The sequence below is a fragment of the Mustela nivalis genome, assembly GCF_964662115.1.
Source record: "Mustela nivalis genome assembly, chromosome: 11".
Classification (NCBI taxonomy): Eukaryota; Metazoa; Chordata; class Mammalia; order Carnivora; family Mustelidae; genus Mustela; species Mustela nivalis.
In genome coordinates this window covers 113,970,320-114,042,408 of record NC_139030.1, presented here as the reverse complement: position 1 = coordinate 114,042,408, position 72,089 = coordinate 113,970,320, and the positions used below count along the sequence as shown (strand labels likewise).

General features: G+C 39.3%; 1 protein-coding gene across 4 annotated transcripts; it reads right to left on the bottom strand.

The window, feature by feature from the left end:
• Positions 1 to 26,373: 26,373 nt before the first annotated feature.
• ZSWIM2 (zinc finger SWIM-type containing 2) lies at positions 26,374 to 59,777 on the bottom strand. 4 transcript variants are annotated; one of them, XM_082690481.1, is made up of 11 exons: positions 59,581 to 59,777; positions 57,764 to 57,840; positions 55,833 to 55,873; positions 49,580 to 49,790; positions 42,041 to 42,292; positions 40,234 to 40,332; positions 39,378 to 39,462; positions 38,593 to 38,705; positions 28,763 to 28,916; positions 27,718 to 27,819; positions 26,374 to 27,430 (listed from the first exon to the last, which is right to left on the bottom strand). In XM_082690481.1, the coding sequence occupies exons 1-11, from the start codon at positions 59,743 to 59,745 to the stop codon at positions 27,359 to 27,361; spliced, it is 1,371 nt and encodes a 456-aa protein (XP_082546607.1). In that variant the 5' UTR covers positions 59,746 to 59,777; the 3' UTR covers positions 26,374 to 27,358. The 4 variants fall into 4 exon arrangements, with proteins under 4 accessions (XP_082546607.1, XP_082546604.1, XP_082546605.1 ...); XM_082690478.1 differs by having other exon boundaries at positions 26,374 to 27,819; XM_082690479.1 differs by lacking the exon at positions 40,234 to 40,332 and having other exon boundaries at positions 26,374 to 27,819.
• Positions 59,778 to 72,089: the final 12,312 nt, after the last annotated feature.

Genomic DNA, 72,089 nt, shown 5'->3' with positions numbered 1-72,089 from the left:
AGGTACCAGTTAAAACATCAATAAGCTCTCCTGAAGCAACTGTGGGACGAACTTCTTCTGAGAACACTGTTCTATTGTCTTAGATTCGCTTGCTCCATCAAAATAAATTCTTCCCTTGACTTTATCTTTTTTCTTTATTTTGAGCCTCTCTTTTGGTGGCAGTGGGGGAACTCAGGGGGCTTCTGCCCAACTGGGCTTTTTAATATGTAAAAACATTTTCAGTTTGACTAGAAAAAAATGACAATAATTATAATCACTTTATAATGTTAAATACCAAAAAAGTAATAAAATCATTTGCAAATCATGGAAAAACATTTTCATTAAAATATATATGGCAAATTTCACAGGGAGAAATTGTGATAACTATTTTCTTTCTCAATTAGATAAATTTCGAGCCACAATTTAAAATTACCTGGGTTGATCAAAACTGCAATAACACTTCTTTCCACTTTGTTAGCTGCAGTCAGTAAAGACCACCTGCTTCTGTTGGGAAAATTTACATGTTGACAAGTATATGATTATTTTTCCCTTCAATGACAAACCTTTCTTCATTGAATCTCACATTTCCTAGTTTCAAACCTATACTTACTATGGCTGTAAACAATACACCACAGTCATGTAGGAAGACCCAACTTCCCAAATGATTTTGCCTTTTTTTTTCTGTGTGTACTTCGGGCTGACTAGAAGTTTCATAATTCATATGTTGACTGATTCTAATCCTTATAGACCTTATTAAAACACTAGACTAACTGCAGACAGTCTGATTCAAAACAAACCAGATAATTACATTCCCAGGAGTCTCGGGGCTTACTACATGTGAACAGCTTAGTTAAAAACCTTTCCTAAATACAATATTGAAAAGCATAATTGTGGCTGTTAAGCAACATGGAGTAAATAGCGCAAAACAATTTTTATTTCTATATTTCAGTCTAGAAAAATAATTTTTGTTTTACATAGGAAGTATTTTTAAAAAGTGTATTTATTTAGCTCAGATTTATCCATAACATTCAGCTTTCTCTAATAAATACTATTTTGAAACCCTGATTTCTAACTTAGATGACTTCTGAAAGATTTGTATTCATTAGATACAGAAATGTTTACTATTTTTTTAAAGATTTATTTATTTATTTATTTGACAGACAGAGATTACAAGTAGGCAGAGAGGCAGGCAGAGAGAGAGAGGGAAGCAGGTTCCCTGCTGAGCAGAGAGCCCGATGCAGGGCTCGATCCCAGGACCCTGAGATCATGACCTGAGCTGAAGGCAGAGGCTTTAACCCACTAAGACACCCAGGCGCCCCCAGAAATATTTAATTATTAACATGCACTTTTCCATATATTTTATTGTTACTATTTTTTTTTTCCATTTAGTGTTTATTACTGATTATTCAGGGAACCGGCTGGCCGGGAGAGATCAGTCTTTTTCTTTCAGATGCTCTGAAGTGTAAGGATTGGTGGGGCATCGAGATTTCTCATGCATCCCCCTTTACATGGCTGATGGAAAACTTAAATAAGTTGATAGAGGAAAAAACACAGGCTAGCAAATATTACTGATTTTTTGACACTACATTTGATGAATTTAAATTATAAGGGGTTGATTTATGGCTCAACCTTGTTAAACCAAGGTTATCTCCATTTAAGAATTCATGATTATCAGTCACTGCAAACTAACTGTCATTTGAAGGCTATGTTTGGATAACTGAGTTCTGTTACAGCCATTACTGTAGTCTTTTTCATCACGATCAGTAGGTATTGGGGAAAAGAGGACCTATAAAATTAAGGAGAAGGGGATCCAAGACAGAAGTATAGGAAGACCCTGAATTTACCTCCTCCAGGAACACAACAAACTGGAGCTATATATCGAATAATTTTACTCTGAAAGGGAGGAACTAGAAAATCAGATGAACGATGTATTTAAAACAATTCAATATATTCACAAAAAAGACAAGACATGCACTGAGAGTAAAAGGAGCAAAGACATGAACTTTCTCTGGATCCCACTGTGGATGTGGTAACCCCACAACCTGGAAGGATCCCCAAAATATAGGATTCTCTTTTGAGGAGTAAAGGGGCTGTTCCCCACACTCGGCAACCCAACCCTTTGAGCTGGCACTATAAAGGTGAGCCTCCAAAGTGTCTGGCATTGAAAATCAGGAGAATCATAGACTTATAATACAGAAATCACACTCTTAGCTGGTTTATGCACAAACATATTTGTCCTGAGATCCAGCACAAAAGCAACAGATTGAAAAGTGTCTAAGCCATAAGCAAGGGAGACCCACTTATTAACTTTAAAGCAGCTACTGGCGAGACAGGAATCTTCAGGGACTCTATGCAGGGACGGAAGTCCTGGCAGACATTTGTACAATCTCATTGTAATCTGCTGGTGACAGAGTCAAAGGGCACCATTTTTGGTGCCTTCCCTCCAACCTGCCAGCACCAGAGAGCATGATCTACCTACCCTGTGCCGTAACTGAGCCGGGTGAGCGTCCTGAGCCCCACCCATACAACATAACACCCAAACCACAACAAGGTCAAGTGAGTGTCCCAAGCCCCATGTTCCTTGCTCAGCAGTAGAGAGGAAGACAGCCCGGGTGAGAGCCCTGATCCCTGTACAACCTTCACAGATACCAAGCTACAACTGGCCAGGGGAGCACCCTGAGCCTTGCCCTCCCTATTCAGCAGCCAAGACACAACTGGGTTGGGTGAGCACCCTGAACCCCTGGACAGAAGTGGGATGGGAAAGTATCCCGGGCCCCATGTCCCTGTACAGCAGCTGCAACCCTACCATAGCTAGTGAGCAATACAGTACATACAAGGGAATGCCCATATAGCGTTTGGCTCTGGTGACCAAGGGAGATTGTACTTCTGGCCCACATGGAACAGCGCCTATATAAGACCACCCATTAAAGGCTAAAAATTGTATGGAACAAGAAAAGACCCCCAAATAGGCAAAGGAATATTGAAAAAGACAACCAAAGCTGGTGGCATCACAGTCCCAGACTTCAAGCTCTATTACAGAGCTGTCATCATCAAGACAGCATGGTACTGGTACAAAAACAGACACATAGATCCATGGAACAGATAGAGAGCTCAGAAATGGGCCCTCAACTCTACGGTCAACTAATCTTCAACAAAGCAGGAAAGACTCTCCAATGGGGGGCAAGTCTCTTTAATAAATGGTATTGGGAAAATTGGACAGCCACTTCCAGAAGAATGAAACTGGACCATTTTCTTACACCATACATAAAAATAGGTTCAAAATGGTTGAAAGACCTAACTGTGAGACTGGAACCCATCAAAATCCTAGAGGAGAACAGAGGCAGCAACCTCTGTGACCTCAGCCATAGCAACTTCTTGCTAGACTCATCTCCAAAGATAAGAAAAACAAAGGCAAAATGGAACTATTAGTACTTGATCAAGATAAAAAGTTTTGCACAGCAAAGGAAACAGTTAACAAAATCAAGAGACAACTGACAGAATGGGAGAAGATATTTGCAAACGACATATCAGATAAAGGGCTAGTATCCAAAATCTATAAAGAACTTACCAAACTCAACACCCAAAGAACAAATAATCCAATCAAGAAATGGGCAGAGGACATGAACAGACATTTCTGCAAAGAAGACATCCAGATGGCCAACAGACACATGAAAAAATGCTCCACATCACTCGGCATCAGGGAAATACAAATCAAAACCACAATGAGATACCACCTCACACCAGTCAGAATGGCTAAAATCAACAAGTCAGGAAATGACAGATGCTGGTGAGGATGCGGAGAAAGGGGAACCCTCCTACACTGTTGGTGGGAATGCAAGCTGGTGTAGCCACTCTGGAAAACAGTATGGAGGGTCCTCAAAATGTTGAAAATAGAACTGCCCTACAACCCAGCAATTGCAGTACTAGGTATCTACCCCAAAGATATGAAGGTAGTGATCTGGAGGGCACATGCACCCCAATGTTTATAAGCACCAATGTCTACAATAGCCAAATTATAGGAAGAGCCCAGGTGTCCATCGACAGATGAATGGATACAGAAGACATGGCACACACAATGGAACACTGTGCATCCTAATAATGAAATCTTGCCATTTGCAACAACATGGGTGGAACTAGAGAGAACTATGCAAAATAAGTCAATCAGAGAAAGGCAATTATCATAGGATCCCACTGATATGCAGAACTTTAGAAACAAGGCAGAGCATCATAGGGGAAGAGAGGAAAAAATGAAACAAGATGATACCAGAGAGAGAGAGACAAACGATAAGAAACTTATTTTTTTAAGATTTTATTTATTTATTTGAGAGAGAAAGAATGAGAGAAAAGCATGAGAGGCAGGAAGGTCAGAAGGAGAAACAGACTTTCCATTGTGCAGGGACCCCAGTGTGGGCTCAGTCCCAGGAATCCAGGGTCATGACCTGAGCTGAAGGCAGACGCTTAACCACACTTCACCGAGCCACCCAGGTGCTCAGGGTTGCTAGAGGGGAGGGGTGGATGGGGTGGCTGGGTGGCGGATGTTGGGGAGGGCATGTATTGTGGTGAGCACCGGGTTTTGTGTAAGACTGATGAATCACAGGCCTGTACCCCTAAAACAAATAATACATTATATGTTCATTAAAAGTAAATAAATAAAGGCTAAGGGAGGTAGCCATTTTGCTTAATATATACAGACAGAGAAATGGGCAAAATGAGGAGACAGAGGAATATGTTCTAAACCAACAAAGATGACAAACCCCCAGAAAAAAACTTAATGAATTGGAGATAAGCAACCTATGCAATAAATAATCAAAGTCGTGGTCATAAAAATGCTCACTCAGGGGCGCCTGGGTGGCTCAGTGGGTCAAAGCCGCTGCCTTTGGCTCAGGTCATGATCTCAGGGTCCTGGGATCGAGCCCCGCATCGGGCTCTCTGCTCAGTGGGGAGCCTGCTTCCCCCACCCTCTGCCTGCTGCTCTGCCTACTTGTGATCTCTCCCTCTCTCTGTCAAATAAATGGATAAAATCTTTTTTAAAAATGTAATAGTTAAGAATATATGAGATACATAAAGAGATAAGATGTGGTTCCACTCCAAGAGGGTGATGTAAGCAGACCCTGAGCTTAACCTCCTCATGGACACACCAAATCCACACTCCGTTGTAGAGGACCTGGGGCTGCCTGAGCACCATCTGCACAACCAGGGACAGCGAGACCACAGAGAGAGAGAACGGCAGGAAAGACAGACACGATAAGGAAGAGAACCAACTTCTCCTGGGAACCACAGCCGGGAGAAGAGGACTGCGGGACCAGGTTTGTCTGCTCAGGGCCACGGGGCGTTGGGGGGCTTTGGTTTAAAAAGGCAACTGGGACATAAAGGAACCGCCACGCGGTGCGGCTGCTGCTAGAACCCTCCCGGCCGGTGGGCGGACGAGACATGGTTTACATCCCCCTTCCAGCTTGATGGCACCGAAGTAGTCATGGCTGGCCTGCTGCCTGGCCGATGCCCGGGCCCTCAGCCCACTCCAACCCTACAGGAGGGGCAGGGGAGACATGGTTTAAAAGAACAACTATATAGAATAACTATATTATAAACTAGAATACAATATTAAAAGAATGACTATATAGAACATAGAGGAACTAACCCCAGAACCCTCCCATAGGGCAAACGCGCTACTGGAAGTCTATCCAGTTCGGTGGGGCTGGCAAACACCACAGTTTACATTCCTTCTCCTGGATAGCAGGGACAGGAGCAGGGGCCAGGTGTTCCGGCTGGTCTACTGTCTCAGTGAGCTCCAGGCCCCTAGTCCACACCAGCCCCAGCCATCCCGTGGCACACACCAGGACAGCCCTGGTCAGTGCTCACTACAGCCCCCACCAGCTTGCCGAGATGACACAGGGGCAAAACACCCTGGAATGCCCCAGGCCCACCCCGCTTTGGCTCCTCGGGCACTCCCCCTGCTTCCCCATGTTGGTAGCATTTTCCCAAAAGCAATGTGTTCATGGCTAGATGAACGGATGAAGATGTACACACACACGTACTATTATTCATTCACAAAAAAGAACCAAATCTTGCCTTTTGTGGCAACATGAAGGAACCTAATGGGCATTATGCTAAGTGAAATAAGCCTGATAGAGAAAGAGAAATACTACATGATTTCACTCGTATTTGGAATCTACAAAACAAAACAGAAAGGATCATGGTTGCCAGAGGGAAGGGTTTAGGGGTTGGCAAAAAAGGTGAAGGGATCATAGGTACAAACTTCCCGTTCCTAAATAAATGACTCTCAGGGATATAATGTAAAACGTAAGGAAGATAGTCCATAATATTTTAACAACTTTGTATAGTGACAAACTGGACCTATGGAGATGATCATTTCATAGTATATAAAAATATGGAATCAGATCAATCAAAATATGAAACCAATATAGTATTGTAAATCAGTTGTGTGGTGCCCAAATAGGGTGTCTCTTGATCCGATGGGGGCCTCAAATATGGAGTGACCATCAGGTGGAGGCTCACGGCATAGGCAGTGAGAGAATTCACCTGAGGCAGAACGGAGGCTCTAAAGGTTTCTTGAATACACTGCATAGGAGGGGAAAGCAGGACGCGAAAAGGCAGTGCGTGGGGGCTCTTTTTAAAGGGAGAGGATGAGGAAATGTGGCTACATAGGGAATCTTTCGTTTTTGGGGAACTGTGCCTAATTGTGAGTAGCCCGTTCTTTCATTAGGGTCTATGGGTATTTGAGCTGGGTTTCCCAGTGGGTCTGCCTGAATTCAGCCCGGGGTCACTGTTGCCCCTTCTGCACTCCATGACTCAAACCTGTTTGCCTAAAAGCAGCTCCTACAAATTACAAATTATAAATAAATGAACATTACTTATGGGATTTGATAGGATGGGGTAACAGCTCAGCTGCTCTCAGGCAGAGTTTGTCTCTCAGAGTTCATAGGAAGTCTCAGCTCTCCAGAATGATTTAACTATAACTGTTGAAAAGGTATTAAAAAGAGGGTTTTGATGGTCCTGTTGGCCAGTAACTCATAAATCAGAGGAACCAGGGTTGTTTTGACAACCCCCCCCCAGTATTTTTTCTTTTTTTTTTTTTTAATTTGAGGTGTAAGTTATAAATTTTGAAGTATTTAATTATACAGTTTTATTCAGAAAAAAATGCTTTTAGAAATTTTTTTTCTTGATCTCTTTACTCATATTTTGAATATATTCTAAACTTTTAAGAGAATGTACCAAAATACAGGAGCTTTCCTATTAGCCTGAAGACTCAAGTCCATAAAAGAACAAAAACCTGTGTCTCAAGTAGAGAGACTGCTCAGTTATCAGGTCAACCATCCCTTCAGAGGGTTCTCCGGACCAGCCCTTTTGCAGAATCGGTGCTAATTTCTCACGCCCTGCCCCGGTCTGGTTAATGTGAGAGGAAGACTGGAGACGCCGAAGCAGCTTTCTGGAGAGGGTGTTTGTGAAGGGAGCTATCGCCTCACCTTTTTTTTAAAACTTTTTATTTTTTAATTTTTTTAAGATTTTACTTGAGAGAGAGAGAGCATGAGAGGGGAGGGGGCAGAGGGAGGAGCGGACCCCCGTGGAGCTGGGAGCCCAATGCGGGACTCAATGCTGAAGCTCCAGGATCAGGAGCTGAGCCGAAGGCCGTTGCTCAACCAGCTGAGCCACCCAGTGCCCCCCCCGCCCCCGCCAAAACCTTACCTTCTATGGTGGTGAAGAGAGTACTTCACTGGTATTCCTTCCAGAAACTTGGGTGGTGAACAGAGGACCACTGATGAAGTTTGGGGGTGTCCATAATAGGACACACACTCTTTTCCACAAGGGTGAATATGTGCCCAGAGGGTCAGTGGGGTTATAACTTTTACCAGCAAGACCCCAACTGGCTCCCCTTCGTCTTCACAGGAACATTAGCCTTGTCTCTAAGAGGCAATCAACAGGAGGGGCTCCTGCTGGTGTTTCAGCCCGATTTGAGCGTGACCAGCGGCTCCCATCTATGCAGATGGACCCACAGAGCGTCTGACGCTCATTATAACGTTAAGCTCTCCGCCCAAGGAGGAGCACACGTTTCATTAACATAACATAGTGTGAGGGCCTACTTTGAGCCATTCCATCTCGGTTAAACAGCGGTTTTGTTGTTTATGCAGTAAAACTTAAACTGACCCTGCACCCCCAAACCCCCACCCCCTCCCACCCCTGGCCAGGGGAAATTTTATAAAAGCAAGTCTGGGAAACCAGTCAAATGTGGTTGACCAGTCCCTGATAACAGAGCCCAAATACAAGGGTGGGTGAGGTCAGGCGGAGCTAACAGCCCCAGTGCAGGGATGAGTCCGGTCAAGTGGAGACACCCAGTGGGGCGCACACTGTCTCCCTAGCGACCAAGGAGCGTGGGCCCCGTCTTTTGGGTGCCAATTCTGACCAAGGTGATAGGCTAGTGCAAATGTCTACTAGGGTAAATATAGTTCAATTGGCCACCCGTGTGTGACCTAGCGTGACTGTGCAGCTTTCTCTGTGAGTTACAATCTCATCGGCCACCTGTGTGTGGCCAGGCTCAACCACATGGCCTTTGCCCTTTAAGAGTTAGTCTGTGAGGCTGGGAGGGGTCTCCCTCTCTGTAAGAGACAGCCCCGACCGGTGTGTTTGATTCTCGATGCTTAGCATGAAATAAAGCTTTGCTTGACCTTTCCTTTGTATCAGTCTCGCTCCTTTGGTCATGGACCCTAAGACATAGAATACAGGCATAGGCATGTTTTCTAAGATGTATTTCTAAGCATGTTTTCTAAGTATGCCTTTGCAACCTCATGCCCACCTAAATATAGGATGACAAAACTCCTTTTTCTGAGTAGTCATCCTCACCCTGAAGAAAACCTCTCACCTCCCACACGAGGAGTCATGGCTTTGGAAGTTATCCCCTGTGATCTCCTTATTTGCTGAAAATCAAAGGTCCTTTGTTGGACACATCCACCTGGTCTCCATCTGTAATGAAGGGGTTCAGGACAGGTTCCCTCCACCCTTAATATGCCCTTTTTGTGTGTGGATTATTTTGAGCTGGAGGCAGTTGAGCCCTTGTGGCCTTAAGAGAAACTCCTGTCCTTCCCTTAACCACACAGAAGTAGCTAAGCTGGTGTTCTTTCCCAGAATAAGGGCTATTAACAGATACATTTCATCTGAGGGACCCATCTGTATGTCAGGCAGACATCTAATTACCAAATACCTGCTTTTATCATCCTGTGAAGTGCATTCCTTTCCTCTCAAGTCCCAGACCCCCGCCCCCTTCTTCCTTCAGGGTGACTTTCATACTTCATTTTTCCTGTCTTTGGAATTCCCACGTCTGCAGATTCCCCATATGTACGGTATTAAATCTGATTTTCTGTTAATCTGTCTCATGTCAATTTGTTTTTTTTTTTAATTTTATTTTTTATAAACATATATTTTTATCCCCAGGGGTACAGGTCTGTGAATCACCAGGTTTACACACTTCACAGCACTCACCAAAGCACATACCCTCCCCAATGTCCATAATCCCACCCTCTTCTCCCAAACCCCCTCCCCCCAGCAACCCTCAGTTTGTTTTGTGAGATTAAGAGTCACTTATGGTTTGTCTCCCTCCCAATCCCATCTTGTTTCATTTATTCTTCTCCTACCCACTTAAGCCTCCATGTTGCATCACCACTTCCTCATATCAGGGAGATCATATGATAGTTGTCTTTCTCTGTTTGACTTATTTTGCTAAGCATGATACGCTCTAGTTCCATCCATGTTGTCGCAAATGGCAAGATTTCATTTCTTTTGATGGCCGCATAGTATTCCATTGTGTATATATACCACATCTTCTTGATCCATTCATCTGTTGATGGACATCTAGGTTCTTTCCATAGTTTGGCTATTGTGGACATTGCTGCTATAAAAATTCGGGTGCACGTGCCCCTTTGGATCACTATGTTTGTATCTTTAGGGTAAATACCCAATAGTGCAATTGCTGGGTCATAGGGCAGTTCTATTTTCAACATTCTGAGGAACCTCCATGCTGTTTTCCAGAGTGGCTGCACCAGCTTGCATTCCCACCAACAGTGTAGGAGGGTTCCCCTTTCTCCGCATCCTCGCCAGCATCTGTCATTTCCTCACTTGTTGATTTTAGCCATTCTGACTGGTGTGAGGTGATATCTCATTGTGGTTTTGATTTGTATTTCCCTGATGCCGAGTGATATGGAGCACTTTTTCATGTGTGTTGGCCATCTGGATGTCTTCTTTGCAGAAATGTCTGTTCATGTCCTCTGCCCATTTCTTGATTGGATTATTTGTTCTTTGGGTGTTGAGTTTGGTAAGTTCTTTATAGATTCTGGACACTAGTCCTTTATCTGATATGTCGTTTGCAAATATCTTCTCCAATTCTGTCAGTTGTCTTTTGATTCAGTTGCATTTCTCTACACCAACAGCAAGACAGAAGAAAGAGATATTAAGGAGTCAATCCCATTTACAATTGCACCCAAAACCATAAGATACCTAGGAATAAACCTAACCAAAGAGACACAGACTCTATACTCAGAAAACTATAAAGTACTCATGAAAGAAATTGAGGAAGACACAAAGAAATGGAAAAATGTTCCATGCTCCTGGATTGGAAGAATAAATATTGTGAAAATGTCTATGCTACCTAAAGCAATCTACACATTTAATGCAATTCCTATCAAAGTACCACCCATCTTTTTCAAAGAAATGGAACAAATAATGATAAAATTTATATGGAACCAGAAAAGACCTCGAATAGCCAAAGGGATATTGAAAAAGAAAGCCAACGTTGGTGGCATCACAATTCCGGCTTCAAGCTCTATTACAAAGCTGTCATCATCAAGACAGCATGGTACTGGCACAAAAACAGACACATAGATCAATGGAACAGAATAGAGAGCCCAGAAATAGACCCTCAAATCTATGGTCAACTCATCTTCGACAAAGCAGGAAAGAATGTCCAATGGGAAAAAGACAGCCTCTTCAATAAATGGTGCTGGGAAAATTGGACAGCCACATGCAGAAAAATGAAATTGGACCATTTCCTTACACCACACACAAAAATAGACTCAAAATGGATGAAGGACCTCAATGTGCGAAAGGAATCCATCAAAATCCTTGAGGAGAACACAGGCAGCAACCTCTTCGACCTCAGCCGCAGCAACATCTTCCTAGGAACAACGCAAAAGGCAAGGGAAGCAAGGGCAAAAATGAACTATTGGGATTTCATCAAGGTGCCTCATGTCAATTTGATTCTCAGTCCAGCAAGAAGGATCTTTGAAGGGACAGGGATTCTTACTCCCTGATATTAACTCCCCAAGGAGTAAACTCAGGTTAATTTGGTCACAACAGGAGAGCCGCTCTGTCCCAACACAAGAGGGGAAAAAGCACTAGGGAGATGGCATTGTAATTCCCAGCAGGCGGGAATAAGAATTGTGTCTTTACCAGAGAGGACTCAAGTTTAAACACTGAAGAAACTTCAGAGATCTTATTTTATTTATGATAAAGTGTGGGTTAGAGAATTTCAGTGGCTTACGGCAGGCCACAAAGCCATTTAGAAGCTGAAATCTGACAGGAATCAAATGTCTTTAGTTTCCAGCCCATTTTATTCTTTCTTTCTCTCAGCAGCTTGAACTTTCTCTCTTGATCTTTTAATCCATGGATCGCTGTTATCCCATTTTAAAGTAATCTTTGGTCGATTCCAGCTAGACAATATTTTCTGAAGTCCACAACAGTAAAACATCTTTCAAAACAAGAGAGTGTAGCCAATTTATATGTATATGTTTGTATTTATAGATAACACCTTCCCATTTACCATATTTTATTTCCATGGCCTGTAGTATCTTGTCAGTCCTCTTCAAGCTTGGTAGCTGTGCCACCTAAGGAGTTTTAACATTCTCCGGTTCTGTTTTCAGAAAATCCAAGTGGATGAGTCCACAACAAAATGTATTTGCCAGAAGATAAGTGATTTTGATGACGATCAAGATTTGTAAATCTAGTACCTAATGCTTCTCTAATGTAAATCTAGTCCTTGGGCCAGCAACATCAGCATCATCTGTGAACTTGCAGACTCTTCCGTGCTGCTCTCAAACATATTTATTATTTTTTTAATTTTTTTTTAAGATTTATTTATTTGACAGAGAGAGAGAGCACAAGTAGGCAGAGGCAGGCAGAGAGAGAGGGGAAGCAGACTTCCTGCTGAGCAGAGAACCTTGTGCAGGTTGATCCCAGGACCCCGAGATCATGACCTGAGGTGAAGGTAGAGGCTTAACCTATTGAGCCACCCAGGCACCTCTCCCAAACACATTTAACTCACATTCACATTTTATTTACTTTTTAATAATATTTTTATTTAACTGTATATCCAAAATCACCATTTAAACAAATTATCAATATTAAAAAATTAGTGAGATACTTTACCTTTTTTTTCATACTAAGTCTTAAAATCCTGGGAGCGTTTACATTTATGGCTTGTACCATTTTGACTAGCCGCACCACAAGTGTAGCTTAATGGCTACATGTGCTTAGTAGCTACCACGCTGGACCGTGCACAACTGAACCATGGCTCAAATATGTCCATTAGAGCCTTCAAGTGATATGTAAGTAAACAAAAATGATGGCAACTATCATTTCACATTCACATTTTAATAAGATCTCCTAGGTAATGTGTAAGCAATGCAGTTTGAGAAGCACAACTCTTAATACTCATCTCTGCCAAATAAAATCTTTTAGGATCTGAACTACATGTTATGGACCCCCATTACCTATCTGCAAAAGGCTCTACCTTTCTCTAGGGATCCCCTGGTCCATTCTTTCCTTGGCCCATATAAAAACATTTCTTTCTACTACTGTTCCCCACATGGGAACAGTGTATTTTAAATCACTGGTGTGTTTTCTTTCTTTCTTTTCTTTCTTTCTTTCTTTCTTTCTTTCTTTCTTTCTTCTTTCTTTCTTTCTTTTTCCCCTTCCTTCCTTCCTTTCAATTCCTTGAAACTTCTAAGATGTTTCTGGCCTTGGAATATTGCATTTGTCCTTCCCTCTTTGGATGCCCTGTTTTTGATTATTGTTATCGAGGTCTCTCCTGAGGGATGCCTGGGGAGCTCAGTCAGTTAAGTGGCTGATTCTTGATTTCAGCTTAGATCATGATCTCAGTGTCCTGAAATTGAGCTCTGCCTCAGGCTCTGCACTCAGTAGGGAGTCTGCTTGAGGATTCTCTCTCTCTCCCTCTTCCCCACTGCTCTGCACACACACGCACATGCACCCACCCACACACACATGCTGTCTGCAATAAATAAATCTTAATTTCTTGAGGAATCTCCACACTGTTCTCCAAAGAGGCTGCACCAACCTGCATTCCCACCAACAGTGTAAAAGGGTTATCCTTTCTACACATCTCCTGCTACACATGTTGTTTCCTGTCATGTTAATTTTGGCCATTCTAACTGGTGTAAGGTGATATCTCAATGTGTTTTTTTTTTTTTTATAAACATATATTTTTATCCCCAGGGGTACAGGTCTGTGAATCACCAGGTTTACACACTTCACAGCACTCACCAATGCACATACCCTCCCCAATGTCCATAATCCCACCCCCTTCTCCCAAACCCCCTCCCCCCAGCAACCCTCAGTTTGTTTTGTGAGATTAAGAGTCACTTATGGTTTGTCTCCCTCCCAATCCCATCTTGTTTCATTTATTCTTCTCCTACCCACTTAAGCCCCCATGTTGCATCACCACTTCCTCATATCAGGGAGATCATGTGATAGTTGTCTTTCTCTGTTTGACTTATTTCGCTAAGCATGATACGCTCTAGTTCCATCCATGTTGTCACAAATGGCAAGATTTCATTTCTTTTGATGGCTGCATAGTATTCCATTGTGTATATATACCACATCTTCTTGATCCATTCATCTGTTGATGGACATCTAGGTTCTTTCCATAGTTTGGCTATTGTGGACATTGCTGCTATAAAAATTCGGGTGCACGTGCCCCTTTGGATCACTATGTTTGTATCTTTAGGGTAAATACCCAATAGTGCAATTGCTGGGTCATAGGGCAGTTCTATTTTCAACATTCTGAGGAACCTCCATGCTGTTTTCCAGAGTGGCTGCACCAGCTTGCATTCCCACCAACAGTGTAGGAGGGTTCCCCTTTCTCCGCATCCTCGCCAGCATCTGTCATTTCCTCACTTGTTGATTTTAGCCATTCTGACTGGTGTGAGGTGATATCTCATTGTGGTTTTGATTTGTATTTCCCTGATGCCGAGTGATATGGAGCACTTTTTCATGTGTGTGTTGGCCACCTGGATGTCTTCTTTGCAGAAATGTCTGTTCATGTCCTCTGCCCATTTCTTGATTGGATTATTTGTTCTTTGGGTGTTGAGTTTGGTAAGTTCTTTATAGATTCTGGACACTAGTCCTTTATCTGATATGTCGTTTGCAAATATCTTCTCCCATTCTGTTGGTTGTCTTTTGATTTTGTTAACTGTTTCCTTTGCTGTGCAAAAGCTTTTGATCTTGATGAAATCCCAATAGTTCATTTTTTCCCTTGCTTCCCTTGCCTTTGTCGTTGTTCCTAGGAAGATGTTGCTGTGGCTGAGGTCGAAGAGGTTGCTGCCTGTGTTCTCCTCAAGGATTTTTGATGGATTCCTTTTGCACATTGAGGTCCTTCATCCATTTTGAGTCTATTTTTGTGTGTGGTGTAAGGAAATGGTAAAGAAGAATTGAAAAAAATCATGGAAACAAATGATAATGAAAATACAACGGTTCAAAATCTGTGGGACACAACAAAGGCAGTCCTGAGAGGAAAATATATAGCGGTACAAGCCTTTCTCAAGAAACAAGAAAGGTCTCAGGTACACAACCTAACCCTACACCTAAAGGAGCTGGAGAAAGAACAAGAAAGAAACCCTAAGCCCAGCAGGAGAAGAGAAATCATAAAGATCAGAGCAGAAATCAATGAAATAGAAACCAAAAAAACAATAGAACAAATCAACGAAACTAGGAGCTGGTTCTTTGAAAGAATTAATAAAATTGATAAACCCCTAGCCCGACTTATCAAAAAGAAAAGAGAAAGGACCCAAATAAATAAAATCATGAATGAAAGAGGAGAGATCACAACTAACACCAAAGAAATACAAACTATTATAAGAACATACTATGAACAACTCTACGGCAATAAATTTGACAATTTGGAAGAAATGGATGCATTCCTAACCCACTGAGCCACCCAGGCGCCCCGAAATGGATGCATTCCTAGAAACATATAAACTACCACAACTGAACCAGGAAGAAACAGAAAGCCTGAACAGACCCATAACCAGTAAGGAGATTGAAACAGTCATTAAAAATCTCCAAACAAAAGCCCAGGGCCAGATGGCTTCCCGGGGGAATTCTATCAATGTGGTTTTAATTTGAATCTCCCTGAGGGCTAGTGATGATGAACATCTTTTCATGTGTCTGATAGCCATTTGTATGTCTTTATTGGAGAAATGCCTGTCCATATCTTCTGCGCATTTTTTTATATGATTGTCTGTTTTGTGTGTGTTGAGTTTGAGGAGTTCATTATAGATCCTGGGTATCAACCTTTTGTCTGTACTGTCATTTGCAAATATCTTCTCCCATTCTGTAGGTTGCCTCTTTGTTTTCTTGACTGTTTCCTTTGCTGTGCAGAAGCTTTTGATCTTGATGAAGTCCTCAAGAAATTAAAAATAGAACTTCCCTATGGCCCTGCAATTGCACTCCTGGGTACTTACCCCAAAGATACAGATGGAGTGAAAAGAAGGGCCATTTGTACCCCAATGTTTATAGCAGCAATGGCCACAGTCGCCAAACTATGGAAAGAACCAAGATGCCCTTCAACGGGCAAATGGATAAGGAAGATGTGGTCCATATACACTACGGAGTATTATGCCTCCATCAGAAAGGATGAATACCCAACTTTTGTAGCAACATGGATGGGACTAGAGGAGATTATGCTAAGTGAAATAAGTCAAGCAGAAAGAGTCAATTATCATATGGTTTCACTTATTTGTGGAGCATAACAAATATCATGGAGGACAAGGGGTGTTAGAGAGGAGAAGGGAGTTGGGGGAAATTGGAAGGGAAGGTGAATCATGAGAGACTATGGACTCTGAAAAACAATCTGAGGGGTTTGAAGTGGCGGAGGTGTGGGAGGTTGGGGTACCAGGTGGTGGGTATTATAAAGGGCACGGATTGCATGGAGCACTGGGTGTGGTGAAAAAATTAATGAATACTGTTATGCTGAAAATAAATAAATTAATTTAAAAAAAAAGTAGTTGCTGAATTTGTTAGACCTTTTCTTACCCCATCTAAGCTGGCTTCTGAACCTTAATCCCTACATACTTCCTATAATATCATCCTGTCCTTAATTTTTGTTCATTTTCATATTGAAAATTGCCAAGGTTGTCTACCTATCTCCCTTCCCTGGTAGATCTTAAGCTTCTACTGGATAAGGAACTTCTCTGTCCTTTAGAACAGATATTCAGTAATATGGCAAGTAGTTAATATTTTCTGAACAATTATATCAAATTTGAATTATTTATGTAGTTATTCATTTACCTCTTTAACATTTTCCTGAAGGCTCAAAGTAAAGTTTTCAAAATATACATACCTGTACACACACACACACACACACACACACACACACACACAGTCTCTTGCATTTTGTCAAAAACATAGAACCTCAGTGTGATATATTGAATAAAAATTATTTTTGGAAAGAAATTTTTCTTATTTGAGGAACCTTTTCAAAAGAAAAAGAAAAGCTCTCAATGAAATTATATTTGTAGAAGAGAAAATCTTTAAACTTTCAGAATTTACAGTAGGGGGTCTAACCACAACTAAAATTTTATAAAATTAAGAGAAACAAAGTAACCACAAATAACCCATTTTATAATTAAAATAATCCTTGGAAATATCTTCTTGTATAAAGAAGTAGTTTGGGAAGCAACCAAGATGTCCTAAATGGCTTCTGTGGGTGAGTGGATAAAATGGACAATGGATTATTCAGAGTTAAAAAGATAAGACCTATCAAGCCATGAAAAGACCTGTTGCAAACTTAAGTGTGTATTACTAAGTGACGTGTCAGTCTGAAGAGGCTAAATACTGTATGGTTCCAACAATATTACATTCTAGAAAAGGCAAAACTATGGAGGCAGTAAAAAGGTCAGTTGTAGTATGGGGATAAACATGCAGAGCACAGAAGATTTTTAAGACAGTGAAAATATTCTGTATGATGTTACAGGGATGGATATATATTATTACATTTGTCCAAACCCACAGAGTATGCAATACCAAGAATGAACACTAAAGTTCACTCTTTATGGGTCTGGTGATTTGTGAACTTGGATGATTATGATAGATCAATGAAGGTCCATCCTTGGTAAACTAGTTATCATTATGGTGAATGATATTGATGACAGGAGAGGCTATGCTTGCATGGGGGCAAGAGGTATATGATAAATCTCTGTACCTTTCTCTTGATTTTGCTGTGAAACTGAAACTACCTAAAAAAATAAAGTCTTCAAAAAAAGGAGACAAGAACTTCTTGCAGTTTTGATCCAAGATGGCAATATAGGAGGCTTGTGAATTAGCCCCTTCCTAAGCACAGAACTGAATCTATGGCTACACATGGAGCACAAAAGGAATCCAGAAACTACTTGATTGAATCCTAGCTATCAGGCAAACAATACCCACATCATCTACACTGAACTGGGTAGGAAACGCTGAGACACACTTTTGTCATAAATTCACTCCTAGCATAGAGCCAAACAATTAGGAGGGAACTCTCAACTCCCTGCTTCTCCCTGCAGAGCAAAGTGTTTGGACCCCACATCTGGTGCCCTGAGTTTTGAGACTTCTGAGGGACAGGTCCCAAAATAACTAACTCTGGAAACCAATGAAGTTTCCATCCAGAAGAACAAACAAGACTATAGCAAAGAAATAGTTCTTAAGGGGCTTGTAAAAACTAACTGTGGCCATACCCAAAGGGCTCAGCACAGAGACAGTGGGCAAAAAATTCCCACCTTTATCTTCCCCCAAGAGAAGCTTATTTGTATACCTTAAAAGCTACTGCTGTGAATCAGACTTCTAATCTAACATTGGTATAGAAGATGACTATGTGGTCCTCTCTCAAGATCAGGGAAGCCTGTGCATATTTCCACTGACTCCTCCTCTAACCTACTTCGAGTAACCAATTTTTCCAGCTGAGGAACTTGTATGTTTGTCTATTACCCAGCTGTTGGGCTTCCAGCCAAGAGACAGATGCCTAGATCATCTGGCTTTGATAGCAAGGAGGACTTCCATTTATGAGAATTTATACATCATTGTAGCAAACAAAAAAATAGTTCTTTACTGATTGTTCCCCCAGGGTTTGCATTCACAAGTCCCACTGAATAGTAGCAAACAAAGAAGCAGTTCTTACTGGGTGCAGGAACATTCCCTGCACTTCCCACCACCCCACCGATTCATGGCTATAGCCCAGGGTCAGGCATCTGGAAGCAGGTAAAAAAGCTCATCTCCCCATTTCTCCATGGAAGGCACCCAACTATATGTTTTCCCAGCTGCTTCCCAAGGGTCCTGATGCCAAACAGGTTTCATCCAGGTGCTTACTATGCCCTCTCCTTTGGGACTTTTTTAACTACTGCGAGCCACTAAGAACAAAGAAGGCAACCTGAACAGCCACAGAAAATTGAGAGACAACCAAGAGCTCAGGCACAGTTAAACGATTAGATTCATTTTATGCACAGGATTGCTCCTCAAAACTGGGAGAGGTGACTCTATTCTCTAATGTGCAGAGACCAAAACTGAGACTCAAGGGGAATGTATAAAAAGGGGAAAATATTCCAAACAGAGGAACAAGTAAAAACTATAGAAAGAGACCTTAAGGAAATGGAGATGGTGATTTATCAGGTAGAGTTCAAATAACTGTCAGAAAGAGACACTCATGGAGCTCAGGAGAACAATGTATGAACAAAGAATTTTTAGAAACAGAAAATATAGGATAGCACCAACTTAAGTATACAATAATTGAACCAAAAAATTAAGTAGAGGGATTCAATATCAAGCTAGGTAAGGCAGAGAAAAGGCTCAGTGAACTTGAATACAGGGCACTAGAATTCATTCAGAGCAGCAACAAGGAAAAAGAATAAAAAAGAAGGAAAATAGCTTTTAAGGGACTTACAGGACAACATCAAGAGGAACAAGATTTGCATTGTAGGGATCTAAAACAAAGAAGAAATGAGAGAAAGGAGCAGAAAATGTACTTAAAGGAATAATGGCTGAAATAATTCCTAACCTGGAGGATGACATAGATATCCAGATTTAGAAAGCCCATAGAATCCAACAAGATAAATCTAGAGAGCCATACAACACACATTATATTCAAATTTGTAAACATTAAGGAAAGAATATCAAGATCAGAAAGAAAGAGAGAAAAAAAGTAAAACAAAACAAAACTTAGGTACAGGCAACTTCCATAAGACTTTCAGCAGATTTTTATGCAGAACTTTGCAGGATGAAAAGAAGTGGCATGACATACTCAAAGTGCTGAAGGGAAAAAACTGCCAACCAAGAAATTCTGCTTGGAAACGTTGTCATTCAGAATTGAAGGAGAGAAAAAGAGTTTTCCAGAAGCAAAAGCTGAAGGAGTTCATCATTACTAGGCTAGACTTAGAAGAGATGTTTAAGGGAGTTTTTCACGCTGGAGGAAGCAAATTAGTAACAGGAAAGATACAACAGAATAAATCTCAGTGGTAGAGGAAAATATACAGTTAAATTAATAATAGTGTTGTGTTATGATAATGATGTGTAAATCACTTATAACTCAAGTATAAAGGTTAAAAGGTAAAAGCATTAAAAATAACTATAGCTCAATAATTTGTTAATGGTTAAACAAGGTAAAAAGATGTAAAATGTGACATCAAAGACAGTATGTAAAAGTGTAGAGCTTCAGTATGCCTTTAAACTTGTTTTTATCATCTTAGACTATTATAAATACACAGTGTTTTATGCCAGCCTCCTGGTAATCACAAAGCAGAAACCTATTGCAGACAAAATGTGAAGAGAAACAAATCTAAGCATCCAATGCAGGAAGAACCTGAACATACAAGGAATGTATTAGGACATTGTGGGGGGACAAAGAGCAGGACAACTATAGGAGGGAACGTCGATCTCACACTTTTATCAGTGGATAGTTTGTTTAAACAGACAAACAAAAAATCAATAAGAAAACACTGGACTTAAATGAACTTTAGACCAAATGGACTTAATAGACATTTACAGAACATTCTACTCCATCGGAGCAGGGCATGCATCCCTCTCAAGCACACATACAACACTCTCCAGGAGAGAACATGTTAGGCCACAAAACATCTTATTATTTAAGAAGACTGAAATCACAGCAACCATTTTTCTGACAATAGTGGTAGGAAACTAGAAATCATTTACATTAAAAAAATGAAAATTAACAAAAATGTGGAATTTAAACAATGTGCTACTATATAAGCAATGGGCCAGAGGAGAATCAAAAGAGAAATTTAAAAGACTACATCTTGAGAGAAATGAAAATGAAAATGCAATATACCAATACTTACGGGATCCAGCAAAAGCAGTTCTAAGAGCAAAGTTCATAGCGATAAACCCCTACTTAAGAAAGAACAAACATCTCAAACAACATCACACCTCAAAGAACTAGAAAAGAAGATCAAACTAAGCCCAATGTTAGTAGAAGGGAGGAAAGAACAACTTCCGAGTAGAAATAAATGAAATAGACTGAGAAAACAACAGAAACAATCAATGGAATGAAGAGCTGGGTTTTTCAAAAGATAAACAAAATAGAAAAAATTTTAGCTACTTTTTACCAGGATAAAAATGAGAGGACTGAGGGCACCTGGTGGTTCAGTCAGTTAAGTGTCTGCCTTTGGCTCAGGTCATGATCTCTGGATTCTAGGATCAAGACCCCTGTTGGGCTTCCTGTGCAGCAGAGAGTCTGCTTCTCTCTCTAATGCTTGTTCTCTCTCTCTCTCAAACAAATAAATAAAAATCTTACCAAAAAAGAGAGGACTGAAATAAATAAAATTAGTAATGAAAGAGGAGAATGTGCAACTGATAACAGAAATACAATAGATCGTAAGAGACTACTGTGAACAAATATATACCAACTAGCTGGGCAACATAAAAGAAACAGACATTAGGACCATATAACCTACTAAGACTGAACCATGAAAAAAACAGAAAATCTGAACAGACTGATTTCCAGTAAGGAGACTGAATCAGTAATTGAAAACCTCTTAACAAACATAAAAGTCCAGGACCAGACAGTTTCACTGGTGAATTTTACCAAACATTTTAAAAATAAACAAAACCAATCATCTCAGACTCTTTCAAAAAATGGAAGAAGAAATACACCCAAACTCATGTTACCAAGCCCGCATTACCCAGATACAAACACCAGACAAAGATCTTACAAGAAGGAAAATTCAAGCCAATACTCCTAATGGACATAGATACAAAAATCTTCAACAGGAAAGTGGTATCACCAAAGATGGCAAAATAGGCGGTTCCTAGCTTCATCCTTCCTCACAAGAAGAACCACCAATAACTTCATGGACAAAGCACCACCAAGGGAACCCTAGAACACAAGGGTGAAGATGAAGCACCTCCCCACACCGTAATGACTGAGACAGCCTGCATATACTCCATATACTGCTGAGGAAAGCGCTTACCCTTACCGACCAGAAAGGCTGGCAGGAACATCGGGAAGCAGCAGAGTCAAGAGAACCTCAAGCAACCAACAACCAAATAATTGATTAAAAGGTAGGCAGAGGACCTGAATAGACATTTCAGATTTAATTTTAAAATACTTAAACATCATATAAAATACTAATTATTCAGAAATAATTTGGGTGAATTTTACCTTGGTAAGAATATAAAGTAACATATTTTAAAGCTTCCTATTGTCAAATAATCAAATGAAGGTTAAAAATATTATATTTGAGTATTATTATCATATTTTTTTACACAATTTCCTAGCCTACAGTAAAATTAGGAACTGGACTTTAAAAATTATATCTCTGAAAGAAAATTTCTATAAACAAAATAATGTAAGTCAATGCTGGTACTACATTTTAATTTCAAAATCTATGCCACATTTAGCACTGTTTCATTATTTTATTTTTAGACTTATTTATTTGAGAGAGAAACAGAGCTAGCATTCCAGGGGGGTTAGGAGGAGAGGGAGAGGGAATCTCAAGCAGACTCCATGATGGGCTTAGAGCCCCACCTGCAGCTTGATCCCATGACCCTGAGATCACAACCTGAGCCAAAACCAGGAGTTTGTGCTCAACCAACTATGCTACCCAGGTGCCCCTTATGATGTTATTTAAACTATGTATTAGTACTATGAAATTTATTGAAATAACCAGGATCAAAGTATTTTAATAGTTTTGATTTTTCTTCAACTTATTTTTAAAATTTTGCAATTAAAAACCATGACCATTAGATTCTTATGCAATTTTTTCCTCTGTAATGAATATCTAGAATTTTAGCATTTAATATATCTGCTGCTGAAGTGAACACTAGAATTTTAGCATTTTGAAATCATTAATTATTCACAATAATGAAAAACTAATGAGGAAGAAATTGCTATTTTTATTTTAAATAATCAGTGACATGGGTGTGTACAACTTTTGTGAAAATTAACTTTAGCATATTTTAGTGGTTTTGTAAAGTATAAAAGGGATCTATTTTATTATTTCTAGCTTGTACATATTTCTTCTAAATTTTTAGTTTATATATTTTTTTAAGCAATATTTACACCCAATGTGGGGTTTGAACTCACAACCCCAAGATCAAGAGTTGTACACTCTACTGACTGAGGCAGGCAGGGGCCCCTGATGGCATTTTTTGAAAAAGAAATTTTTGTCACTATACATTAATGGTCTTATCCATATATTATTGAAATATCACTGAAACATAATTCTGGTCCATTGTTGACATTTTTAAAATAAAAGCAACTACTTAAAATATTTCTACCTTACTCCTTTGTACTGTAAGAATAATATATCCACATATTAACACTAGATTAAAGTTGCATCTAAAACACAATTTGTTATTTAGTGTTATATCTTCTAGTCCTTTCTCTTGGGATTTCAAATATTTGTACAAGTATACATCTGACAAATGTGTTTCAGTATGGAACAGATGGCCATAAAACAGTACAAATTATTCACAAGCTGGGATCCAACTTTCAAACACTAGAGCCTCTCCAGTGATGTAAACTTCTATGATATGCCAAATTGTCTTACACAAATCAATGTTTCCTACTCAAACTTGAAAAATTCTCCCTCTGCCCCAAGGAAATCATTCACTCATCCGACCATCATGACATTTTAACTTAAAGAAAATTGGTCAGCCTTTCAAAGAACATATTAAAAGTAGAACGTGCTTCACAGTAGACATCACTTAGAAAACAGCTCCATCAGTTTTTAATTGCCTAATTGCTTTTGGATATGTTCCTGCAAATCTGTACCTCTGAATATTTCATTATAATGGCTCCTTTGAATAAAATATTTATTACCATATGTACAAGAAACACATTCTATATGTAGTAATTAATCATGATAATATTCATGAAGGTATCTGCTCAGTTCATTACTAATTCTATAACTGTATTCACTGTTAAGAATGATATTCTGCCTTTACAAGCTCCAGAAAACATTCTCTAGCCAGAATCAGAAAAAGATTTGTTTAAAATGGAATAATATAATAGTCCCTCAATTAAAAGCCGAGAGAGATTCAGAGAAAAGGGGCTGAGAAACAACAGCTCGTCAGAGTGCGAGCAAGAAAATGTGAGTTTTCTTCTCACCTTCTCACCAGCCACATTGGGTGGCTTCCCACCTTGAGTGAGACATTAAAAACACTTAAACTTTATTTTCCACAATTAAAAAAAAAAAAAAACATGGGGACACCTGAGTGGCTCAGTCAGTTAAATGCCTACCCTCTGTTCAGCGCATGATCCCAGGTCCTGGGATGGAGCCCCACATCGGGCTTCTTACTCAGCAGGGGACCTGCTTCTTTCTCTGCCTGCCACTCCTCGTTTCCACGTGTGCGCTCTCTCTCTGACCAACCAACCAACCAACCAACCCCAGGATCTCCAAAAATCCACTCAGCTCGTCCACTTCGTGATTCTACTGCAGGGCTAGGGGAGATTAAGAGACACAGAAAAGGTTTGAGCAAACCACCAGCTCCTTGCACCCAAGTCTCCCATCATGTCCTCCCACCCCGACACGGCCCTGGTTCTGGGTGACTTTTCCCACCAGTGCACAGCCCCACTGCCCAACAGCCTTCTGTCGATTTAGACGTCTGCTGCCTCACTACATGTCTTTGTTGCCATGACACCCAGCAACGTGATTGGGCCTCAACACATCTGCCACTGAAAAAGTCAGCATAAGGAGCGTCCTGTGCTGAAGGTCACATCCTGTGAGTCTCTCCACCTGGGCTACGACGAAGCAACAACTTAAAATTCAGTCTTTGAAACAACCTGTTCACTCTGCCTCAAATTTCCATTTATTGGTCCCTTCCCCAGGGAAGCCCCATCTTCAGTCTCACCTTCGTCACTGTACTTTGTGCTCCCTTCCTTCCCTAACAGCGCACTCCCCTTCCCATCCCAAACCTTGCATGTTTTCTCTGGGTTTATGATTCTACTACCACGAGCTCCTTAACCCTGGCATCTTTTCATAAAATGTTTCTGTCCCTCCACGCTTCGTCCCCTCTTGCCTTACCCTGTAGTCCTTCTAAGGACGTCCCTTCCCTGCAGCCCGCTCTTCACAGCACATTTATTTTCTCATACTGTCCTTGCATCAGGATAATTTCTCTGTGCTCCTTGACATTTGCAGATCAGAGCTCCAGACTTTCTTATAAAAATGTCAGTTCCCTTTGGGATTTACCATTTCTTGATTCTTCTCCTTTCTATGCCTCCTCTGTAGATCTTCCAGACACCTTCAGCTAAGGATTTCTGGCTATGTATTTACAGACTTCCTTCCCTAACTCCTCTTACAGAGAAGGTTAGTAATGTCTATGAGGCTGACCCAGTTATTGTCATTGGTTCTCATTTTCCGTCACATTTTCATTCTTGAAGGCTTCTCTTTGCCACATCCACCAACCTTTAGCCATACCTGGAACCTCACTGAAACTTGCCCTTTGAAATCTCTTCTTCAGTCATTACTTTCTCTGACCCAAACTTTTGGGTTTGCAGCATGCCTGCTTTGTGCTCCTGTTGGACCAATCTTAGTCTTTCAATCCATTTATCATTTATCTTGCCTTAGAGTCAGCCTTTTCCTATAATCTCTTGTAATTTGTTCAGATTTTGAGTCTCTTTCTTCTTCGATCTCTCCCTTGTTGTGTCCCCAAACTTGCTTGCTCCTTTTCCTTACATTGTAACTACGACCAAAATTGTATCCTTCATGAATTTAGAGCTCCACCTTCTCTACCATGACACATCGACCATGTTGTGCAGCTAAACATCACCCAAATGAGTCATATTGGCGCCATATACAGATTCATAGTCATCAAACTTAAAAGGAACTTAAAGTTGCCTGAAATGCTATTATGCTTCTCCAGTTCACTTTCCATTTCTCTCAAGAAAATAGTTTCTTTAATCCTTTTCCAACAACCTCAAACATCTTTCTTCTTTGCCTACTCTCTGCTGATTGAGTCTACAATTTAACCACCACTTGCATCTAAATCTGTAATACATAACCCCCTTCTGTTATAGTGGATAAGTTCCTGCATCCTACTATAGGCCATCCTGACACTTGTGCTCTAGATCCTTCTGTTATTAACAGTTATCACACATATCAGCTGTAGCTGTCTAATATCAATTATCACACACACCAGCTATATTTTTAATGGCATTTAAGTAGGTTCAAGTCTCAGGTTAAAAACAAAACAAAACCCTAAACCTCCATCTTCCAGTTACTTTTGTCTCTTTTTCTTCATTCATAATCTCTCATCCTGAGTTGTATATAGCCCTGTTTCCATGTCCTCACCTGCCATTTTCTCTTCAGCCCAATCCAACCTAGACTTGGTTCCCACCACTCCACTAAACTCTCCTAGCTACGGCCACTAATATTTTCCTTATTGCTAAAGCAAAATTGCATTCTTCAGTTTTGATCTTACCTGATCAAGTGCTAAAAATTGACTACATTTTCTTTCTTTGGTTTTCTAATACCACATTTGTTTGTTTGATTTGTTTGCCTCCTATGTGGCCACATGTCTTCATAATTCGGTAGTTCAGCAAATATAGAACACCCATGTTTGTCAAGCACTGTATGTTAAGTGTACAGCAGTGAATAAGACACAGGAGTCTTTCCCTGAAATATATTTTAATGGGAGGATTAAGTAACTTTATACAGTCTTCAAAAATAGTAGAAATAGTAGAATTTGATAGTACTTATAAGTTTCTTGACATCAGCGAAATCATTCTAAATGTGGCATAACTTATAGCATTGTAAGGATATTTACTTTTCATTTCATGTATAAGAAATAACTTTAAAGAAATGAAGTGAACAAGATAACCACCATCTGGATTTTCCCATAGGTTTGTGGTAAATATTAATGCAAGAAAATGCAAAAAATATTCAAGGTCCTGGAAAGAATCTCTCCATGTTACATGTTATAAATGGAATGTTTAAAAACAGTGGCTTAAAGCAAAGAAAATCTATTTCCTTAATTTAAGTAAAATTAATTATTTTAATCAGTATGAAATAAAATTTCTAAAAGTTATTCATAATAACATTCTGAACATATTTATCAAATGCTTTAAGTCTTATAAAGAATGGGGTCATTTCTTTTAAGAGTAGTTAGTCATTCATAGACAAGCAGGCAAAATGATGACAATTCTATCAACATTTGTCAAGAGTATAGTGTTTATGTTCTACAAATAAAACATTTTTATGTTAAATATCCAAATATTTTCTGATGTTAATAAAAAATACATCTTCATAACTGAACTCCTTCTAATATGAAAGATAGCTCAGGACTTTTTATATTTAAAGGATGAGATTCAGGCCTTCTTGACAGATTACTATATTTTTGTCTAATTTTACCCATACAATTATTATATCTTTTAGATAAACTAATTTTAGTTGTACCCCAATTGGTAATAAGATTTAAATCTTCTGGAAGTAAAGTACCTAATCTCTTCTTGTCTTCTCTCATTCTAGCACCAGAAGTCTTCTTTGGATTGTGGTTAATATGTTTACAGTCTTTTGCCATCTTCTGGCTTTGACAAGTGTGGTATTTTTCATTGATATGTGGGGTTTCCATTCCAGTAGGACACATATTATTCTTGTCAGCAATAGCAGGAAGAAATGTTTGAGATGACATTTTTCCAAAGGGTCCAGTTGGTAAATCTTGAAGATACCTGGGGAAATGTTGGCTAATTTTATATTCATAGATTAATTTTCTTGAGTTTGAATCATCTAACTTGATAGAGAATAGATCATCTATTGCTATATCCTGATGGGTATCTATTGGACTTTCAGGTGTATTCAACTTCTCAGAATTATGTTGAGTTATTCTAGGTAAAATTCCAAGTCTATTTTGTTTAATTACTAATCCAGTACCAGGAATAAAAAGTTCCAGTTCTTCCTGTTTTGACAGATGAGTGATGTTTGTATTTGAAACCGACGGATGTGTGTGTCCACTTACTGCTTTATCTTTCCAGATTAAAGGGTTATATATAACTTGTCCATCAATGGGGCATGAATTGCACTTGTAGAATAACCAACTGTCAATACATTTCCTATGAAACTTAAAAAAAAGGTGAGAGATAAAATTAGAGATATAATTATCTTGTTTATAATGTATACTACCTAAGTTTTTCCCAGTTTCATTATTGTGTTACTATTAAAAACTATTTAGCAAGAATGGAAGATAATTATAATTTATAAAGTTTTATGGAACTATTTTAAAGAAGAAAATGAATGGGTTATGGGACTGATCTCCATTTTCAACATTAAAATGGAAAGGCTTCTATGGATAACATTTCTGTAATATTGTTAAATCCCACTACTTATTAGACCATTAATTTTACTGTTTCTTTATAATGAATGAAATTTACAAAATGTATTAAATAATTAAGCTAATAAATAATAAATAGGTCATAAACAACTAGAGTTGGAAATGGATCTAATGATGGTAAGGTATAAAATATAAAATAACAAATCACATTCTTAGGAAGAAAACAAACTATCAGACATTTTAAGTAAAGGTGACTCCAAAGGTATAAATATTTATTTAAAGTAACTATTTCAGAGAAAACTGGTTACCAACTATATATATGATAGAACAACGTTAGACTTTAATTTCAGTGAATTCATTTGAAATAATTGACTATGTCAACTTAAACATTTCTGTTTCATCCAAAGAATCACAAAAACACTTTATTCTATAAGATTTTTCTTTATATGGGTAATGAAAGTAGATAAAGTAGATAAAATAATCTAACTTCAAGAGTTATTTTATCTTATCTAAATACCATATAGCAGAAATGAGTCCTAATCAGTAGAAATCCATCCACAAGGGACAGAGCCACCTTTATAGTCTCCACTGCAGCTCTTTTACACATACTGTTCAATATGAACATTTCTGCACATAATACAACTAACAAGTGAAAGGAGAGACTTAAATTGTCAATTCATATGTAAACACTGGCCTTATGAGGAAAGTCAGACCAAAATGATGCAACATCTACCTTATGAGTACATGGTAGCAATCTTGTATGTTGACCCAGATGAAATGCCTTCAGACAAAGTCGACATTGATAGCCTGGAGCAAGCAGCTTACTATTCTTTGTAATCAGTAAGAGAGGCAGTGACTTCACCACTTGTTTTGGTGTGTAAACTTGGCTGAATGAGAATTAGCAGAAAGACATGAATATTTATATGTGATTATAGATCAGGAAGTAATCAATGACACAGGTAAATAAACTCCATATAAATAATGTGAATGAATCCAATATTTTCATGAACTAAAGGTAAGAAATGTCATACATTATGAAGTCAAATAAATCTGTATTTATATATTAATGCTGAACAAGATGGCCCCAATTTCAACATCAACTTCATAAATAACAAAACTTAGTCATTTCAAACAAAAAAACTGACCTAAAATTTTTTGATTTGCATTTTTTAATGCCTATGAAGTAGAACAAAATTTTAATGAGAACCATATACTCAAATTATTTCAGTCTGGGCCAACACTTACTCTTTGTGTTTAGAAAAATACAGCCCAATTTATGATGCTATCTGGTAGGGAGTAAGGTGCATGGTAAGCCACATTAAATATTCCAGGTTACTGTGATAAATTGCTAGATGAGAATCTAAGAGGAAACTTACTTTCCCTTGGGGTATATGCTTACTACTTTAGTATTCTTAGACCATGTTTTGATTCTGAATGTACCAATTTCATTTTTTTTCCAGAAGTACCAACCAACAAAACTAAGATTAATGTAAATTAAATGTATTTTATGCTATTAATGACTGACAAAACAGACGAAACAAGTATTTAAAAATAAAACTTGGTTAAAGATTAGACATATTCCTAATATTTAAAAGTCATTCAGAACAAAGTTCAAGTACAGAAATACCTCAGAGATATTGTGGGCTTGGTTCCAGACCATCACCAGAAAGTAAGTCAAACGAATTTTTTGGTTTCCCAGTGTGAATAAAAGTTATATTTACATTATACTATAGTCTATTAAGTGTGCAATAACATTATGTCTGAAAAATTAATGTACATACTTAAACTAAAGATGATTTACTATTAAAAAATGCGAATATTATTTGAGTTTTAAGTGAGTTATAATATTTTATTGATCTTGCCTCAATGTTAATGACTGCAGACTGATCAGGGTACTGGTTATTGAAGGTTTGGATGGCTGTGGCAATTTCTTGAAATAAGATAACAATGAAGTCTACCTCATCAAATAACACTTCTTTTCTGTAACATGTGATGCTGTTTGATTTCATTTTACTCACAGAAGATCTTCCTTCAAAATTTGTCAACAGTCTTTCTCTTAAAGATTTATTTACCTTTTCCAGAGAGAGAGAAAGTGAGTAGGGAGAAGAGCAGAAGGAGAGAAGAAAGAAGAGAGAGAGAATCTCAAGCAGACCATACTGAGCATGGAACCCAACACAGGGCTTGATCTCAGGACCCTGAGGTCATGACCTTAGCCAACATCAAGAGTTGAATGTTCCATCAACTGGAACTTTAAAAATCAGCAGGCTTGGTTTTGGGAGAGACAGAGGGGTAAGAAACTGAGTCCCCACCCTAAAAGAGCCAAACCAACAGTACCATTAAGATCAGCATAGAAATGACAACTTCAAAAACTGGGATATACAGGAAGAAGATGTATTCACTAATCTCAGAGTATGTGCTGGAGAGGCAGGGATCTCTGGGAGACTACTCCAAGAACCAAATAGCTGGTAGGCAGCATTTCCCTCCCCTACCTCCCAGCTAAACACATAGATGTGTGTTGGAACCCATACAGTATTAACACTCTCCATCTACACTGCTAACAGCAGCAACCTGTCCCTGTGTTCTCTGGGGATGCACCTCCTCCAACAAGCTCTTTGCCCTTGGCAAGAATTTGTCCAAAGTGGTGCCACAAGCCTGACAGGGTACAAGCACCCCTGAGAAGGGATGACGTAACTCCAAAGTGATTCCTGCCCCAGTGAGAGGGGAAGATAACCATACACACCAATTTTACTAGGCCCCAGCAGTGGGCTGGGGCAAACCTGTGCCCAACAACCAAAGCCTCCCAGGAGGTAATACATGGAAAATACTTTGTAGTTTATTGTTATGCAATTATGGCAAAAGTTTGGTCTCACTCAACTCAAGCCCAAGAGAGCCCCAGACTAGCCCACTAATAACACAGGGACAAACCCTGCCCATAACAGACAAACCATTGCAGGTGACTGGACTGAAAACAAATTCAACTCAGCCACAACATAGGGCACACATAATCACATAGGAGATATCCCTGAAGTGCCACATTTTGGTGACCAGGGGACACTGCACTACAGGGAACCACATAACTTCTTTTTCATAAGGCTACTACTTTTAACATAGGAGACACAGTTGACTTTCGTAACACTTAGAAACAGACACATAGAGTTAGACAAAATGAGAAGATAAAGGAATATGCCCCAAGTGAAAGAACAGAAAATCATAGCAAGAGAACTAAATGAAATGGAGATAAGCAATATGCCTGATAATTTAAAGTAATAAATATACCACTGGACTTGAGAAAAGAGTGAACAACTTGAGTGAGAACTGCCAACAAAGAGATAGAAAGCATAAACAGAGATGAAGAATTCAATAACTGAAATTAAAAACACATGAGAGAGAATAAATAGACTGGAGGAAGCATAAGAATAGGTCAGTGACCCTGAGGACAGAGTAATAGAAAGCAATCAACCTTAACAGGAGAAAGAAGAGAGAGAAAAGAGGGCAGAAAATTTATTTGAAAAAATAAGAGCTGAAAACTTCCTGAATATGGGGAAGGAAACAGAAAACCAGATCCAGGAGGCACAGAGAATCCCCAACAAAATCAACTGAAAGAGATCCACATCAAGACACATAGTAATTAAAATAGCAAAAAGTAGTGATATAGAGATAATTTCAAAAGCAGCAAGAGAAAAGAAAGAAGTTAATAAGTTAATGTAAGGGAATCCCCATAAGGCTATGAGCTGATTTTTCAACAGAAACTTTGCAGGCCAGAAGTGAGTGGCATAATATGTACAAAGGGTAAAAGGAAAAAAAAAAAAACCTGCAGCCAAGAATACTCTTTCCAGCAAGGTATCATTCAGAATAGAAGGAGAGATAAAAAGTTTCCCAAATAAACAAGAGTTAAAAGAATTTATCACCACTAAACTAGATCTATATGCAATGTTAAAGGGGACTCCTTGAATTGAAAGAAAAGCCCATAAGCAGGAGTAAGAAAAGAAGGAAGCAAAAAAGCAGTAAAATTAAGTATATCTGTAAATATCAGTCAAGAAATTCACAAAAAAGGATGTAAATTATGACACCATATCCCTAAAATATAGAAGGGAGAGAAGAAAAATTTAGTGCATTGAGAATGGGTTGAAACGGAAGTGACTCCAATTTAATATAGACTACTATATGCATAAGATATTATATATAAACCTAATGGTAACCACAAATCAAAGATTAGTTATAGCTATGCAAATAATAAAGAGAATTGAATTCACGTATGTGACTAAAGAAAGCCAGCAAACCCTGAGAGAAGAGAGCAAGATTACAAAGGAACAGAGAAGAACTACAAAAACAAACATAAAACAAGTTGAAAAATGGCAATACATACCTTCAATAATTACTTTGGACACAATACTCCAATTGAAAGACATGGGGTAATGGAATGGATAATAAATCAAGAACTATATGCTGTGTACAAGAGATTCATTTCAGACCTGAAGACACATGCAGACTGAAAATGAAGGGATGGAAAAACATTTATCATGCAAATGTAAGTGAAAATAAAGCCAGAGTAGCAACACTTTCATCATACAAAATCGACTTTAAAACAAAGACTGTGATAATAGACAAAGGACACTATATAATCATAATGGGAATAATCCAATAAGAATATATAACAATTACAAATATTTTTGCACCCAACATTTGGGAGCAACCAAATAGAGCAGCCAATAACAAACATAAAGTAAATAATTGGTAGTAACGCAGTATTATTAGGGGACTTTAACACCTCACTTACATCAATGGATAGATCATACAAACAGAAAATCAAAAAGGAAGCAGTAGCTTTGAATAACACATTGGGCCAGATAGGTCTAAAAGATATAATCAGAATATTTCATCCTAAAACAGCAGAATACACATTCTTTCCAAGTACATATGGAACATTCTCCAGAACAGATCACATAATAGGACCACAAAACGGGTCTTAGTAAATTAAAAAAGATTGAATTCTATCATGCATCTTTTCTGACCAGAACACTATGGAACCAGAAATCAACCACAGGAAAAAAATCTGGAAAAAAGCACAAATACATGGAGGTTGAATAACATGCTATTAAATAAGGAATTACTTACCCAAGAAATCAAAGAGGAAATTAAAAAAAATACATGGAGAAAAAGGAAAACAGAATGGTGGAAAATCTTTGAGATGCAGCAAAAGCTGTTCCAAGAGGGAAGGTTATAGCAATACAGACCTACCTCAAGAAACAAGAAACATCTCAAATAAACAACTTAACATTACATTTAAATAAGCTAGAAAAAGAAGACCAGAACCCAAACCTGTAGAAGGTAGTAAATAATAAATATCAGAACAGGCATAAACAAAATAGAAGTTAAGGAAACAACAAAACAGATCAATGAACCAGCAATTGGTTCTTTGAAAAGATCAACAAAATTAATAAACCTAGCCAGGCTCATTAAAAGAAAGAGGACTCTAAATCAGAAATGACAGAGGAGAAATAAAAACCAACACCACAGAAATACAAAAAATTAGAAGAGATTATTATGAATAGTTGTATGCCAACAAATTGGACAACCTAAGAAGTGGATAAATTAGTAGAAACGTAACATCCCATAACTAAATTAGGAAGAAATAGAAAATTTGAACAGACCAATCTCTAGCAATGAAATTGAATAGTAATAAAAACAAAACAAAACAAACAAAAACGCCCCAAAAAACAAAGTCCAGGGCAGTGTGGTGTCACAGGTGAGTTTAACCAAACATTTAATGAAGAGGTAATATCTATTCTCCTCAAACTATTCCAAAAAATAGAAGAGGAAGGAAAGCTCCCAAATTCATTCTGCAAGTCCAAGATTACCATAATACCAAAACCAGGCAGTATCACTATAAAAAAAAAAAAAAAACTACAGGCCAATATCCCTGATAAACATAGATGCAAAAATTCTCAACAAAATATTAGCAAACGACATGCAACAATACAGTACAAAGATTATTCACCATGCTCTGGTGGGATTTATTCTTGGGATGCAGGAATTGTTTTATATATGCAAATCAATCAACTCATACATCATATCAACAAAATGAAGGATTAAAATCATATGATCATTTCAATATACAGAAAAAGCATTTGACTGAGTACAACATCCATTTATAATAAAAATTCTCAAAGTTGGTTTAGAAGAAACATATCTCAACATAATAAAGGTCATATATGAAAAACTCACACCTAACATCAAACTGAATAGTGAAAAGCTGTGAGATTTTCCTCAGGACAAGACAAGGATGTTCACTCTTGGGATGCCTGAGTTGTTCAGATGGCTAAGCATCTGCCTTCAGCTCAGATCATTATCGCTGGGTCCTGGGATTGAGTCATCTTGGGCTCCCTGTTCAGCAGGGAAGTCTGCTTCTGCCTCTCCATTTGCTTCTCCCCCTCTCACGCTCTCTTTCTCTCTCTCAAATGAATAATAATAAAAAAAAGATGTTCACTCTCACCACTTTTATTCAACAAAGTAATAGCTATAGCAGTCAGAGAAGAAAAACAAATAAAAGACATCCAAATAGGTAAGGAAGAAGCAAAACTTCCACTATTTGCAGATGACAAGATATAATATATAGAAAACCCCATTTGCAGATGACAAGATATAATATATAGAAAACACCAAAAACTACTAGAACCAATAAAGGATTCAGTAAGTTCACCGGATACATAATCATGTAGCAATCTCGTGCATTTCTATACACTAATAATGAAGCAACAGAAAGAAAATTTAAGAAAAATTCTATTTAAAAGTGCACCAAAAAGAACAAAATACCTAGGAATAAACTTAATCAGGAGGTGAAAACTGTAAAACATTGAAGAAAGAAATTGAAGACGACACAACACATGGAAAGACATTCCATGTTCATGGAAGAACAAATATTGTTAAAATGTCCATACTACCTAAAGCAATCTACAGACTTAATGCATTTTTCTAGATTTTTATAGGGATATAAACAGAATTAGAACAATCCCAAAATTTGAATGGAACAAAAAAAGACACTGAATAGCCTAAGCAATTTTGAAAAAGAAGCTAAAGCTATCACAATTCCAGATTTCAAGTTGTATTTCAAAGATGTAGTAATCAAAACAGCATGGTACTGGCAGAAAAATAGACAATGGAACAGAAGAGAAAATCTGGAAATAAACCCACAATTATATGGCCAAAGAATCTTCAAGAAGGTAGGAACATGCACTGGGAAAAGGTCTGTTTGATAAATGGTGTCTGGTAACCACATGGACAGAATGAAACTGGACCAAACTCTTATACCATACACTAAAGTCAACTCGAAGTAGATAAAAGGCCTAAATGTGAGACCTGAAACCATAAAAATCCTAGAAGAGAGCACAGGCAGTGATTTCTCAGACATTGGCTATAACAGCATCTTTCTAGATATGTCTTCTCTCTCTCTCTCTCTCTTATTCTAAAATACTTATTTTGGAGAGAGAGAGAGAGAGTATATGTGGGGTGGAGGACAGAAGGAACAGAAGGGGACATTAGAGAGAAGCTGCAGTGGACCCCATGCTGAGCAAGGAGCCCAATGTGGGGCTCAATTTCATGATCCTGAGATCATGATCTGAGCCAAAATCAAGAGTCCGATGCTTAACCAACTGACCAGCCAGGTGCCCCTATAGGTATGTTTCTTTGAGGCAAAAGAAACAAAATAAAAAATAAACTATTAGGATTACATCAAAATAAAAATCTTCTGCCCAGCAAAATAAACAACCAACAAAACTAAAGACAACATACTGAATGGAAGAAGATATTTGCAAATGACATATCTGATTAATAGCTAGTATCCAAAATATGTAAAGAACTTATAAAACTCAACACAAATCAAAGAGTCTAACTAAAAAAAATGGGCAGGGGGCACTTGTGTGGCTCAGTTGGTTAAGCCTCCAGCTCTTGGCTTTCTGCTCAAGTGATGACCTCTGGGTTGTGAGATCCAGCCCTGCATCAGGCTCCAGGCTCAGTGCAGAGCGTGCTTGGGATTCTCTCCCTCTCCTTCCACCCCCCCCCCCTTTCTATATAAATAAAATCTTAAAAAAATAATAAAATAGAAAAAATTAAAAATGGGCAGAAGACATGAACAGACATTTCTTCAAAGAAGACTTACAGATGGCCAATGGATACATGAAAAGATGCTCACTCTCACTCATCAGGGAAATGCAAATCAAAATCAGAATGGGCTCTCACCTCACACCTGTCCGAATGGCTAGAATGAACAATACAAGAAACAGCCAATGTTGCAAAGGATGTGGAGAAAAAGGAACCATCTTGTACTGTTTGTGGCGATGCAAACTGGTGCAGTCCCACTGTGGAAGACAGTACGGAGGTTCCTCAAAAAATTAAAAATAGAAATACCCTATGATCCTGTAATCACACTCCTGGATACAGACCCAATGAATATGAAAACATTAACTTGAGAGAATATATGTGCCCCTGTTTACTGTAGCACTATTTATAGTAGCCAAAGTATGGAAACAACCCAAATGTCCACTGATAGATTCGTGGACAAAGAAAAAGCACACACACATGCATGTGCACGTACACACACACACACACACACACAGTGGACTATTACTCACCCATAAGAAAGAATGAAATATTCATCATTTGCAATATGGGATGTAGAGGTTATAATGTTAAGTGAAATAAGTCAGAGAAAAATAAATATCATTTCACTCATACGTGGAATTTAAGAAACAAACCAAGGAAAAGCAAAGAACAAAGGAAAAAAGACAAACTAAAAAACTCTTCACTCTCGGGAACAAAATGGTAGCTCCTGGGCGGAAGTAGGTGCTGGGGATTAAGAGGACATGTACCATGATGAGCACCAAGTAATGTATCTAATTGCTGAATCACTTATTGTGTACCTGACACTAATATAACACTGTGTTTAACTCCTGGAATAAAATTTTAAGAATTTATTTCTTAAATAATAAGATTTGAAAGTCAAAAGTATTCATGAATTCATGGGTTGCAGAATGGATGTTGTATTAGCAGGCATGAAAACAACATTGCAGGAATAATGTGAAAGACCACAGATCACTGTAACAAACACAATAACAATCTGAAAAAGTCTGAAATATTGCAAGAATTACCAAAATATGATACAGAGACATGAAGTGAGCAAATGCTGTTGGAAAAATGGCACCGATATACTTGATGTGGGTTATCACAAAACTCCAGTTTGTAAAACATGCAGTATCTATAAAGTATAATTAAGACAAGTGCAACAAAAAAAGCCATGCCTATATTTCTCAGAAAAGTTTACATATCTTATGACTCTACAGGTACACGTCCATCATACTACAGCAATTGCTTTTACCAAGGTCATCTAATTGTCAACTAAAAAAAAAAAAAACGTGTATTTTCATTATTTAAGGTGATAACTTAAATACTTTATCTTGAAATTATCTCTATTTATTCCACTTTCTCTACCTAGCGTGCTTTTCTACCCTAATGTTCTTTTGATTCTACCTATAATATACTCAAAACCTTTAGTTACACAATTTGTCACTCTAATGTGTGGTAACTAGACAGAGCCAGAGAAAATGGAGATGGAGACCGTTTACATAGGCTTATTCTACACCTGCGAGGTATTTTATGCTCTTCAAGACTGTGGTCTTCAAGTGTGTGGAGTGCCCACAGGACGTGAGTAAACGTGCATTGGATTCGACAGAAATGTGTGTGTGTTTGTGTTAATGAAAACAAGCACAATTGTTATTTGGATAAATCACTAAAATTATTTTTTAAAAATTAATTTTATCTCATCCTTTCAAATTGACCTCTTTTGTATAGTTTTATGATGTAGCTAATAGGTCAGTAATACCCAGCATATGTAATTCCCTTTAATGAAGAATATGACAGGAAACCTAGAGGTCTATCCACTGATAAACAGCCCAGTCCGAGTTAAGAAATCTCCATGAGGGGAAAGTGGGGGTGAGGAAGAAAAGATGCTCTTCCTCCGGGGCTCAGTCACCTCAAAGCAGATATCAAGCCCCTCTGCTTTTTTTTTTTTTTTTTTTACTTACTGTCAGTTTTAATTTTATGTTTATTTAAACAATCATTTATTTACTGAGGGAACTACTATATGCCTCGTAGCTAGTAGACTCTCTGGTGAGATTCATAATACTAGACAACATTATTTGAATATTTGCTCTGTGTATTAACTCATTTAATATTATTTATTAATATTAATAAGTATTAATATTTGCTTTGTGTATTAACTCAAAATTCTTAGGAGTCTGGTTTTATGATCATTAACATCTAAAGACGGAATGTATGTGTCAGAGGAAAGTGAAGTGACGAGCCCAGAAGTCACACAGCCAGCCTGGGGTTAGTGAACAAGGCCCGGACTCCGGCAGTCGGACTCTAGAGCCTTCCTCTTTGCTTGCATAATACTGTTAACATATGATTCGTATTTCCTGAACAAAGGAATGAATAAAACTTACTCAAATTGAAAAATTATGTAAATGTCCCACGTCATAAAAGAAATGCAAGTTTCGCTGAAAATCTCACCCTTGCTTTTCTTGAAAATGTGGCATCTTTTCTTCTCTCTCATTTCTAATGTCTGCATATTTTACAATTTCATCTGATCCTTTTTCTAGTGATTTCCACCTTTGATTTCTCTTCTGTAATAGGTAAAAATAAGTTACTTTGAAAATCATGGAAATTTTAATTTTGTGGATTAAAATTAGTTGTGTATCAACATAATGTAAATAACAAAGACTTATTTAAAAATACACCTTTTTTAACATTAAGAATTTACAAATTATTAGTGAGTCTAACATACTATTGAACAGCTACCATTTTTAAGGCAAATATTAATAATGATAATTGTGGATTTTTATCTTGTGTGATAGGTAGAATTAGCATTAGTATTAAGCAATAGGAGACACTTCTAAGTGCACAGTTCAAATGATTGTAATAACATTTTATTATTTTTGATGTAAGAAATTTTAAACTATACGTGGTTGTCAATAAGTTATATCAGTTTGAAACACCGAGTTTTTTTTAGAAGTTAATATTCAAACTCAGTGGCTGTAATTCCTGTATTTAAGATATTTATGCATGCTATCGTCAGATGTTCGTTATTGTGTTAGTTTTATAAACTGTTGGCGTGATAGCTGCTTCCCTTGTACGTTCCTATGAAAAAAAGTTCTCATAAAAATTTGGTCTTAGGCTTTCATTTTTAAAAAAATCAGCCCTGTTAAAAAGTATCTATTCTTATTATTCTTAGATTTATTTTATTCAGATTTAAGCAGGACAAATAGAAATACAGTATAAAACTCAAGGTGCAGCACCTCACGGAATGTAAATGCGTGAGGAGGGTGACAGCGGCTGGGAAAACATTCCTGGCATAAGTGGAATTCTGTACATTTGGTACACCTGAAAATACAAAAGAACAAGACATACAAGAAAATGAATCCAATTAGTTTGATGGTTTTGGTGAACAATTCCTGCCAAAATTCCCTGGGAACTAGGCAAATTGGATAAAAGCCCAAATTATCTCACCCATATTCGCTTCCCACTACTACTGTAACAAATTACAACAAATTTAGCAGCTTAATCATCGCAAGTTTATTATTTCATAATTTTGTAGGATAGAAGTCTGACATGGTTCTCAAGGGACTAAAATCCAGGGGTCGGCAGGATCGCATTTGTTCCCGGAGGTTCCACAGGGATGTGCCTCCTTGCCTTTCCGTTTCCTAGAGTCTCTCTACCTTCCTGGGCTCAGCTTGTGGCCTCTTACTCCGTCTTCAATGCAGGCAACGCTCTGTCTCTCTGGGCCTTTCTTCCATAGTCGTATTTCCCTCTGACTAAGCCCCCGCCCTGTCCACTCCTAACCACCTTAGTGATGACACTGGGTCCAGACCATCAAGAATATTCTTATTTCAAGGGCAGGCATTCAGCACTCTTAATTACATCTGCAACTTGAATTTCTCTAGGACACGTAACTTAAGAGGTCTGTTCTGAGCATGAGGACACAGACACACCTGAGAGGCATTATTTTGTCTGTGTGTGTCCGTTTGATCTTTCCTACTACCTTAGCTTTCTTTTCTTTCTCTCTCTAAATTCCTACAGGATTTATAGCCTGATAGGTATTCTATCATTTGGTTATCCGGTGTTTTCAGCTGTTTCATAAAGAACTGTACTTACAATACTTCTTGAAAACAGGAATCTATTCTCTCTCTTCCCACAACAGTGCAGAAAGCCCGTGTTTGGAGCAATGCTTGTGCCACCAGAGCATCCTGAGAGCTGAAGCAGATCAAGGCCTGAAGGACTCAGGAAGAGATTTTTACGCCCCCAACCCCAGCCACCCGCTCAACTGCCTAAAGGAATTTAGACAGAGGAGTGGTCCAGAAAGCAAGCTCTCACCGAGATAGCTACAAGAACATGGGCTGTGTCTGGTGAGACGAACGGAGCTCCGCAGGGCCTGCTGCCTCAGATCCCTTGGTGTCCCACTGTTTCTGGGTGGCCGGCGCACGTTTGCTCTTCTCGTCTTCCCGCGGGTTGCCCCCTTTCCCTCTGAAGCCCCAGACCCTTACTCCCTCTTCTTAGCTCAGACTTAAAAGCCTCAACCGCTTGTCTCTGAAACGTCCATGCCAATGTGAGGCTTCCACATGAACAGATTTAAAATTATTTTTCTGCTATTAATCTATCTCATGCCAGTTAAATTAATAGGCCAACTAAAAGAAGCTAGAAAGGTATAGATAAGCTTTTCCTCCCGTGCAAGACGGAGCGAGAAGAATCATCCACAAAGAAGAAAGCACAGTCAGAAAGCTCAGAATAATAAGGGAGCGTGATCAGTCACGAAATACAAGCAAGAAAGATTCGAAATAGTCCACTAAAGTCACATACTAATCATCTGAAGAACGGGCCATAATGAAGACTGAGAATTTTACCCTGTGGCCGCTTCCTGCCTCGTTGCAGTCCTACCTGTCACGTTACCTCCTTACTGTTTGGATCCACGCCTCCTGAGAACAGCGGCTGCTAAAACCAAAGATCGAGTCCTTCCCCCTTCTGGAATTCTATTTAATCAATGTTCCTGACACTAGCTGAACACTCACCAAGCCTCTACAAAAGTTCTCCCCTCTTCCTCAATTTAGAAGGCTCCTTTGGAGACTTCTCAGGCCAGTCATTTTCCAGTAAAGACTTTTAATAATGATCAGCTGATTTTGTTCTACGTGACACAGAGAGGAAAGAGCACTTCAAAACAGAGAAGTTATCATTTTTTGATAGAAGTGACAAAAAAAGTTTTATGGTTTTATAAGAGGGTTCTGAAAATATATTAATTGGGCTCATCATAATGTATTTCTAGGAAGACTGAAAAAAAGAATATATTTTCTAAACATAGGTAAGCTAAAACTTTAATTAAAACACAAATTTCCCAAGCATAGCAGTTAATTGATGTTTTAGTGTGGCAATTGTGGGAAAGTTTGGGGATTACTTACAAAGTAATAAAAATTGTTTTCTCAATATTTATCTTATTGTTGTTGAGGTAGAGGATTAAAGAAAAAAACAACTTATACTCATCGCAATTTCAAGTTTGGGAAACTTGAGTAACTATTCTGTCAATCTATCAGTGCCCCTAGCTCAGTCCTAGCAGTGTTTGGTAATGACCTCACTGATGGTTCAAGGAAAGAGAAGCTGAGGGCTCTGAATTGGGAAACCCATTTAGGTCTATGTCCAGAGCTTCCGAGACAGGGTCCTACCTTAGACTCCCTAAGGCTGGAGAACAAAGCCAGGATCTCCGTGTAAGTGAAGAAAATAAAACAGTCAGAATTTTCGAGGTCCTGGGCTGGCATGAACCACCAGCCTGGAAAGCCGACATGAGCAGCCATCACTTAAGGCAAACACACTTCTGCAGAAGGAGGCGGTCTATCAGTGCCCTACTGCTCCAAGTTTCCGGAAGTTAAAAGACAAAATTAGAACGCAGGTTTATAATCCGACTAAGGACACTTACTTATAGCATCTCCCTTCCACTGGAAACTGTTTGCAGCTATTACACGGAATTCCAAGGTGTTTGTCCAGTCGCTCTTTTTCCGCTGCAGTCACAAGTTTGCTCGAGTTTTTGAATTCTTCTAAAATAAGTTTTAATGGTGCAAACTCTTTCCTACACAGAGGACATTTCAACACAGATGTGTCTGAAATCCTACCCTGATAATTAGCTAGGATCTTCATGCATTTTATATGAATGCTATTGCCACAGCCAAACCTGTTTGAAATAAAATTTGACATTTGTATACATCAAAGTTATATACATAAATATAACTTTCTGCGCTACCACCTGTATTTCCCATAAAAACAGATTCTGAACTGATTTTCCAGATATAGCTTGATTATACACACCAACACTATCTTACCTACCTACTTAATCTATTCTTTAATTAATACATTAGAATTCCTAGCAAATTTTTTCTCATTCCAATGAAATGGTGGTTTGAACAATTTTGCATCATTAAAATATTTTTCACGACCCCGAGATCAAGAGTTGCACGCGGCATTGACTGAGCCAGCAAGGGGCCCCAATGTTATTCATTTAGAAAGTGAGAATAAATGTAATCTTAACAAAAGGAAAAATTGTAACAGTAAGTATTGTTTTTTAAATAAAAAGCATCATTGAGAACAGGGTTACCACCTCATTTTTCTAGAAATCACACAATATGTGGTTGTACCTGGCAAATATCTACTGAGAGAAATACTATTTTGGGAAATAGTTAATAATTTAAAAATATGAAATAGAAGCACCCATATGAAAAACTACATGGATGAAAATTTTGGCCAATAATCAGGAGTAAGAAAATGAAAAATATAATAAGAAATGGTTGCCCATATATTCAAGTCCAGTTTTGCAAGGCCTCCAAGAATAATATGAATATGACACTTAATAAGTGTTTGTGTATAGGTGAACATTTCAGTTACTTAGGTTTAAAGATAGAATTTTGACACACTGAAAAGAATTTTTATAATATTAAAGTACTATCTTTATTCTCAGAAAATTCTTTGTAAATGGTCTAAGCCATGTTATCTATTCATGTGTATAAAATAAAAATGTGAAAATTATCCTACTTTAATAACTTAAAGTGGAAAGAGGAATAAAGCGGAGTTAAGTCTTTATTTTCAGCCTTTATAGCCTAGCTTTATAGCCTAGAAATACTGAGAATAAGAACAGGTCCTCTTACAACAGATATGTTAGGACAAAAGGCCAATTAAATATAAATTAAGCAACAGGTAAAGCTTTTTGTTGTTTCTCTATTAACATGTCTCATAACAATCAATTACAAACATCTTAAATTACAATTTTTTTCATAAGCTCTAAATACCCAAAGAAAAAAGCGTGCAGAAGGCTGGGAAGATGGCAAAATAGGAGAATCCTAAGCTCACCTTGTTCTGACACAATACTGACGTCCACACTGACACATAAACACATCAGTGCAATTAACACGGAAACAACCTAAAGACTGGCAGAACAGACTTTTCACAGTTAATAACAGAGTGAGAGCAACATCAAAAAGTGTAAGAGGAGCAGAGCTAGGGTCAAGAACTAAACCCATGGGGAGACCAACCACCAATGGGAGGGATACCACAAGCATGGAGAAGTGGAAGCATTAGACCTCACAAGAGTATCCAAGGCCCAGGGAGTCTGCATTGAGAGGACAAGTCCCCATAACATTTGGCTTTGAAAACCAGTAGACTTAACATCACCAGTTTTTACAATCACTGGGGCTTAGCTCCAGGAGAGCCAGAGGGCAAAAGGAAACTGAGTCTCCACCCTTAAAGAGCCAGCATAACATATAACCAAGCTGGGACACAGCATAAAAGCAGTAGTTTTAAAAGCACCTGGGGTATTATGGAGATTTATTTACTAATTTCAGAACGTGCCCCAGAGGGACAAGAATCATTAGGAAACTTCTCCAAGAACTAAAGAGCTAATGAGTGCCATTTCTATCCTCCCCCATCCCATAGGCTAGACAGCTGGATGCTTTTTGGAGCCAGCACAAACTCTTCCCACCTATTTTGCTATCACAATGTTTCCTGCCTCCACATTATCCTGTGGAGCCACACCAACCAACTTGCCCCACTTAGCAAGTGTTCCAAAAAAGTGGCTATTGGCCTAACACACTCTGCAAGCAGTCCTGGCAGGGACCAGTACCACTCCAAAGTAATTCCCACCCTGGGGAGAGGGAAAAATAACTACACACACAGTGCACACAGTCCTTGTAGCCAACCCTTATGGCTGGCAGATCAGAGACTGCCCGGCCCATCAGTGCAGTTGCGGCACTGCCACAGAGACTGGGGGCAGGCACGAGATCTAACTTCTGGCCTCATCCACCCATGAAAGCCTCTCAGGGGATAAGGCAGGCTGCATACAGATCAGTGTGATGACAGTCACAAAGGGGGCTGAAAGTAGGCATGTGTTCTGGTGTCTGGCTCCATGTACCAATGAGCCTCTCAGGAGACAACACAGGAGAGCGCCCTGCAGTTCAGTGTGCCTGCAGCCCCAACAGACAGGATGAGGACAAGCATCCAGTGTGGCCACTAATATGGCCCAACTGAATTCAAACTTCAGCGACCAACTTAGATATACATTTATACAGACTTTTATATGCATAAGATGTTATATACGAACCTAATGACAACCATGCATTAAAAGGAAACTACACATGATATAGAATAAATGAAGAGGGTAGGAGAAGAATAAATGAAACAAGATGGGATTGGAAGGGAGACAAACCATAAGTGACTCTTAATCTCACAAAACAAACTGAGGGTTGCTGTGGGGAGGGGGTTGGGAGAAGGAGGTGGGGTTAGGACATTGGGGAGGGTTTGTGCTATGGTGAGTGCTCTGAAGTGCTCTGAGTGCTGTGAAACCTGGCGATTCACAGACCTATACCCCGGGGATAAAAATATATTTTATGTTTATAATAATAATAATAATAATAATAATAATAATAATAATAATTTTTAAAACAGAAAAGGAAAACTGAAGAGAGAAATCCAAGCGTAACACAAAAGGAAGCCATCAAACCACAATGGAAGAGATCAAGAGAAGAAGAAAGGAACAGAGAACTAGGAAAACAACCATAAAACAAGTAACAAAATGGCAATAAGTATATACATATCAATAATTACTTTAAATGTAAATGAAATAAATGTTCCAATCAAAAGATGGTAGTAAATGGATTAAAAAAAGACTCATCTACATGATAAGCTCAAGAGACTCACTTCAGACCTAAAGATATATGCAGACTTAAAATGAAGGGATGGAAAACCACTTACCATGCAAATGAAAGTGAAAAGAAAGCCAGAGTAACAATACTTTCATTGGACAAAACAGACTTTAAAACAAAGACTGTACCAAGAAAAAAAGGACAGTACGTAATGATAAAGGGAACAAGCCAACAAACGGATAGAACAACTGTAACTATTTTTGCTCTCAACATGGAAGCAGTAAATAAAGGAACTATGAACAGACTCCAAGGAAGAAGCTGACAGTGACACAGTAATAGTAAGGGCCATTAATACACCACTTACATCAATGGGTTAGTCAGCCAGATGGAAAATCAACAAGGAAATAGTGGATTTCAGTGACACATTGGGCCAGACGGACCTAACAGATATTCAGAACATTCTATCCAAAAACAATAGAATATATTGTCTTTCAAGTACACATGGAACACTGTCCAGAATAGGCTGCATGTTAGGCCACAAACAAGTCTCAATAAATTAAAAAATACTTAAATAATATCATGCATGTTTTCTGACCATAACAGTATTAAATTAGAAATGAAACAGAAGAAAAAATCTGGCGAGAACACAAATAAATGGAGGTGAAATAACATGTTAGTAAACATTGAGTGGGTTAACCAAAATATAAAAGAAACTTAAAAAATGCATGGAGACAAATGAAAATGAAAACACAATGGTCCAAAATCTTTCAGATAAAGCAAAAGCTGATCAAAGAGATAAATTTATAACAATACAGACATACCTCAAAAAGCAAGAAAGATCTCAAACTTTATAGTTAAAGGAGATAGAAAAAGAACAAATCCCAAAGCCAGCAGAAGAAAGGAAATAAAGATTAAAGTAGAAAGAAATGAAATAGAGACAAAAAAAACCCAATCAAAACAATAACAACAAAACCCTCCTTAAACGATAGAATAGATCAATGAAACCAGGAGCTGGTTCTTTGAAAAGATTAATAAAATTGATAAACTTTTCACTAGACTCATCAAGAAAAAGAGAGAGGACTCAAATAAATAAAACCATATATGAAGAAGGAAAAAAAATGGCACAGAAAAACAAAGAATTATAAAAGAATGTTATAAAAAATTGTATGCCAACAAACTGGGCAATGTTGAAGGAATGGAAACATTCCTAGAAACGTAACACCTTCCAAAACTGAATTTACTTCCAGTAAGAAATAGAAAATTTGAACAGATCAATTCAATCAGTAATCAAAAAACTCCCAAGAAAAGTCCAGGACCAGATGGCTTCACAGGTTGAATTCTACCAAACATTTAAAGAGGAAGAAATATCTATTCTTCTCTAACTATTCCAAGAAATGGAATAGAAAAGAAAGCTTTCAAATTCATTCTACAAGGTCAGCATCACCCTGACATCAGGGAAAGATAATATAAAAAGAGAGACGTACAGGCCAATCTCTCTGATGAACATAGATGCAAAAATTTTCACTGAAATATTGGCAAACCAAATCAAACAATACATTTAAAAATGATTCATCACAACTAAGTGGGGTTTATTCCAGGGATAAAAGTGTGGTTTGATGTTCATACATCAATCAACATGATATATCACATTAACAAGAGTTAGGACAAAAAAAATCATCTCAATAGATGCAGATAAAGATTTGACAAAGTACAACATACATTCATGATAAAAACTCAAAAAAATAGGTTTGGAGGTAACATTTCTCAACATAATAAAGGCCATATATGAAAAACCCACACTGAAATCACACTCAATAGTGAGAAACTAAGAGCTCTTCCTCTACGATCGAGATATCCACTGTCACTACTTTGATTCAGCACAGCTCAGAGCCCTAGCCGCAGCAATCAGCCTAAAAATAAATATATGACATCCAAATCCGTAAAGAAGCAAAACATTTAGCATTTGCAGATGACATAATATTATATAGAGAGAACCTTACACACTCCACCAAAAAATACTAGAATAAGTAAATTCAGTAAGGTCACAGGATACAAAATCAATATATAGAAATCAGTTGCATTTCTCTGTACGAATGATGAAGTTACAGGAAGTGAAATTAAGAAAACAATCCCACTTATAATTGCATTAAAAGGAACAAAATACTTAGGAATAAATTTATCCAAGGAGTGAAAGACCTGTACTCTGGAAACTATATAACATTGATGAAAGAAATTAAAGATGACACAACAAATGGAAAGATACTCCACATTCTAGGATCAAAAGAATTAATACTATTAAAATGTCCACACTTCTCAAAGCAGCCTACAGAGTCAATGTAATTTCTATCAGAATACAAACAGTATTTTTCACAGAACTGGAACAAATAATCCTAAAATTTGTATGGGACCACAAAAGACCTCAAATTGCCAAAGCAAACTTGAGAAGGTAAAAAAAGGCTGGAGGTATTATAATTCCAAATGTGAAGATATAAACAAAGCTAAAGTACTCAACACAGTAGAATACATACAGATCAATAGAACAGAAGAGAGAGCCCCAAAATAAACCTACACTTATATGGCTAATTAATCTAAAACAAAGGAGGCAAGAATATACAATGAGGAAAAAAACAGTTTTTTCAATAAACGGTGCTGGGAAATCCAGACAGCTATAGGCAAAAGAATAAAACTGGACCCATGCGTTAAAGACCTAAATGTGAAATCTGAAACCATAAAAATCCCCAAAGAAAACATAGACAGTAAATTCTTTGACATTATAAAATCATTTTTCTACACATGTCTCCTCAGGCAAGGGAAGCAAATGCAAAATTAAGCTATCGGGACTACATAAAAATCAAATGCTTTTTGCACAGCAAAGGAAACCATCAACAAAACCAAAAGGCAACTAACCGAATGGGGGAAGATGTTTGCAATTGTGTATCAGACAAGGGTTAATATTCAAAATATATAAAAAAACTTACACAAGTCAACAACCCCCTCCAAATAATCTGATTAAAAGTGGGCAGAGGGGCGCCTGGGTGGCTCAGTGGGTTAAGCCGCTGCCTTCAGCTCAGGTCATGATCTCAGGGTCCTGGGATCGAGTCCCGCATCGGGCTCTCTGCTCAGCGGGGAGCCTGCTTCCCTCTCTCTCTCTCTCTGCCTGCCTCTCCATCTACTTGTGATTTCTCTCTGTCAAATAAATAAATAAATAAAATCTTTAAAAAAAAAAAAAAGTGGGCAGAGGATCTGGATAGACATTTCTCCAAAGCAGTAATAGAGATGGTTGACAGACACACGAAGAGATGGTCCAGACCACCAGCCACCGGGGAAATGCGCATCAAAACCACAACGGGGTGCAGCGGACACCTGTCCGAACGTCCGAAACACACACACACATACACACACACACACACACACACACACAGGAAATAACAGGTGCTGGTGAGGGTGTGGAGAAAAAGGAACCTTCCTGCACATCGGAAATGCAAATCTGCGTAGCCACTCTGGAAAGCAGTATGGAGGTTCTTCAAAAAATTAAATATAGAATTACCTTGACTTTGTAATTCCACTGAGGGTAATCTACTGAAGGGAAACAAAAACATGAATTCGAGAAGATAACGTACCTCTATGCTTACTGCGGCATATTTACAATACCCCAGTTGTGAGAGCGACTCAAGCGTCCGTCCGTAGACGAGAGGATAATGAAGCTGTGGCACACGCGCGCGCACACACACACACACACACACACACGGACACGACTCGACACTGGAAGGACGAGTCTTGCCATTGGCGACAACGTGGATTGAATGAGAGGGCAGGTTCCTGGGTGAAGTCAGTCAGAGGACGACAAATACTGCACAATTTCATTCATATGTGGAATTTAAGAAACAAAACAAATGAACAAAGAAAAAAGAAGACAAGCAAAATACCAGACTCCTTTTTCCTAAAAAAGATATTTACTTATTTATTTATTTTTGAGAGAGAGAGAGAGAATATGAGTGGGGAGGGAGAAACAGACTCCCTGCTGAGCACCCCCCCCAACATGGGACTTGATCTCAGGACCCTGGGATCATGACCTGAGCCAAAGGCAGATGCTCAAGCGACTGAGTCATCCAGGTGCCCCAAATACCAGATTCCTAAATACAGAGAGAGGGAGGTTGTCTGTGGGGAGGTGAGTCGGGGCATGGGCGAAACAGACAAAGAGGATGAAGAATCCACTTATGGTGACGAGTGCTAAGTCATGCACAGAACTGCTGGATCATTATAGGGTACACCTGAAGCTAACAAAATGCTGTTTTAGTTATAATTCAATAGAAAAGAAAAAATCATGTCACCTGCAAAATGTGACAGGAAGCTTTTTCTCTAAAAGTCCTTCTTGACAAATTGGGCAGATATCCTGTGAATCAATTTCCTTCTGTTTAATGTAGCCATCTTCTTCAATACGCACAGTTTCATCAGTAGTTTCTTGCTGGGGAGTTTGAACTCGATGTATCCCTCGAAGCAAGTCACTGATTTCCCCTTCCACGAGACCTAACTGCAAAGCAGCTAGTGAAAAATTCCAAAGTATTAAAATTCAATGGCAAAATTAGAGATACAGAAAAGTAATAATTTATACTAAAAATTAGAATTTTCTTTCAAATATCAGAAAGATAGTTTTGATTGAATCATTATACCTGCATTTACCACTTTTTGTATTTTTCAGAACCAAAAGGTCAGGAAAGAGTCATTTATAAAAAGAACAGAAGTTATCTTTTTTTCTCATAACTGAGAAGAGTCAGTGCAAATACTGCACTTTATAAAGCTTTTGCATTGATTATATGATAGAGCTCATCCTTGGATTGGTGTTATAATCATGTCCTACACTTTGATCTGTTCAGCTTGTCCATAAAAATATTTTATCAACATATAATCAGAAGAAATGGGCATAAAAACATCAAAGGGAAGCAGGGATATTTGAGTAGTTAGTAAAATTAATATTTGTTACGTGAATAATGAATGAACGGATAACAGGAGAGCAAGACTCAATTGTGTCTACTCTCCTATCTTGGTTTTGTTTGTACAAGAGTGTCTTGGTAGCCACATCTGCCACAGATTTGGTGAGTATTCCTCAGGACAATCTATTATGAGCTATTCAGCTTATAACCTTGGGATGTGCATTCTTTGAATTATGAATTTTCTCTATCCTGCTGTCTTTATAAGAAATTATTTTCTAATACATACAGCTTTGATCCCAGATTCTTTATTCTCTGGCCGATCTCAGGCGCTCTTCCTTTTCTCACTCCTTAACATGTCATAATTCAAATGACATCTGTTATCCGTGCCCCTGAATTCTATTCATTTTATATATCTATTCATTTTACAAAAATACATTTTAAAAATATTTGCAAGATAATGAAAAGATTAATTTCTCTGGGAAGTCTCCCAATTAAACACTAATAATACTGAAAACATCACAGGCACATTTCAATACAGAAATCTCTGCTCCATGTATGAGGTGGGGTGGAGGTGGAATTAACAGGGTAATGTACTCTAATTTCCCATTACTTTGGAGGATGAAGGCTATTTGTCACAGAGACAGAGTGACATCTGCACTCTAAAAAAATGGGGAGGAAAACAAAGACCAAAAATTGTGCTTTTGGGAATAAATATTTTCTAAAGCAGCAGAATTACTGAAACATAAAAGCTCGTAAGAGGAGCTGGTCATAAATTGTCCTATGTGGTATAATATGAACTGGAAAATGCAAGGGAGAAAAGAGCTCTTCTGAGATAATTTGGAGAAATTAACGTATGAGACCATGAAAGAGTATTCTTTTACAAAGAAGAGCGATAAAGCGAACCTTATCAGAAGGCAATGGGAGATGTTCAAAGAAAAGTGAAGTGAAATACAAAGGAGGCACAGACAGAATAAACATTGTTACTGAATAGGCAGTGACAGATACATGAAATGTTGTTTCCCTTATGTTATTTCTTTTTGTATTTACAAAAGTTATATGAAGGCATTTTAGATCTTCTAAGGATACGTTAGATGTATGGGAGAATGAAACCGTTCTCTTATTTAAGTTTAGTAGGAATAAATAGATTATAATGAACCTTGTATCTGGCACTGTTGCATGTTCTGTATGATAGCCTTTTTTTATAAAACTATAGAAATATTATTAACATTACAAAGTATTTCTTCATATTTTTAAATTATTTTCTTTGGGGACTTAGGTATTTTGTTCATGTCTTTCATTATATGGTTAAGTAATAATATGACCTAAACATGAATCCCAAAGCAAAACTAGCAGAAAATTGATAAATTGTGGAAATTACAATCAACAAAAGTATTTTATTTATTTATTTTTTAAATATTTACTTCTTGATGCAACATGGAGGCTTAAGTGGGTAGGAGAAGTTAAATGAAACAAGATGGGATTGGGAGGGAGACAAACCATAAGTGACTCTTAATCTCACAAAACAAACTGAGGGTTGCTGGGGGGAGGGGGGTTGCGAGTAGGGGGGTGGGGTTATGGACATTGGGGAGGGTATGTGCTTTGGTGAGTGCTGTGAAGTGTGTAAACCTGGTGATTCACAGACCTGTACCCCTGGGGATAAAAATATATGTTTATAAAAAATAAAAAATTAAAAAAAAATATTTACTTCTTTATTTGTCAAAGAGAGAGAGATAGCAAAAGCCGTGGGAAAGGCAGACAGAGGGAGAAGCGGGAGGGTGATATAGGGCTTCGTCCCAGGACCCTGGGATCATGACCTGAGCTGAGGGCAGACGCTTAAATGACTGAGCCTCCCAGGAGTCCCAGCAAAGGTATTTTCAAGATCAATTTTGTAATACATGTGGGTGGCAGACATAAAAATATTAATACTTTTAATCTAAAATCCAATTACTGAGACTTTAGGCCAAAGATACAATTGGAAGAAGAGAAAACATCATGTACAAAGAATATAACAAGTAGTTAGAAATAAATTTAATGACTAACAATAGAAGAATGTTAACTAAATTCTGATACACCATATTCAGTGAAATAATGTTAGCCATCGATGACTTTAATTACAGAGATTACATAGCACTGAAAATGTTTATAAAGTAAGTGTGTGATGAAGGCAGAAGACAGAATCCCCATGGAGTATTAGGCAGACATAAATACAAACTCAAAAAGGAAGTAAGAAAGTATAAAAGGGTTTTATCTTTGTAATGAGAATTACAAAAAAAATTCCTTAAATGTGGTTCTTATTTTTTTTGTACGTATTTAATTAAAAAAGGAACAGATGACATCTCTAGACAAAAATAAGAAGAGAAAGGGAGAAGGGAAGAGCTCAGGAAGTCGGTTTACACGTCGCGTCTGTCTGCTGTCAGCCGTGGAACCTTCAGAATCTCCTTTATAAAAGAAGAGGGGAGTTGAATAAACTATGTTTCTCTAATGCCAACATTTACAAAATGAAGAGAATGATAAATTTTGACTCTTAGTTATTTGTCCCTCAGCTCCCTATAAAAAAACAAACTATCAAAGGAAAGAATAGAACTATTGGGTGATAAATGAAGGTTTGGCCTGATATAAAAAACTGGTATCTTTATTATAAAATTCCTGGGTAATCATCTTTGTAAGTCTTCAAAAAAAAAGTCTCATGTTTTTGATATGCAGGATGAGTGTACAAATAATAGTTTCCTGATATGTTTTAGGAGAATCTAGGAATGATATTCAAAACACTCTTGCCCCATTACTCCTAACCATCTCCTCCATTATGTACATATTTATATAATAAATATTTATAGCCTCCTTTAAGTTACTTTAATTTTTATGTATGTTTGCTCTAGCTTTCATTTACATTATAAATTTTATTGATGTGCAAATAAGATTTTCTCGATGTTGATTAAAACTCCTTTTATAAAGATTTTTTTTAATTTTTTAAAAGATTTTATTTATTTACTTATCTGACAGAGAGAGAGATCACAAGTAGGCAGAGAGGCGGGCAGAGAGAGAGAGAGGAGGAAGCAGACTCCCCGCTGAGCAGAGAGCCTGATGCGGGACTCGATCCCAGGACCCTGAGATCGTGACCTGAGCCAAAGGCAGCGGCTTAACCCACTGAGCCACCCAGGCGCCCAAAACTCCTTTTAAATATAAAAGATATACAAGATCTTTTAGTAGGAAGTATTCATTTTTCAAAATTAATGTATAGGGTTAAACATTTAAAGAATTCCCTATTGTAGACCAATATTTATAAAAGGAACAAAACATGGTTTCTGTCTTCAAGACATACAAAGGATAACACAATATAAGTATTATGCTGGTCCATATGAAATCACTATTTTTGTAAATGAAAAAATCCATAAATGTTAGTATTCATATGTTTTGATTTATAAGAAGTATCTAGCAGAGGCTCCTGGCTAATACACAGTATGGTAACTACTTGCCAAGTTCAGTGCTGTAGAGCCGCACTAATAGAGTAGCTGGCTATTAGCCACATGTGGCCACTGAGCACTTGAAATGTGGCTCATGTGACTGAAAAACTAAATTTTTAATTTTGTTTCATTTAAATTTAAGTTGAAAACTGATAATTGATAGTTACTAAAAAATTTGTAAGTATGTTTGTAACAATTCAGGTATCACATGAATCTTTTTTCCAACTGACTACTTTTTGAAATCTAAATGCGGATAAGTTTTTTAGGTTGATAACAGTATCTGAGATGAGATGCTCTGTATGGATAACATACACACTAGACTTGAGGACAGTATAAAAAATCGCATAATTCTTACACTGATAACATGTTGATATGACAATATTTTGATGCATTGGATTAAATTAACATATTAAAATTAATTTTCCCTATTTCTTCTTATTTTTTGTAGTACATCTACTAGAAAATTACCCATGTGGTTTACATTCCATTTCTGTTGGACAGCACTTGCACAGAAGCTCATGAAAATGATCTCAAACTGGGGAGATGAAATGGGAGAGGACGTGACCATCTGACGTCAGGTGGATACAGAGCGAAGAAATACTAAAGAAAACGATATGTATGATTTCACAGAAACTAATCATCGTGCATGAAGGGATTGGAGAGAACACAATGTAGAGAATTAAGTCTCCAGTGTGAAGGAGGCAGCAGCAAAGTGCGGGCAAGGAAAGGGGCTCCGAGGAATGCGACGCAGGGCTTGTGAAGATGGACAAACGTGCGGACGGAAAGATGAGAACTCCGCTGAGACGAAGGGAGGGTGTCATGGAAGTAGGATTTAAGAGTGATAGAGAGATGAGGGAAGAAATTAAGAGAGGAAATCAGGAGAACCCATGGTTTCTCGTTTTGGAGAGCTAACATATGAGGTAGGGCATAAAGACGGGGGCACAGATGGGGAGAAATTTAGTATTTAAAATGCCTGTGGGTCTTGCAAAACTGAGGTGCCCTGAAGTCAGAGATACTGCTCTGTTGAGAAGATGCTGACATCACTGCTAGAGAGGTAACAGCAGCCACAGAGAATGGGGACATTTCTGAAAGAACGTGTAAAGTGGGGGAAGAGTATAAAAGAAAAATGCACGTGAAACAGTAACATTAATTTATCTAGCACAACTGTTAAATGTTTATTATAATTGTGCTTATATGACAGTTGGGAGGAATTAAACTTGGCTAGTAAAACCAGTACTCTTAGAACTAAAAAACTGAAAATTATTACTTTCTTTATTATCATTATAAACATCCACTAATAAATTTTAAAATGTTATTGCAATTCTTAGGTGGGTCTATGATAGGCCAAGTAACTACATGGCTACAGAAGCAAGTCCCTAACAACAATATCTTTTTTTTTTTTTTTTTTTTTTATTTATTTATTTGACAGAGAGAAATCACAAGTAGGCAGAGAGGCAGGTAGAGAGAGAGAGGAGGAAGCAGGCTCCCCGCCGAGCAGAGAGCCCGATGCGGGACTCGATCCCAGGACCCTGAGATCATGACCTGAGCCGAAGGCAGCGGCTTAACCACTGAGCCACCCAGGCGCCCCAACAATATCTTTTTTTATAAAATCTACAAATCCAAATGACCTGTAACAAAATTATTTTTCCTTCTCTTTTAATTCTGAGGACTCCAGAACTTAAAGTTACACAACTATATGCTAGACTCTAAGCTCAATTTCAGTGTTGACATAAAACTATTTTATTCTTAAAAATATATATTTATAGATTTTTAAATATATCTATATATTTTTGCATACAAATTTCAGTCAGGAGACCTTTTTAATGAAATCATGTACCATGTTAATTGTCTATTGATGGGATCTAAAAATTACATTTCTTATTTTTCCTGTAATTATAATAATTTTATGTGAATCTTTACTTAGAACACAAAAGGGGAATATTGGCTTCAGAATAACTGGCCATTGTTTCACCCCTTTTTAAATAAAATGCCACTGAATTTGATATGACATATAAAGTTACATTTTTTAATTAAGGAAGAAAAATGTTCAACTGTCTTAAATGTAACAAATGGAGCTATAGATAGTTGTCAGACTGTCTAGGAAAATAATTCTTTAAATTTAGACTATGTCCAAACAAAAAAATCACCAAAACTGTTAACTTCAAAAAATAAAAGAAAAAAACACAACTTACATTCATGAGTTCTTGGAAGTTTGAATTTTTTCAACAAGACCCTAATATTCACAGACAGAAAACCAAAATAAAACATTTATTTCTGATACAACTGAAAAATAAATATTTTGTTTTAATCTTAAGACAGGAATAGCATTATAAAATTTATAAATAAACTTAATACTGATCAGTTTTCTGTTATAATAGTAGTTAAATATGTTAACTATACTCATGCAAAAGATAGTAAATACATGTTTTACAGTCAGCATATGTGAAAAAAGTATGATAAATGAAAATAAACGACATTTATAAAAGAGATCTGTCAGAGGGAGTTCATGCATTTCTTCAGGAGGTATGGCTGCTCACAGAGACAGTGAGGGAACGGAGGTATTCATAGTACTTCCTTTAAGCTGCTCTACAGGTTGCTTACTCCCGAAAATGGAATAATTTTCTGAAGCATACCAAATGACTGTTTTCCTCCATATATAACTTTAATGTACGATAATAAAAACACTTCAAATATCACCAATTAAAATGGAATATGGCTTTTTTAAAAAGTGAGAAAAACAAAGGAAACTCTTACATATATATATGAAATACACTGTATATTAAATACTTGAATCATATTTCCATTTAGTTTGGTAAATTTTTATTTTATATATATATTTTTTTATTTAATTTATTTTTAAAAATTTTATTTATTTATTTGACAGAGATCACAAGCAGGCAGAGAGGCAAGGAGAGAGAGGGGGAAGCAGGCTCCTCACCGAGCAGAGAGTCCTTTGTGGGGCTTGATCCCAGGACCCTGAGATCATGACCTGAGCCAAAGGCAGAGGCTTCAACCCACTGAGCCACCCAGGTGGCCCTGGTATATATATTTTTAAAAATGAGTTACATTACATAAAAATGAGAACAGAAAGCCCTTGCCCTGAGGAAGCTAGCACTAAATAAAAAATGAAAAAAACCTATTTTAATAAATGTAATTTATTATTTTTAATAATAAAACCAAACTAAAAGTTTTGAAAGGACCATATTTTATATCTTCCATGCTAACTACAGCAAATTGTGTTAGCAATTCTCAATAAAAACTGATAAAAGGAAACAACAAAAACTTGGTAACTAAAAGCATTGGAAATGACAGATATGCAAGATATAAACTCTTTGCTTAATTTTTTATTTTACTCTCAAATTTTTTTTACTCTCAAATATCAAACTTTCTATAATAATATAATTTATGATTTGTTTGTATATAGATGAGTAAAACAAAATAAGTTGAAAGAATGAAAAAAATGGAAGGAATGGAAAGAATTGCAAACTCTTTCTAACCACTAAATGGAAAGAGCTTTTTTAAATTTCCATTTCTGGGACTCCCCTACAAAGATTCTGACATTAGAGGAAAAATTTCAGATTTGTTGGAAGCAATCCTCAGTGGAGTCCTACTATCTTCAAAGATTCATAGTAACATGCGTATTGAAAACAAAAATAACAGATTAAAAGTATATCATAATGAAGAAAATTATAATGAATTTGTTATTAAATAATTTGTACTGCATTTACAAAGAAAACAATGCATCATTAGAAAGAATAAAAATAAAATATATTTGGAGGTTTATTTTTAACTGACAGCAAATAGGAATTCTGTAGTGAGAACATAATTACCGTCAGTGATGGGAATCAGGGAGGTTTTTCTTTTTCTTCATAGTTAGATTTCACATCTGTACACAAGGAGACCCTAGGAAGTGACTTTTTTCTTACCAGAAACATTTAACATTTACACCTTGCGGCGGTGGTAGGGTGTTTCTCAAGTTAAACCTCCCTTCATTTTCAGAATGAAATAAAATACCACCCAGCACACTGCAACACTGTAGCCATGTTACGGTCACACCCTCCCAGGACCGACCCCCTGTCCTGGGCACCCGCGGGGAGAACAGGTGCACCTCGCAGTCACTCACCAGCAGATGTGCTTGCAGAGCTCCCCGCCCTCCAGAAACGTGGCGCAGTTGCAGACGTGAGGATTCCCTAAAAACACCTTTAAAGGAAAATGCATCTTCAGGAGAAACCCTCGGTTAATTTTTGGAGCCAGAATAAGATTAATCTAATGGGTCACAGGCACGAGTGGGATTTCGGGAGCCGCTCAAGCCCAGGCCTCCGCGCGCTCTTGGTCTCCACGGACTGCCTTGCCGGTCGGGACTCGGGGACCCACACCCCGGCCGCCGATGGGAAATTTCTCCCGGAAAAGGCCGCCGTGTCCTGCCGAGGACCAGCCCACGCTGGGTTTCTGCTGTTTGGTTCGTCTACACCCGCATCACATCTTATGGAGAAGACGCGTTCACCGAGTCTGCCCCGGACGGACACGGATGCATGACAGCGTTCTTAGAGACGAAGTGACGGAAGGGACAGGAGGGACAGAGGGGACAGATGGTGTCTGAAAGGGGCCGGTGACTCGCACTCAGTCCGGAAAGCGCGGGACACAGAATGTGCGTTTCCTGACTCGGCCCTGGGGGTGGGGCCACGGCGCTGAGAGCGGCCCGAGTGGAGGACGCGGACATGGACAGGGACACGGTCACTGTCGCGGACACGACACGGACACAGACGGGGACAAAGATGGGAACTCGGACAAGGACGGGGACACCGTCACAGACAAGGTCGCGGAAGCAGACAGGGACATGGTCACGGTGACTGTCGTGGACACGACACGGACACGGAGGAGGACACAGACGGGACATGGTCACAGACACGGACGTGGACAGGGACATGGTCAGGGACACGGTTGCAGACACAACATGGACACGGACGGGGACATGGACAAGGGCAGGGAAACCGTCACAGACACCGTCGCAGATGGTGACACAGTCATGGACACGGTCACGGACACGACACGGACACGGACGGGGACAAGGTCATGGACACGGACATAGTTGCAGACACGACGCGGACACGGATGGGGACACGATTGTGGACACGGACGCGGACACAATACAGATGAGGACACGGACAAGGACGGGGACAAGGACACGGACAGGGTCACAGACACAAGGCGGATACAGACACGGTCGCGGACATAACGCGGACGCAGGCACGGACGAGGTCGCGGACACGGACACGATCAGGACACGGACATAACACGAGCACAGTCACGGACACGGTCACGGACACGGTCGCGGACACGGACGGGGACGCGGACACGACGCGGAAACGGTCACGGACTCGGTCAAGGACGCGGACACGGACACGGACACTCTGTCTCCACCGCAAACCGAGCGTTCTAGGCGCGGCCCTGCGAGTGCGCACGAGCGGGTCTTCCTGAGCCCAGCGGCCGCCGAGTGAGCAGCGCCCGGGTCATTCCGGTCCGCGTCAGGGGTGCAGGCAGGTCGTGGGTCTCCGAGTCACGGGGCCAGGACCCCCGGGACCCCCGGGACCGTCGCCTGCCGGCGGACCCCGCGTCTCAGCCCCTTATCTAGAGCTGGAGACCGGCCCGGCCGGGGTCCTGACGCGCAGGACCGAGCTTTACCTGAGGGCGCTGCGTCCCGGCCGGAGCTAATGCGGGGCATGCGGGGGCGTGCGGGCGGCCCGGGGACTGCAGGGGTGGCCAGGGGGGAGCAGGCGGGGCGCGGGGCGGGAGCAGGACGCGGGGCGCAGGCGGGGCGCGGGGCGGGAGCGGGACGCGGGGCGGGAGCGGGACGCGGGGCGGGAGCGGGACGCGGGGCGGGAGCGGGACGCGGGGCGGGAGCGGGACGCGGGGCGGGAGCGGGACGCGGGGCGCGCTCACTCGGAAGTCGCCGCCGTCCGGCGCGTCCTCCCGCAGCAGGAAGCCGGTGGGGCCGGTCTCCCGCAGCAGGTACATGCGGCTGCTCAGCGCCTGCTCCTGCCGCCCGCGCAAGCGCTCGCTCACGTGTCTCCGCCTTCCGGGGGCTCCGGGGCCCCGGCGCGGCATCCCGCCGCTGCGGCCCAGCGGCCCCTCTCCGCGGCGCCCGCCGTCTCCATAGCAACCGCACGCGGCGGTCCCCGGTTTCCGGGCGCGCCTTGCGCCAAGCCCAGGCTGACGTCCCACCCCCGCCGGCCCCGCCCCGGCCGACCCCGTCCCCCCGCCCCCCCGCCGCGGCGCACAGGCCCCTCCCGCCAGACCCGCTGGACGAGGGCCCCGAAGCCACCGCCGCGTCCCTGCCTCGTGGCCGGGACCCGACTACCGAGTCTGGGGCCCGAGCGTCTGCACCACGTCACTATCATGTTTACTGTTCTTGCTTGCTGGGTTTATGTTGGGATTATTCCCATGGGTCAACAGCTCTCTTATGACAGAACTTCTCTGTTTTCTCTGTTCCGTGGAGTCACTCCTCAGTTGCTGTGAATGATTTTGCAGGACGAGGACGTGAGTTACATACCTTATGTCATCTTGAACGACCTGAATTGTCCTAAAACAGCTTTCACAGGTACACCACAGTTTGGCTCACTATAAGCTGCTTGGATGAAAATCTTTCTCCTTCACCCTAAAATATTGCTATACATCTCACAGTGATCCGTGATATAGAACACGGAACTCTGAGGCCAGTCTAATTTTTAATTCTTTAGATATTAGTAACATTGAAAGCAAATCTTTGTAATAAGCACTTCCACCAGGAGCATTTCATGAGTCTTCCATTTCTATGTGCTCCTGACTTTCCAGTTACCGTCTTCTCACTGATTTTTAGTCTCATGCTTTTGTGTTCAGAGAAGATACTCGGTATGATTTCAGTCTTCTTGAATTTTCTGAGACTTGCTTTGTGCCCTAACATATTCTAGAAACATAGCTTCATATCCTAGCAAACAGGCCTGACATCCTAGGAATGTGAGCCTGAGAAGAGTACGCATTACGCTGTTGTTGATGGTTGTTCTGTATATATCAGATCCATTTGGTCTACGGTGTTGTTCAAATCTGCTGTTTCCTAATAGATTCTCCGGATTAGCTGTCCATTGTTGAGACTGGGTTATTAAAGTCCCCAACTATTATTGTATTATTGTTATTTCTCCTTTTAGCTCTGTTAGTTTTGGCTTATTATTCATTTAGGTGTTCTGATATTGGGGGCATAAATATTTACAGTTGTTACACCTCTTTGATGTATTCACCCACTTATTATTATATAAAGACTTTTCTGTAATTGACTGAAGTCCATTTTATCCGATATAAACATAGTTACCCCTGACTTTTTTTAAAATTACTATTTGCCTGAAGTGCGTTTTTCCATCTTTCACTCAGTTTATACATCTTTAAGGCTAATGTGAGTTTCTCTTTTATTTTTATTTTTATTATTATTTTTTTGTTTTTTAGTAAACACAGAGCTTGAGCTCATGACCCTGACATCAAGACCTGAGCTGAGATCAAGAATCAGATGCTAAACTGAATGGGCCATCCACCCCTAAAATGAGTTTCATAAAGACAGCATATTGTTGGATTTTCTTTTTAATCCATCCAGCAATTCTGTATCTTTCATTTGGAGAATCTGATTTGTCTTTAATCATTGATAAGTAAGAACTTACTATTGCCATTTTGTTAATTGTTTTCTGGTTGGTTTTTTTTTTTTTGAAGATTTTATTTATTTATTTGACAGACAGAGATCACAGGTAGACAGAGAGGCAGGCAGAGAGAGAGGAGGAAGCAGGCTCCCTGCTGAGCAGAGAGCCCGATGTGGGGATTGATCCCAAGACTCTGAGATCATAACCGAGTGGAAGGCAATGGTCCAACCCACTGAGCCACCCAGGTGCCCATTTCTGGTTCTTTTGTAGATCTGTTTTTCTCAGTTTCTTATCCTCCTGTCTTTTTGTGTGTGTTTTGGTTTCTTTTGTTACTAGTATACTTTGATTTCCTTATGGTGTTCTTTGTGTAATAACTACAGGATTTTTTTCTTGTAGTTAATAAGGCCTACAGAGCATATCTTAACATTGGAACATTGGACAATTCCAACTGTCCAAAAATGAAGTTGGGCTTTTATCATGTTTGAAGATTCCCATCACAGAAAACAATTAAAGGCATACTGAATTGGCATATTCTGGGAATACTGCAGAAGGTTTTCTTGCAGAAGTGAAAGATTATCCTAAAGATCCTGTAAGGGACATTTTTGCTTTCTTAGAGTCTATAATTATCAGATGAATGTTGTCTTAAAGCTTATTTGAACTAGTTTCCTCTCACTGTTTACTTGCTTGTAGAAACCATGTCAAACTTAAGATTTATTATATAATTTTCAGTGGAATAATCTTTCCTATGAAAATGAGAATGGAAATATTACCTTAGTTGTCATATTAACAGGTTAAATATTTGACATTAGGGTCTATGTAAAAAAGAAAATTAATATTTTAAGAGTGTCTTTTTTGTCTTGTTTCATTCTTGACTTGGAAAATACATTCAGTCTGTATCTTTACCCTCCAGATGGTTCTTTTTGTGATGTCATTTTGACACTATTCTTAACTGTATAACAGGAAGTGAATTCAACTGATCTATAATTTGATTATTGGAAATTGCCTTTGTAACAAATGAAAATACCTAACATTCTTAAAGTAAAGCTATAAGAATATTATACCTAGAAAATATTACATTTCTAAGCAGAATGAATGAAAATGTGGTGTGTGTGTGTGTGTTTTCATAGTCAGAAAAAAAATAAAAAAGGTACTTTGACCTAACCCATGTGGAAAATCTCCTGGGTTTTTGGTGGTGCCCTGCAGCAAAGAGTCACGTGAATACTGTCCCCTCTTTTGATGCCCAAAAGTAGTTTCCTGAACTTCACTGTATCGTTTTAGATATCTTTAGTCAGTATTGGCATAGGTAAGTAAGGCAAAAAAAAAGGGAAGGGTTTAGTGTGCCTCCATGTCTGGGCCCCAGTGATTCTCCTGTTTGGAGTATCCAGTGAATGGAGGGCAGCATGCCTCACTGTACCCCTGTTTGGAGCTCTCTGGACAGAAGCAGACAGTGCATCCAACAAGGATGCATAGACAAGTCTGACTTAGTGGCCTGGCTCATGAAGACGACCTAGGCTTTCCTCTTTTGAAACTGAGCTAATACTCAGGGGAAGATTCTGGAGGTGATTGTGATGAGCAGATCTGTAATATGCTTCATAGGCACACTAACAGCAGCATGCTAGAGTAGAGCTCTGTGGACTCCTGATGCCACAGTCTTGGGAGCTACTATGAATCTAAACTACTTACAGCCCTAACCTCACAGAAGACCATCCCTATTATGGTCCCTCCTTCCAAATTATTGTCATTTCCCACTCACTCATGTCAAAGTAGTTCAACAAGGAGGCCATTAGCCAAATCAAAACCTAAGGCGGAGTCAATGCACTCAAATCTGAGAAAAACAAACAAACAAACAAACAAACAAACTCTAGAACAACCAACCATTGCTAACAAAGCTTTTACAAATAAGGTAATTACTTAAGCTATAGCCAATCAAATAATTTCCTTGCTTTGCTGTATCTTCTCTGTAAAATCTTTTCTCCTCGCTCCCATAGGCAGAGCACTCCTAAACACCTCTGGTTTGGTGCTGTCTGATTCAAATCAATGTATACTCGAATAAACTCTTGAAAATTTTGATGTGCCTCACTTTATAAAGCTTACTACAATAAATCCTCTTGCTTGAATTAGCCTCAGTGAGTCTCTGCCTTTTTTTTTTTTTTTTTTTTTTTTTTTGGTGACCAGATGAGTAACTAAAAGGAGGTTCTGGATTAACTTTTTTTGAAGAGATAATTTAAAAAAAAAAATGAGGGGTCTCACTTATGGACTCAAAATGTCTTAGAAATCAGTGGGATTTGGATGATAATGGGAAGACCCCAAAACAAGTGTCAACTTGCTGGGATAGGTAACACAGAAGAAAGACTAGGTTGGGCAAGAATGTTTTGAGTCTAGGTTTAAGTGTGTTAAGACTGTGATGCCTGTTGGACTTTTAATAGAGATACATACTTAATAGCAGGATATATCAGTCCGGACTTGTCCTAATGCAATGTCCTCCCCCCCTTTCATAGCCTTATTTGCTATGAAATTTCTTTTATATTGAATTATTTATAATTAAGAATTTTGATAATGGTTTAACTGGCAAATTGACATACTAAGAAACATCAAACTAATATAGCATCATACTATTAATAATTAATGTTTAAGTCTTTTAAAATAACTTCATTATTATTTTTGCCTTCTGCACTTTGATCATAGAATTGCAATTCATACAATTTGAATATTTCTTTCAATTGGTAGTATGTTTACTTTAAGTTAATAAAGTATGGTGCTGGGGTGCCTGGGTGGCTCAATGGGTTAAGCCGCTGCCTTTGACTCAGGTCATGATCTCGGAGTCCTGGGATTGAGTCCCACATTGGGCTCTCTGCTCAGCGAGGAGCCTGATTCCTCCTCTCTCTCTCTCTGCCTGCCTCTCTGCCTACTTGTGATCTCTGTCTGTCAAATAAATACATAAAATCTAAAAAAAAAAAAGTATGGTGCTTTTTTTACGCAGCAGTCTTTTGTGTATTTTTTAAATTTAGTATGAGCTAGTTGTTAAAAGGCTGAGAAATTATGAGCTAGCAATAAAATTGTGTTTCTGGAGGCACAAACTTGAGGAATCAAATATAAACTTATAACATCTCCATGATAATTTGGTGATGGAGGTGGACATTGGACTCTAGATATCATTTTTCGTTCTGTTGCATTAGAACACTTATAAACCCATATCTGTATTATATTTGGGCTTTTCTTCTTAGTGACCTAAGTGGTAAAGAAAAGCTCTTAACTGTATAGAGACACAAGTTTGCTGCTTGGTGAATTAAAGATACAAATAGAATTACCTTCCCAAACTCCACTGGGCTGTATAGTAAGGGAACATTTTAAAAGGCATGAATTCACAAATACAAAAAATGAAAGTGGAGACAACATAATTTTGAAAATGAAATGACCAATGAGTGGCAGACATGGGAGCACACTGGTAAAAGCTGTATACTGAGCTTGGGTTATAAAAGGTGAGAATTAGTCCAGTTTACCTCGAAGAATTGCAAAAGAGACTGAGGATTTATGGGCTCAGCGACTTCTGGAGTCGGAAGGGGCAATGTGATGATACTTTAAAAATTTAAAAAAAAAAAAAAAGATTGAACCTGCCAAGAAGGGGGTTACAGCCCCAGTTCCACTTCCTTTTCTTGAACATTCAGATAACTGCCTCCATCCAGGTAAACCAGCAGAAATCTAGTCTCTGGAGGAGGTGACACAGAGGGCTCTACACTGGGGAACCTTGTGGATACTCAAGGATGTTTACATCATACTGAAAACAGGTATTAAGTGAACATATGCATATTAGAAACTGAGTCCCTGTGCTTTATCCACAACTAGATCACTGGTTGTCAAGCACTTACTTTTGAAGAAGGAAAAAAGAATGAATCTTCTCTAGGGAATCTGCTCAGCCCTAGATGAAAGATCTAAATACCACGCAATGCAATGCAATGCAATACAATACAGATACAATACAATACAGATACAATACAATGCAATATAGATATAATACAATACAGATACATTACAATACAGTACAATACAGATACAGATACAATACAATACAGATATAGATACAGATACAGTACAATGCAATGCAATGCAATATGGTCTTCCCCATGACAATGACAAGACCTGGCAAGATCACTTATAGTGACAGAGTCAACGAACCCACCTGCATACTGAGAGTTTTGAACTAGGGTTTTCCATCACCCACTCTTAATGACCTGGTAAATATGAACACAAAATAGGGAACCTAAGGGAGGCTTTTAACATAAAAACAAATCAAATAGCCAAAAGCAAAAAAAAAAAAAAAAATTGAGGTATAAACAGAGACTCTGCAGGGGGAAGAAAACATAAAACATTTTGCATAACCTTTTTAGAGCATTAAGGCTATCAAAATAATAAATAAAAGAAAAAACCTACAATAAAGAAATAGAGGGGAAAAAAGAGCTTTTAGTAATTTTAAATAAGACAGAAGAAAACTCGAGAGGATTGTAACAGCAGAAGAAATCTCTCCAAATGAAACAAACATGGTAAAAACAAGAACAAAAAACAAAACCTGAGTCACCACCATCATCAAGAAACAAAGAGGTTGCGTTTAAGTGACATTGTAATACTTTATGACACAGTAGAAGAGGTCTAAATTCTAATTAATAGAAGTTCCAGAAATAGATCAAAGAAAGGAGAAGAAAATATTAAAGAAATAATTCCAAAAGCATTTTCTGGAACTGAAACTGGAAGCGTAACCCATCTGCTGAGGTAGTTAGGGTTGGGCCTTGAGCCATTCCAAGGGGGCGCCCTGCACGCATAGGGGCAGCTGTGCGAACCCCAGGTGTGGCTTTCCGTGGTGGTCCTGAGTGCCTCGCTCCGCGGCTCACGAATGTGGAACTCCATGACCACCGGGACAGAAGCTTCTCTATTGTGCTTGTATGGCGGGGAGAGACAGACCGAGGCGAGGAAGGGTCTGGAATCAGACTCGCTTTTCATTTCTCATCCACCCCGGAGCCCCGAGGCATGGCGCGGTGTGTTCAGGTTTCCGGGAGCCGCGACGTCCGAGCCCGCGACCTCCGAGCGGTCCGGCCGCGCCGCCGGTGCTGCCGATGCGACCGAGATGCGACCGAGATGCGACAGAGCATCCCCAGGCACGCAAGGCTCGGAGCGTTTCCTCCCACCCGACCCCCGTCCTCGGGCCGCGGCCGGCGTCGGGCTCCCCCGGAGCCGCAGACGGAGCGCCCGGGCCGACAGCAGGGAGGCGGCACCGCCGCACCCCGAGCAGAGGAGACCCCGGCGGACCCGAGCAGCTCCCGCCGCGCCCGCAGCCGCGCTTCTTCCGGAGCCTGAGATCCAGAGTGTGTGACGTGCGTCGGACTTTTACGGGATTTTAGCGTGATTGGCTGATTCTCTCAGAAGTGAAGGGATCCCCAGGGGCAGAAGGTCCAGCGATCGCCGCGACGGACCGTCCACCACCCCGTCTCAGGTCATCTGGGTCTCGGCCTTCGGTGGCCGCCGGGCACGGGGTTCCTCATGCGGCTCCGACCCGCCGGCTCCGCCGCCGACGCGGGTCCTGCTCAGGCTGGTCGCGTCCGTCGGGTGCGGGGCCTCGCGGGCCGAGCGCGCGGCCCCACACCCCTGCGCCGGCCCCGGCAGGTGCCCTCTCGGGATCGGCCCCGGGGAAGCCACGGGCAGACCGAGAGCAGCCGGGCTCGGGGGTGCTGGACGCCGACGGCCCTGGGGAGACCGCGGGGGCCGGAGCCGCGTCGCCTGCGCCCCGTTCCGCGTCCCGAGACCTGACCTGCCGGGCCCCGCGGGACGAGCGGCCGCTGCACCAACGCCGCCCGCACCGCCTCCCGCCTCCGCTCGTGCTGTCCCTAAGGGGTTCACCCCTGCAGAACGCGGGCTGTTTTCTGGGAACCGGGCTTAGGGGCCAGCGGGTGCCTCCTCGATAATGATCAGTTCTAGGAATAAAAGCATTAAACAGAAATTTGAAGGTGAATCATAGCTTTACTCTGACGGGTTTACATGTGGATGACACGTTCGCGCACAGCGACCTAACGAAGGCTCGACGGCACCGGTCGGGGGACTGAGGGGACGCGGGGCGAGCGCGAGCTGCGGCGGAGGCGAGAGAAAGACCTTCACGGCGGGAAGTAAATGAAAATTAAGAAGTTGTTGGAAAATTAAAAGTAATAATTAAAAAAATAGACACATAAAGTCAACCCAAATACTTTGAACTATTTGCTGTTGGGGCAGAAGAACGAGCGGAGAGGGTCCAGGACAAGCACTGATTCTTGGACTGAGCCCAGGCACAAGCCCGTGGACCACTGCGCAGCTGCCACCGTGAACCCGACTTCGCGTCTGCTGCGACAAGTCTGATGGGCACCCTGTGGCTGAGATGGAGAAATTCGGGAAATTGAAATTGAAGACAGAAATGCCTTCAGAGGAGACGCCGGAACCCAAGCAGCAAGGACAGCAGGGCCACCAGGTGCTGCGCCTTCCACCTTCTCTCGCGCCTGTGGCTGTTGACGTCGCAGGGCGGGAAGAGCTTAGACCAGGCTTACGGGACTGCTGCCCCTTCCCCATCACAGAATCCGAACTGCTGACCACGAACACGGAGCCTCCTCTCCCGCCGGCCTGGCTGGCGGACAAGGAAAGAAACTTGTGGGTGTGGGGAGAAGCTGGGTGGGGAAACGAACGGGTCCAAGGTGTCAGGCAGACTGTACAATGCAGGTCAATCCCAGAGCCATTTTTTTCTTCAAATGACTTTAATGATCGGAATGCACAAATTTTAAATATGCAAATAAAAAGTTTCAAATGTGGTTGGTATGTAAAAATAAAAAAATAAAAAAATAAACCCTTGGATCAAAATAAAATGAACTCCCTGGCTACTTTTAAATAATCTAGTTTTCATCGATTTTGGTGAAGTTGTATTACTTGAGATCTGACAGCATCTAATTGCTTTCAAGTAACTTCTTAGCAAATTGGCCCCAAAGCTTTATCATCGTTTGTCACATATTTAGAATGTGTGTATCATGCGATTTGTATTATTCATTCTATAGGTTAATTTAAGTGTAAAAACTAAGAATGAAGAGCTTGGATCGGGTTTTCCCTCCACTAGGTGTCAGCATAATACTGTGATTTTGAATGTTATTGGGCAACAAGGATTAAATCCTTGCTTGTTCAAACGTATTTTTATTTCTCTTTCCAAGGATGACGATGTGACACTTAGATTTAATAATGTAATCTGTTTTGTATTATAAGAATTATTGTCTACCCAAATGTTCTTTTTTATTGTACCTACTCAAATGAATGTCAGCTGCTTAAATTAGTTAAGCTTTGGTGCTAATCAACATCAAGAGAATGGAAAACGAAAACAATCAATCGCACACAGGAATGACAGCAATGAGTATGCTTCCTGCATTGTGTTTTGGGTTTTCAGTCAGTGGCTTTTTTCTTCAATAAGTTATGAAAGACATTTGGCCGATACATCAAAAGTATAACATGTCCCTCTTGTGTTATCTAGTTCATAAATATACTTTAAAGGATATGAGCAATAATTGACTAGGTTAGTCCCATGTTGACTGATAAGCTTTTCCGTTAAGAGAACATGTTGGGGGGCGCCTGGGTGGCTCAGTGGGTTAAGCCTCTGCCTTCGGCTCAGGTCATGATCTCAGGGTCCTGGGATCAAGCCCCGCATCAGGCTCTCTTCTCAGCAGAGAGCCTGCTTCCTCCTCTCTCTCTGCCTGCCTCTCTGCCTACTTGTGATCTCTCTCTCTCTGTCAATAAATAAAATATTAAAAAAAAAAAGAGAGAGAACATGTTGGGTGAATCGTAAGTTAGATACTGTTAATGTATTTCTCCCTCTCTGACTACCCAGTATAGCATTAGAGGCTTTGGCTTTGTGTTAACCTTGATTCATTAGAACACAAGCTTCATCTTCTATTAAATAGGGAAAACATGAATATTCATGAAAATTATTTCATTTGAGTTCTATTTTCCTTAGTATGCAAATTTTTTTTTTGCTTAATAAAACAACATTTTACTTTTTTTTTTTTTTTTTAATATGCTCCATGCTGAGATCAAGAGTCTCATGCTCTAGTGACTAAGCCAGCAAGGTGTCCCACAACTGTTAACGTTTAAAAAAAAAAAGATTTATTTATTTTATAGAGAGTGAGAGTGAGCCCATGTGAGAGAGCATGAGAGAGAGAGAGAGAACACGAGAGTTTGGGGGATGGGGCAGCAGGAGACCGAATCCGACAGATTCGTCACTGAGTGCAGAGCCCAACCCAGTGGGGGGGGCTCCATTTCAAGACCCTGAGCTGAAGCCAACAGTCCCACACTTAACTGACTGCACCATCCAGGCACCCCACAAACGTTATCATTTTAAAGGAAGAAGTGACATGTTGAAGTATTTTTCAAATAACAGTACATAAAAATGCATTAAAGTGTGCTATTTTGGGTAGTTTGTAATGTGGTCAATATTTTATTAAGTTTTTAGCCAAAGGCAATACGGAGATATTCATTGGCCATATATACTGACTTTAATGAAGTATTATAAGTCTTTCACTAATTAAGTAATTTTCAGTTATAATCTTGAAATTCTTCTTCAGAAGAATTTCCTCAGAAAATTTTCCTCAGAACTCAGGAAATTCCAGTCCTTCTTGCTATTTATTTAAATTTAAATGTATTTATTTAATCTAATCTAATTTAATTTATTAATAATAAATAATTAAATTACTTAAATTTATTTAAATTAAAATTATTTACTTAAATTTCAGTTAGTTAGCATATAATGTAACATTGATTTTCAGGTATAGAATTTAGTGATGCATGACTTACATACGACACTCAGCGCTCATCACAAGTGCCATCTTAATACCTATCACCTATTTAACCCATCCCCTACCCTCCACCTCTCCAGCAACCTTCAGTTTGTTCTCTATACTTAAGAGTCCGTTTACTATGGACTCTGAAAAACAATCTGAGGGTTTTGAAGGGGTGGGGGTGGGAGGTTTGGGTACCAGGTGGTGGGTATTATAGAGGGCATGGATTGCATGGAGCACTGGCTGTGGTGAAAAAATAATGAATACTGTTTTTCTGAAAATAAATAAATTGAAAAAATTTTTAAAAAAGAAAGAAAGAAAATAAAATATATATACTTAAAAAAAAGAGTCCATTTAATGGTTTACCTCTTTTTCCCCATGATGTTCACCCATTTCAGTTTTTAAGTTCCACTTATAAGTGAAATCATATGGTATTTGTCTTTCTCTGACTGACTTGTTTCACTCGGCATAATATTCTCTGGCTCCATCCACATTGTTGCAAATGCAAGATTTCTTTTGATGGCCGAGTAATGTTTCATTGTATATATACACACACCCCACTTCTTTATCCATCCATTAGCTGATGGACATTTGGGCTCGTTCTATAATTTGGCTATTGTTGATAATGCTGCTATAAACTTTGGAGTGCCTGTATCCTTTCAAATACAATTGTACAATTGCTGGACTGCTGGGTAGCTCTATTTTTAACTTTTGGAGGAAACTCCACACTGGTTTCCAGAGTGGCTGCACCAGCTTGCCTTCTAAAAACAGAGTCAGACGTTCTCTTTCTCTGCGTCCTCGACAACAGCTGCTGTCTCCTGTGTTGTTAACTTTGCCATTCTGACAGGTGCGAGAGGACATCTCGTTGTAGTTTTGATTTGTGTCTCCCTGATGACGAGTGGTGTTGAGCACCTTTTCATAGATTTGTTAGCTATTTGGATATCTTCTTTGGGAACATGTCAATTCACATCTGCCCATTTTTTGACTGGGTTGCTTTTGAGGTGTTGAGTTGAACAAGTTCTTTTTTGGTTTTTAATCCTTTATCAGATATGTCATTTGCAAATATCTTCTCCCATTCCGTAGGTTGCCTTTTAGTTTTGTTGACCTTCACTGTGCAGAAGGTCTTTATCTTGAAGTCACCATTGTTTATTTTGGCTTTTGTTTCACTCACCTAGTGACACACCTAGTGAGAAGCTGCTAATGGCTGATGTCAAAGAGGTTACTACCTGGGTTTTAATACAGGATTTGGATGGTTTCCTATCTCACATTTAGGTCTTTCATCTATTTTGAATTTATTTTTGTGCATTGGGTAAGAAAGTGGTTTAGTTTCATTCTTTTGCATGTTGCTCTCCAGTTTTCCCAATATCATTTGTTGAAGACACTATCTTTTTCCATTGGGTATATTTTCCTGCTTTTCCAAAGATTAATTGCTCATATAGTTGTAGGTTCATTTCTGGGTTTTCATTTCTGTTCCTTGATCTATGTGTCCCCTGTTTTTGTGCCAGTGCCATGCTGTCTTGATGACTACACCTTTGTATTACAGTTTGAAGTCTGGAACTTTGATACATCCAGCTTTGTTTTTCCCATTTTTTGGAATAGTTTGAGAAGAATAGGTAGAAACTCTTCTTTAAATGTTCAGTAGAATTCTCCTGTGAAGTCATATGGTCCTGGACTTTTGTTTATTGGGAGATTTTTGATTACTGATTCAATTTTTTTGCTGGTTGCCAATCTATTTAAGTTTTCTATTTCTTCCTATTCAGTTTTGGTAGTTTTGTATGTTTCTAGGAATTTATGTATTTCTTCCAGGTTGTACAATTTGTTGGCATATAATTTTCATTACACTCTTTTATATTTTTTTGTATTTCTGTGGTATTGGTTGTGATTTCTCCTCTCTTGCTTGTGATTTTATTTATTTGGGTTCCTTTTCTTTTTGATAAGTCTAGCTATGGATTTATCAACATTATTAATT

Bases quoted from the DNA above. Each gene is read 5' to 3' on its own strand.
- ZSWIM2 (XM_082690478.1), bottom strand. From the start codon at position 59,745: ATGCCGCGCCGGGGCCCCGGAGCCCCCGGAAGGCGGAGACACGTGAGC. The intron at 40,333-42,040 runs GTAAGTGTCCTT...GATCTGCTTCAG, and splicing joins GTGGAAGGGAGATGCTATAA to CTCTCAGGATGCTCTGGTGG. The intron at 28,917-38,592 runs GTGAGATTTTCA...ATTCTCATTCAG, and splicing joins CATTTTCAAGAAAAGCAAGG to CCAAGTTTACACACCAAAAC.